At 35.9% G+C, this 72,089-nt stretch overlaps 2 protein-coding genes and 1 non-coding gene across 3 annotated transcripts; 2 read left to right on the top strand and 1 right to left on the bottom strand.

Annotated features, from left to right (window-relative positions):
* Positions 1-49,276: 49,276 nt before the first annotated feature.
* On the top strand, positions 49,277-49,383 carry LOC127099218 (small nucleolar RNA R71). Its single transcript, XR_007793748.1, has one exon. It is a non-coding gene; the product is annotated as a small nucleolar RNA R71 (small nucleolar RNA).
* A 3,914-nt stretch (positions 49,384-53,297) lies between these two features.
* Positions 53,298-56,226, top strand: LOC127091304 (putative leucine-rich repeat receptor-like serine/threonine-protein kinase At2g14440). The gene is made up of 8 exons (XM_051029915.1): positions 53,298-54,192; positions 54,450-54,901; positions 54,992-55,127; positions 55,218-55,289; positions 55,374-55,442; positions 55,540-55,611; positions 55,698-55,769; positions 55,854-56,226. Exons 1-8 carry the CDS (start codon positions 53,567-53,569, stop codon positions 55,891-55,893), a joined length of 1,539 nt encoding a protein of 512 aa, XP_050885872.1. The 5' UTR covers positions 53,298-53,566; the 3' UTR covers positions 55,894-56,226.
* Positions 56,227-56,268: 42 nt separating this feature from the next.
* Positions 56,269-57,901, bottom strand: LOC127091305 (uncharacterized). Its single transcript, XM_051029916.1, has 2 exons — positions 57,035-57,901; positions 56,269-56,706 (listed from the first exon to the last, which is right to left on the bottom strand). Exons 1-2 carry the CDS (start codon positions 57,793-57,795, stop codon positions 56,679-56,681), a joined length of 789 nt encoding a protein of 262 aa, XP_050885873.1. The 5' UTR covers positions 57,796-57,901; the 3' UTR covers positions 56,269-56,678.
* Positions 57,902-72,089: the final 14,188 nt, after the last annotated feature.

Below are 72,089 nucleotides of genomic sequence, written 5' to 3'. Positions count from 1 at the left end.
TGCAATACAATTCTCATATGTTCCACACATAGCCTCATACTACCATTTTTTTTTCAATAACCCCACGGTGAAACACTCAGGCGAACAAACTTCTTCTCAAGCAGATCTTCTAGTTGCTTCTTCAATTCACCCAACTCCGAAGCAGACATTCTATAAGGAGCCATCGACACTGAACTAGTACCAGGTACTAAGTCTATAGAAAAACCTACTTCACACTCTAGCGGCAAATCACTGATATCTTCAAGAAACATTTTCGAAAATTGACGCACTACACAAAGATCATAAACTACTCCCTTGCCTATGGCTTCCAACAAAACTAATATCACGAACACTTGCGCATCTATCCTTCATGGACTTTCTCACTTACTTGGATGATAGAAACGCCAACTCTTCACCCTCACTGAACTCAGATTCACACTCTGGAGGCAAGTCGCAGATATCTTCAGGAAAACATCTGTAATCATACACCATTGGCACGACACTAGCCGTCACATTGCTCTCTACTCTTTGAGAAGCAAACATCAACAATACATGTTTTTTTTCCTAAAGACATCCCAACTTGACTAACAAACATGAATCTTGAATCCACATCATCTTTAGTGTAAAGAACAACTTAGCTCGACATCGCCTGAGCTCTTGCAATTGGCGGCATACTGCACCAACTTATCAAGACAATTGGTAACCACTTGGTTTAACTCCAACAAATTCATTCCAAGAATAATGTTAACTTGTTCTAACAAAATACAAATCACACACATCCTTAGGGAACACGTCAGGATACTTAACACATCACTGGCTCATCTCTAGCCAAAATATCTCCTTCCCCCCTCATAAGGAAGCGAACAACAAGAACACATGACCATATTCCTTCAAGGATCACACCATTTTCTAACCGACACCATCATCGAATCTGACCTCTCCTCGGGTTTAAGAAAAGCACAACATTCTCAAAATAGTTGAACTAACCAACCCTACACTCTCGTATGAAGCAACATGATGTCCAGACCTTCTACAATTGGAATATCCAAGAGAAGTAGACACTTCTAAACAACATGATGTCCCCCAATTGTTTCATTACCAACCTATAAATGGAAAATAAAATAAGAATTAACAATGTTTTCACACACATGTCGAGTACTAGGGAACAACATAATTAAATAACCTGGCCGGACAGGCTGACAAACTCTGATACCACTTTGTAACACCCTACTTCCCGATTAATATAAATAAATATAATATAAATAATTAAATCAAGTAGGATGTCACTGTAAGACCCCAATTTTGACCATAAGATCCCTCATGCTATCTTATCATATGCATTGGCATTGGGATCACCCATTGGCATTATCCTTACCCATCATTCATTAGGTTTGCATTGGGAGAGATCACCAAGCACTTTTGATTGTCTCATACTTTGTTTTTCATTATTTACTAACCAAAATACCAAAAATATGTCATTGTATAGTTTAACTCTTTTGTAGGTAGTGCACATGCTCACCTATGCTCTATTAAGCTCACATATGGGATTTAAAACCCTTATTGCAAAGATCTCAATCAAGAAGTGGTTTACTATGGCTCTAAGTGTCATGTATGAATTCCCATGATATTCACATGTTATTCTGATCAAGAAATCATCAAGATTTTGGAGTTTGTTTGCCTTGGAAACCCTAATTCATCTAGGTATCTTGTGTGACTTCTTCAACAATTTTCTTCAACAATTGATCAAAAATTTCAAGGGAGACTTCACATTTCATAATCTTATGCATATATGATCCTCCATGAGTCCCAAAACTCAAGAGAATGTCAAGCTAGCAAGTTGGTTCATGGTGGTTGACCAGAGGAATTCAACTGGTCAAAACTGAGGTTCCCTAGACCCTATCTCCTACAATTTTTGTCATATCAAAATGATTCAAATATCAAAGTTACTTTAAATGACATTACAAACAACTTTCATGTTGAGGTCTAGATATAGGTTTGCTTGTAATGTCAATTTTTATGGTGAAAGATTATAGGTCATTTTGTCTAAACCCTAATTTGGAGGTCAACTTCCCAAGACCATAACTTTCTCAATTTTTATGAGATGAAAGCTATTCAAGTTGCATGATCAAATTCAAGATGTCTACTTCAACTTGTATGTTTGTAGGAAGTGCAAATTCAACTTTTAAATGCATGTGATATGAGGAAACATTATAAGTTATTTAAGGCCAATATCATTGAACAAGTGATTTTGCTCAACTTCTAAAATGCATAACTCCTTCATGATATATCTAAATGAGGTCAAACTTGTGACTAATTTTAATTACTTTGAGAGAGTTACAACTTTTATGAAGGAATGTTTCTCAATTGAAGTCCATATAAAAAGTTACTCAAGGTGGAAGAAGTGAACATATGGCTTGATACTTAGAATTTTTTTTGATATGTTTAATTTTCCAAACTTCCACCTCAAACTTAATTATGATCCAAGCTTCAAATGAAAAAGTGTTCAACATGAAAGTTGTTCCCCTTGATCTAACCTTTCCAAAAAGTCCAAATTAATCCCATTTTGACAAAGAATGAATGACTTACACATGGCTTAAAGTTGAAGGACCATTTGGAAGATTTGAAGTTCCACTTTCCATACACGAATGCATGGCCTTTCCACATGACTTCAGCATTGCTTACACTCATTTTTGGACATGAATGCATCATTACATGGGCCTATAACATGCCCATGTATCCATGCAAAGGAAATTGCTATTTTTGGAGTTTTGGAAGAAGTGTGCAATAATCAATGACCTTGGCTATAAATAAAAGCCCACTCACTCAGAATTAAGGACCCTTGCGCGCCAGCTTTTAATCAGCAACCCTAAATCTCCACATTCAAAGGATAAGCTTGGTGATTTTAATTAAAAATCGAGTTTGGAATCTCCCACTATTTTTAGATTCAAACTCAAAGAGTCCTCTTTCTTCCTTGATACATTTCCACTTCATCAAGCATCATAAGCAAGGTCAAGCACAATTAAGAGCAAGATTGTGTCCATCTGAATCTGCAGTGAAGGTGAATTTCTGATTTTTTCATCTCTTCGATTCTCACTCAATTCTCCTTCTATTTTGTTTTAATCTTGAGGGTCCAAATTGATTACCACGCGTGTGGAACATTGAATAAGGCTCACCATGGATAGCGCGTTCTGATCCACTTGATATGCCACCTAAATTAATAAGGGAGATCAAGTGATCCAAGTTTTTTAGCATTTTCCAGATTTTCATTTTAATTGACTTATTTTCATTAATTCATATTAATTTTAATATTGATCCAAAAAATAGGGGACTTTCACCAAAAAAAATCAATTTTTTTCTCTTTCATTTTCAGAATTAAAATTATTTTTGGATCAATATTAATATTTTTCATGATTTAATTATTTTTGTGCATATTTTTAATTGTTTAAAAATACTTTTAAGTTTCAAAAAATAATGAAAATTTTTCTCCAAGGTTCTTTGACCTTGTTTGACCGATGATAAATCTCTTGGCCATTCATTTGGTTTTTTGAAGAGGTTTTAGGATTTTGACCAACCATAATTTAATTTAATGTATTTTTTAATTGATTTTTAATTGTGTAATTATAAATAAATTGTGTTGAGCCATTTGTGTTGACTTGTTGAGTTTGACTATGTTATTTGGGCCTTGGTCAAGGTTGATTTGACTTTGTTGGATTAAAATCATTGGATTTAGGGGATTGATGAAATATACATTTCATCTCCCAAAATGAAAGAATGATTTTAATATGATAAAAGTCCTCCCATGACTAATTTATGTTTGTCTCATTTCCCCTTCCCATTCATATTCAATCCCATTCTATCTCATCCATTTCATTGACCTATGATATCTCTATATCCTAATGCTAGTTGATTGTAAAATCAAACATAAATATGGATGGGATTAGGTCAATCCTTTTTCCATTTTCTTTTAAGTATGGTATGTTTTAGGAGTATGGTATACCATATCTCTAACATGCATTAACACTAAATTTCTATTGCCCGACCTCAAATAGTTGTGACTTCTACATAAGTCCAATTACGATTGCTTAACATAGCGCTAAATTTTGACCCAAAAAGCATAACATTCTAGTAAGTGAGATTGTAAGTCTCTCCCCTTTCATGGTATTGTATGTAAACTTGGCCTTTTTTCCTTCCTTTGGAAGATGTCTTGGTTCAAGGATCCATGTTTGTGAATAGAGGGTTCAGTGTTCTCCAAAGGATGACTTAAACAATAAAAAATCAAAAGCAATACTAACTTATAATCAACTAAAATTTGACTAACTTTTAATTTCAAGTCATTTACTTTTTACACTTTAAATTCAAGTCTTTATCATTTGCCATTATTCATACCATTTAACTTGTTTACTTTAATGCCATTTTCACTTTGCTCACTTGAGCCATATTGTCATACGGTGAACTGGACTTTTTTGTGGTTTTAATCGCAATGTCGCGGTTAGCAAGAGTCGCCACCGACTTTTCTTTTATCCAATAAGGAAAGGTGGAAAAGAACAGGAAAAACCTTAATTTAGATTTTGGGTTCGGGAGGTACATTATACAAAGGGAAGGTGTTAGCACCCTTTGTATCCATGGTTATCCATGGGCTCTTAATTGCTCGATCACTTATATTATTTTTGTCTAAAAAAAAGTGTTTGTGAATTGTTTAGAAAAATTGTTTTGAAAAGAGAATTTAACTTTGTAATGATTCTTGTATGAATGTATACAAAGTGATTATCTCGTTTAGTTTTGAAAATTGTTTAGAAAAATATAACTCGGTAATGATTCTAGTATGAATGTATACCAAGTGGTGATTTTCTGAAGGTATTTTGAAAGGTGTGAGGTGTGAAAAAATGTTTTAGGTTGTGAGCCAGCAATTAAGAGTTATACCGACCCAAGGTCTTTATGAGTATTTCCTATCCTTATGAGGGTAAAACTGTCCTTATTATTGAGAAATAAGTAGTTTTATCCTTTGGATGTAAAAGGGTCATCGTAGGGTCATCGATTGGTCATTGAAGGCAACAGTTACGAGGATACCTTAGCATTCGAAGGGACTATCATCTTTTAACCGTAGGCAACATCGGAGGGTCATCGAGGGACAAAGTTGTATATTCGAAGGCAACATCCGAGGGACTATAATTTATTTTATGATGATTTAACTGAAGGGTCTTTGCTAAGGGTATCCCCACGTTCGCGGGACATGACCGTAATATCGTAATCGTAAGGCAACAAAGAGAGGTCCAAGATCACTTATTCAAAGGCAAAGTTTTACAATTAATTATATAATTAGGATGAAACTCCACATTAAAATTATTAAAAATAATATATTAAAAAAAATTAATACATTAGAAATTAATACATTAAAAATTAATTTAGGGTGAAACTCCACAAGGGTATCCCACAACTAAAGTGGAATACCTAGCCAATAACCTTTTCCTGGGATATGTGAACCTTTACGAAACTCAAAAAAAAGAAACATGTCAGAACACCAAATCAGGGTGCAATCGAAGATTACACCGGAGAAATATCACAACAATAAATAGGATAGGATAAATAATGCATGGCTATGATAAAAACATAAAAAAACAGACTAGAAGAATCAGGTACTGTCTCGTTCGCCTCTGCCTCGCCTAGCGAAGGCCACGGATTTTGAATTTGAAAACAGCCCCATGTTGGGAACTTTGAATTTTATGGCATTTTATCACAGGAATAACATGGTCAAACATTCAGGGTATTCAGGCATATTTAAATTCCCATACGAAAGCAAATTATATATCAACATTTAATCATGATGCATTATATATGTAGATATGGCCAATTGAAAGTATAAACAATAGAGATACGCAAAACCTGCTTGCCAATTCAAGGTTGAAGGGATTGACCACTTGTAGTATCGGAATAAGTTAGGCAGCGGGAATTGGACGGCGATGGCTTCGGTGCAGATGGGCTGCCTTCAGGGTTTCTTTACTCTGAATTCTCCGGGTAGGCAGGGTTCCTATGCCAAAGTTTCTATCCGTCCTTCTCTGTTCTCTCTCTTTCTTTTTCCTCAAGGTTTTGTTCCAAGGAAACCTCAGAGTGTTTTGCTTCTCTTCCTTCTTTCTCCAGTGAATCTCCCAGTGTAAATCCCAGTCTAACTCCAAGTGTAACTCCCCTACTGAAACTTCAGTATTTATAGACTAATTTCGTGGGTAATGGGCTTGGAATGAGGGAGACCCAAGTCCAAAATAATTTGTTATATTTTATTTATTTATTTATTTTAATTATTTAATTAATTAATTAATTAATTAATTAATTTTTTTTTTTTTTTTTTTTTTTTTTTTTTTTTTTTTAGGAAAAATGATGGGTAATTTTTGGGGTATGACAGCTGCCCCTGTTCAATATTCTTGAACCGAGAGAGTTAGGATGGCGTGTATGCCATTCGTGGTCTGGAGGTGGAAGATTATTGAACACTAGAATGCCCCAAAAATTTGCACTTGAGTATCGACAGTTGGTCTTGATGGAGATGGGCTTAAAGATGCCATCCGGGAGGTTTGATGACGAAAGCTTCAGATCGCGCCGTATATTAGGCCAATTTGAAGACATGGGTGCCACACTGGGTCGTATGTTAGACCGTATAATGAGTCATCCATTAGGCTGCCGACTTCGCTGGGGAGTCGGAGTGTGTCATATGCTGTTGGGGATAAAGGATCAGAATGGACCATACGCTAGATCGTATCTGAGTTGCAGAATGAGCCGTACGTTAGGCTGAATCTGACGACGAAAGGGGTAGTCGTACGTTAGACTACACTTCAGAAATGTACCGTATGTTAGGTAGGATCTGATGATGAAAGGGGTAGTCGTACGTTAGACTACACTTCAAAAATGTACCGTATGTTAGGTAGCATCTGAGGGGATGGACATCCGAACGGGTCGTACGTTAGACCGTCGCAGAATGAGTCGTCTGTTAGGCCGCATCTGATGATGAAAGCGGTAGTCGTACGCCAGACTACACTTCAGAAATGTACCGTACGTTAGGTAGCATCTGAGGGTTGTAAGATCCAAACGGGTCGTACGTTAGACCGCGTTGGAGTTGCTGGAGTTCAGAATGGATCGTACGCTAGATCGTATCCGAGTTGCAGAATGAGCCGTACGTTAGGCTGTATCCGAAGAAGAAAGTAGTCGTACGCTAGACTACACCCCTGAACGTACCGTACGCTAGGCAGTATCCGAGGATTTGAAGGTCCAAATGGGTCGTACGTTAGACCGCATTGGAGTTGCTGAAGAAGTCATATGTTGGGCTGAATCAGAATGAACCGTACGTTAGGCTGTATCTGATAACCTGTATATGTTGTACTTGCAATAAATGTCTGGGATGGGCTTAAAGATGCCATCATTAGGAGGATATCGAAGTGTTGTCAGAATGAATGTTCCCATGAACTGTATTTGAAATATGTATCTGAATCTTGAATGTGATTGATAAAGGTGTCTGTCTGAATGAACCTTCTACTTTGACTATATCAGGAGGATAATTAACCTGCAAAGAAAAAGTTAGCTTCATGATATGTCATGATGCATGAGATGTTTCGTGTTATGCTAAAATAAATGTGAATGATGTATGCATGCGTATGCTGTGAAAGGATGTAATGAATGAGTTATGCGTATGAGAAGTTCTGCTTGGGGACTCTACTGGGGAAAATAAATCCCCATCTACTGATTTGAGACATTTGTGTCGATGACCCTTTCTCGGCTGGGGATGCTTGATTTCTGTCTGATGGTGGAAATATTCAGCAGAGTCGGGCTGGAGATGGATGAGATGATCAGCCTGTCTGGCGATGCCGACCTCTGTTGGGGAATAGCTGGCTGTGCCGGGGAATACTGCCAATTTCTTCTGGGAAAAATAGGCTTGCTGGGGAAGAGAATTGGTAGCGGATTCATTGGAAGCATGGTTAGACCTTATCCTCGATCCTGAAGTCTTTTAGTAATTGCTATTGCTATTCTATGCATGTATTTTGGTAAACATTGGTCATATTCAAATGCATATATTAATTCAAATTAAATCAATGGACGTTTACGCAAACAAAACAGAAAAAGAAAAAACAAAAGCATCTTTTGAAAGAAGGTTGTATTGATTTTGAAAGAAGGCCTATAAACAGGCAATTTGTGTACAAGGAGACAGAAATCCTAGTAAGAGGAAATTGTCGAAAACAAAGAGAAAGCTATGTGGAAGAAGTCCTATTGATTTTAAGTCTACTACTGTCATTATGTCTTCACGCATCTCATCCCTGCTGTCGGATGGAAGTGATTGGCTTGTTCAGTCCCTTGAACTTGGATGAAGTTGACTAAGAACGGGACATAGTCATACGCTTTAATCCCTAATTTTTGCCTGGACCGCCTTTTCAGGTTTTCAGTCCACCAGGATACCCTTTTTTGCCCAAGCCGCCTTTTCAGGTTTTCGACTTGCCGGGTGTACATTTTTTTTTATATATCCCTAATTTTTGCCCGAACCCTTTTGGTTCGCCGGGATGCCCTTACTTTTGCCTAGATACGTCGATCTAGCGGGTCTCTTTTATGCGTAGTATTTTTTAACTATGTCCGCGTTCACGGGATGTGGGAAGTCTTCACCATCCATTGTGGCGAGTATCATGGCTCCACCTGAGAATACCTTCTTAACTACAAATGGCCCTTCGTATGTGGGAGTCCATTTGCCTCTGGGGTCAGCTTGTGGTAGAATGATACGCTTGATCACCAAGTAGCCAAGTTGGTACACCTGTCTCTTAACTCTTTTGTTAAATGCCTGGGTCATGCATTTCTGATATATCTGCCCATGACAAACAGCCGCAAGTCTCTTCTCATCAATCAGATTTATCTGATCGAGTCGAGTCTGAATCCATTCATCTTCATCTAAGCCCGCCTCTTTCATGATTCTTAGAGAGGGAATCTGAACTTCCACTAGTAAGATGGCTTCCATTCCATAGACTAAAGAGAACGGAGTTGCCCCTGTCGTAGTGCGCACTGAAGTGCGATAACCGTAAAGAGTAAAGGGTAACATCTCATGCCAGTCTTTGTATGTTACTGTCATTTCTTGCATGACCTTCTTGATATTGTTAGCAGTCCCCACGGCGCCGTTCATCTTTGGCCGGTACGGAGAAGAGTTATGGTGTTTTATTTTGAACTGCGTGCAGAGTTCAGTAATCATCTTGTTGTTCAAATTAGTACCATTGTCAGTGATAACTCTTTCAGGAGACAGCAGGTTTCTCAAATAGGTATTTGATAGAATCCATCTTAGAAGTCAATAAGGTGGTATGATTCAACATATACTGTCTTAGTCGGCGAGCAGCCCAGGCCAAAGCACAGCAAGCTTTCTCGGGCTGTGAGTATCTTGTTTCACAGTCGGTACCTTTTGCTAAGGCAGTATATGGCATGCTCTTTTCGACCAGACTCGTCATGTTGCCCCAACACACCTCATTGAATTTTCTAACACGGTCAAATACGTAATTAAAGGTCTTCCTTCAACTGGTGGCATCGGAACTGGAGGTTCTTGGCGATATTTCTTGATTTTGTCATAAGCTTCTTGGCATTCATCATTCCATACCATCTCTTGATTTTGTCTCAGTAATTTGAAGATGGGTTTGCAGGTAGCAGTCAAGTGTGGAATGAATCGGGCAATGTAATTCGAGTGCCCCAAGAAACCTCTGACTTCTTTCTTGTTTATTTAAGTACCCAGATTTACAATTTCAATTGATTCCTCATGCGGCTGTATAGTCTTTTCTTCTTGCAGTAGTCGGGCAAGTTCTCCAGGGACTTCACAATCTTCCTCGCTTCCATCCTCGGCTTGGTAGATCGGATTTTCAAAGTCATAATGAACAGTAGCAGAGTCATTACCAACAGGATCCAGAGTGGATATGGATCGGCAAATTGTTACGTGAGTGTGTGCAAGAAACATAGCTTGTTTGAAAAATGACAGGAAAGATAAAGAGCGCAATATTTGAATGCAAAAAGTCCATTGATCTATTGAATATGAATATGCTTATGAAAATGACAAACCCCTAACAAATTAGCCATTGTGCCTCGGGCATAGACACAATGCTTTAAGAAGTTTGATTGTAAAAGAAAGTTAAAATTTGCAATTCTAGAATAAACAATAACAATTACTCCTGACTAAAGGAAATCGGGATAATGTCTTCAGTCTTCCAATTGTTGAGTCCGTCACCAATTGTCGGGAAAATCCAGCTATCCAAGTCGCAATCACTATCAGCATCTTCCATAGCATTAATCTGATTTTTGACTATCTTTCCAGAGTTAAACCCCAGGCCAGCTTTATCAGACTTGTACGGTACATTGATCAGTTGACCCCAACCAGCACGATCACCATTTTCAATCGCGGCTTGAGCATCTTTCAGAGAGATCATGACAGGGGGAGCACGAACAACCTTGGGCACAAAGGGGAGTTGGCTTAAGGACAGGACTGGGTGGAGGAACCACTTCAAATGACTGAGAAGGAGTCTCAAAGAATTCACCATCCATCTCGACGTATTTGAAGGCTTGCACACTACTGACAATATACTCTTCTTCTCCACATACAGTGACAACCATGCCTGCTATTGGATACTTCAGCTTTTGATGAAGCGACGAAGCTACCGCACCTGCCCCATGGATCCAAGGGCGCCCCAACAAGCAGGAGTAGGCGGGACGAATGTCCATCACGTGAAAGGTAGTGTTGAAGACTTGAGGTCCTATCTTGATAGGGAGAACCACTTCACCATAGACAACACTCTTCGCACCATCGTAAGCACGCACCACAACATCACTAGGTTTCAGTTCAATGCCTTTGTAGTCAAATTTATCGAGTACAGCTTTCGGGAGCACATTCAAGGAAGAGCCGTTGTCGATCAACACGTGAGCCAGGGTGATCCCCTCACACTCGATGGAGATATGCAGAGCTTTATTGTGATTCTTTCCTGCTGGCGTCAGGTCAGCATCGGAAAAGCCTAGGCCATTGTCAACAGTCAAATTAGCAACATAATGTTCGAATTGATCGACGGATGTTTCTTGAGGCACATGAGCGGTCTTCAAGAATTTCATCAATGCATTGGCATGGGATTCAGAGGATAATAACAAGGACAACATTGAGATTTTAGACGGAGTATGCCCCAATTGTTCCACTACATCAAAATCGCTCTTACGGATGATTTTCAGCATCTCTTCCATTTCCTGTTTGGCAACATCTTCAGAAGTAACTTCGACCGATGTCTCTGACTGAGGAGGATTGACTGGTCTTTTTCCTCGAATTTCGGGAGCGGGAGGTGAGATTTCTGGGGAGTAGATCCTTCCACTTCGAGTAACTTTACTAGTCCCCACAATATCATTAGGATTAGCAGAACTACCAACCTGCTTTATGCCATGGATGTAAACGTCGCCTCCATAGTTCCACGGAATAGCTTTGCTGGAGGAATATGGCACGGGGCCAGGTGCGGTAATAATCAGGGGAGCCACTTTGGGCTCAGCGGTAATCTTCACAGGCACTCTAGTAGCGGTAATCTTCACCGGAGCTTTGGACCTAGCAATCACAGATACCTCTTCAATAGAGTTGTCCACCTTAGGAACCCTTTCAAATAGAATTGTACGATCATCCATCAGCCGTTGAATGCCGTTCTTCAACTTCAAACAATCATTGGGTCGGAGTACACAGAGATCGCAATCTTCAGCACAACCTGGAAATAAACCAGCTTGCAATAAATTCTTCTTAACGATCAGGAGAGGAGATGCTAAATCAGCAACGTCAGTAACGTGAGAATTGTCGTCCACAACATTAACATTCTGGTCATGATTAGGCATAGGTGCTGTGATGACATTGGGGGTCGCCGGAGGATCAAATTCAATTTCTCCAGCGTCGATCATATCCTGAATCTTGTTCTTCAACAACCAGCAATCATTCGTATCATGCCCGGGGCTATCAGAGTGATAGGCACACCTGGCGTTGGGATTATAACGAGGAGAAGTAGTGTTGGGATTTGCAGGAGGGCCTCTGAGGGTAATCAAATTGGCCTTTAACATACTCTGCAGTGCTTGGGTTAAAGTCATATTGATCTTGGTAAACTGTCTTCTCGACCTGTCTTGTCTGTGTTGGAAGTTCTGAGATGGCGGTGCGGCAATTGTAACTGCCCCAATAGTATGGTCACGATTCTTCTTGTTATGCTTCCTCTCACTGTACACAGCATTTGATTCATTCTTTCCCTGATAGGACTTTTTGGTGCTTGCAGAAGTAGCTGCCTGTATCTTTCCACTTCGAATGCCGCTTTCAACCCGTTCACCTGTCAAGATAAGTTCAGTGAAACCTGACGAGGAACTTCCCAGTAGATGGCTGTAGAATGGGCCAGTCAGTGTACCCATGAACATGTCCACTAACTCTCGATCAGTCATAGGGGGTTTGACTCTGCCAGCCAAATCTCTCCACTTTTGAGCATATTCTTTGAAACTTTCTTTAGAGCCCATAGTCATATTTTGTAGCTGTAGCCGAGTAGGCGCTAACTCAGAATTATACTGGTAGTGCTTGTAGAAAGCTGTTGCTAAATCAGTCCATGTGCGGATGTTAGAGCTCTCAAGCTGATAATACCACTCTAACTGTGTGCCAGACAGACTCTCTTGGAAGAAATGGATCCACAGTTTCTTATCAGTAGTGTGCGGCTGAATCTTTCTCACATAAGCCCTTAGATGCATAAGAGGCACCATCATACTTAGTGAAAATGGGAACCTTGAATTTTCGGGGAATGACCACATCAGAGACCAGACCCAAGTTTTCGAAATCCAGACCGGGCACTTTCTGCCCCTCCATAGCTAGCATACGTTCTTCCAGCAACTTGTACTTATCATCCTTCGGAGAGTATTGTTCATGTTCATAATCTTCATCGTCGTCCTCAGAATTGACGAGATTAGGATTCTCATCTTCCGAATCATTCTCGGTCTCTTCTTCTGAATCCTTCGGAATTCTAATCTTGACTCCTGTAACCTGTCCCTTAAGCCTTCTCCCCGGGTTGATGTAACCCACAGGTTTCTGGTCCTTCTTCTTCTCCATCAAAAGAGCTTTCAGTTCTTCCTGCCCCTTAGATAAGCTCAGCATCATTTCCTGGAATTGAGCATTCTGGGCCTGGAGATCTTTGACAGTTTGTTCGAGAGCCATTGTTCAATCTGTTTGAATCTGCTGGAATCTGTTTGATAGGAAAATCGTGAGAACACTGATCCTTTAGAATACCTGTTATGCGATGCAATGCAATGTATGAAATGTTTTCAAGGACTTTCGGGATTTAACTTTGCATAAACTAACAAAAAGAGCTTTTTTTTTCTTTTCTCTTTTGTTTTTGCTTTTGTTTTTTTTGTTTTTTTTTCTTAGCAGAGTTAAATCCCTAAATCCTTGAAATGGTTAGTACAATGCCATGATGTTATGATGTTATGTTGTTATGATGTCATGTTGTTAGATAAATAACAAGCACAAGCAAGTCACACAACAATCATTCCTAGGTTTTAAGGCTTGCGTGAGTTCCATAGGTAAATACCCTCCCCACTGAAGTTTGGTTGGTTCAACCTGTCTTAGAATAGTAACCGGGTTCTAGAAGGATCTCAAATCATTGACCTTTCCTTAAGTCCACTTCAGTGCAACACCAAGTGGTTGACCGAAGCTTCCCTAAAGTCCAATCTCAAAGAGTGTAGTATCGAGTCTCAACCAACTCCAGTCGGAACCGAAGCCAGTTATCTCACTACTTTCTAATGGCCAGGATGAGTCAATTAGGGTTCTAAAGGTCTGGTTAATGCTTTTATGACACCACGCGAATGCCAAATATTTCCTCAACTAACATGAGGAACATCAGGACATCCAAAGTGCCACATTAACCGTAGCCATCATTTTGACCATTCCAGTATACGCCGGACAGTCGCGATGATCTCTTGCTACTTACCTAAGGTACACTAGATCCGGGTGTAGGATCTTTCACTCAAGCATAACATACCCAAGCAATCCCTTAAAAATAAATCAGACAAATTGAATAAGTGATCTTGTTTTTAAGGTAACCTCTCTTTTTAAATATTTAGGCTCCCCAGCAGAGTCGCCAGTTCTGTCATACGGTGAACTGGACTTTTTTGTGGTTTTAATCGCAATGTCGCGGTTAGCAAGAGTCGCCACCGACTTTTCTTTTATCCAATAAGGAAAGGTGGAAAAGAACAGGAAAAACCTTAATTTAGATTTTGGGTTCGGGAGGTACATTATACAAAGGGAAGGTGTTAGCACCCTTTGTATCCATGGTTATCCATGGGCTCTTAATTGCTCGATCACTTATATTATTTTTGTCTAAAAAAAAGTGTTTGTGAATTGTTTAGAAAAATTGTTTTGAAAAGAGAATTTAACTTTGTAATGATTCTTGTATGAATGTATACAAAGTGATTATCTCGTTTAGTTTTGAAAATTGTTTAGAAAAATATAACTCGGTAATGATTCTAGTATGAATGTATACCAAGTGGTGATTTTCTGAAGGTATTTTGAAAGGTGTGAGGTGTGAAAAAATGTTTTAGGTTGTGAGCCAGCAATTAAGAGTTATACCGACCCAAGGTCTTTATGAGTATTTCCTATCCTTATGAGGGTAAAACTGTCCTTATTATTGAGAAATAAGTAGTTTTATCCTTTGGATGTAAAAGGGTCATCGTAGGGTCATCGATTGGTCATTGAAGGCAACAGTTACGAGGATACCTTAGCATTCGAAGGGACTATCATCTTTTAACCGTAGGCAACATCGGAGGGTCATCGAGGGACAAAGTTGTATATTCGAAGGCAACATCCGAGGGACTATAATTTATTTTATGATGATTTAACCGAAGGGTCTTTGCTAAGGGTATCCCCACGTTCGCGGGACATGACCGTAATATCGTAATCGTAAGGCAACAAAGAGAGGTCCAAGATCACTTATTCAAAGACAAAGTTTTACAATTAATTATATAATTAGGATGAAACTCCACATTAAAATTATTAAAAATAATATATTAAAAAAAATTAATACATTAGAAATTAATACATTAAAAATTAATTTAGGGTGAAACTCCACAAGGGTATCCCACAACTAAAGTGGAATACCTAGCCAATAACCTTTTCCTGGGATATGTGAACCTTTACGAAACTCAAAAAAAAGAAACATGTCAGAACACCAAATCAGGGTGCAATCGAAGATTACACCGGAGAAATATCACAATAATAAATAGGATAGGATAAATAATGCATGGCTATGATAAAAACATAAAAAAAACAGACTAGAAGAATCAGGTACTGTCTCGTTCGCCTCTGCCTCGCCTAGCGAAGGCCACGGATTTTGAATTTGAAAACAGCCCCATGTTGGGAACTTTGAATTTTATGGCATTTTATCACAGGAATAACATGGTCAAACATTCAGGGTATTCAGGCATATTTAAATTCCCATACGAAAGCAAATTATATATCAACATTTAATCATGATGCATTATATATGTAGATATGGCCAATTGAAAGTATAAACAATAGAGATACGCAAAACCTGTTTGCCAATTCAAGGTTGAAGGGATTGACCACTTGTAGTATCGGAATAAGTTAGGCAGCGGGAATTGGACGGCGATGGCTTCGGTGCAGATGGGCTGCCTTCAGGGTTTCTTTACTCTGAATTCTCCGGGTAGGCAGGGTTCCTATGCCAAAGTTTCTATCCGTCCTTCTCTGTTCTCTCTCTTTCTTTTTCCTCAAGGTTTTGTTCCAAGGAAACCTCAGAGTGTTTTGCTTCTCTTCCTTCTTTCTCCAGTGAATCTCCCAGTGTAAATCCCAGTCTAACTCCAAGTGTAACTCCCCTACTGAAACTTCAGTATTTATAGACTAATTTCGTGGGTAATGGGCTTGGAATGAGGGAGACCCAAGTCCAAAATAATTTGTTATATTTTATTTATTTATTTATTTTAATTATTTAATTAATTAATTAATTAATTAATTAAAATTTTTTTTTTTTTTTTTTTTTCGTTTTTTTTTTTCGTTTTTTTTTTTGTTTTTTTTTTTTTTTTTTTTTTTTTTTTTTTTTTTTTAGGAAAAATGATGGGTAATTTTTGGGGTATGACACATATCTTGTGATTGTATATGCTTGTTTGTGTATTTTGTTTGTGTTTGTGGTCTTTTTGACCTTAATGTACATAATAACAACAAAAAACCTAAAAAAAGATTTGTGTGGAATGTTGGATTTGATCTGAGACATTGGATTCAGAATTAGGCAACATTCCCCATGCAAAAGGACTTGGCAAATGCCAACTATTCTGAAGCCAGTCATTGGGAATTGAACTTTCATCTGATGCAAGTATTGAGATCCCTCTTGAGTTCATCTGCTACATGGTCTTGATGCAAATGTTACTTTGAACTTGTGTCCATTGCCTTATTCTGATCCATTCAAGGAGTATGCCATCTGATACATGGGGAAGCTTATGAAGAGGATCATGGAGTTGCTAAGCTTGGATGTGGCTATATTTATTTGATGCCTTTCTCCTCACCTTGCTATTGTGTGTATTGATATTGCTTGATTCTAAAGTCCTAGGGAAAATTGGGTTTCTATATGGCATTCTTGTCTATTGGATTGCATTCCATTGGTTAGATCTTTTTAACTCTTAACTTTTAATTTTTGCTTAGGATTAGTCTTTTCATCTCCTCCCACTTCTTAAATTTCAAATCTCTCCCCCTTTTCAAAATCTTCTTTGCTTGTGATTTCTAAACTATGACTTGTTTGCAAATTAGAAACTTTTGCCTTATGTCATTGCACTTTCAAACTCTTTTTCTTAATCAAACTTGTAAATGAACTTAACCATACTTGACTTAAAATTTCAAAAGACAAAAAGAAGTAACACTCATCTAAACTCTTTTAGGCCCTTTGTGCCGCTTTCAAACTTAAACTTTTGTTAAAAGCAACTCACTCACTTTGAAATTGTTACCACGAACTACAAGGTTTTGATCCCTCATTTTTATGTTAGTACGTAGGTACAAGTCCGAAGGTCTTGTCAAACACGAAAATATAATTAATGAATTCTTTTCTCATCCCCACACTCTATTTATTACAAACATATTTTATACCAAACACACATACACACATAAAAAAGGGCTCCCTAGGAGTACCTAGGACACTTTGGGTGCTAACACCTTCCCTCTGTGTAACCAACCCCCTTACCTGTAATCTCTGACATTTTATTAGTTTTGATTTGAAAACTTCTTATCTTTGGGTTTTGTTCGTACTTTTCCCTTTTCCCTTGGAAATAATAAAAGCGCGGTGGCGACTCTGGTTTTATTGATGTTAAGTTTATCCATAGCTTAATGGTCATGAATTTACCGCTACAGAAATTAAGTGGCGACCTTGTTGATGAGTAGTCTCTAGTGGGTTTAGCCTAATTTTTTATGTGAATATAATTGTATATTTGATGTTTGTATATTTGTTTGTGTGATATAATCTGCTTGTTATGCTTGATGATCTCTGAGTGGTGAGATAAGTTCTAACCCGAACTTGAGTGCAATTAAGATAAAGAGGGTGGTATAGTCATGTTCGACTTGTGTGAAGTAATCCTTAACAAGTTGGCTTGAGACTCATTGTTGAAAAGTATATTTCCGGCAAATATTTTTATATCGTATCCACAGAGATTGGTTGATATTACCACCGTTCTATAATTCCAATTGTTATAAGTTTGAAATGTAACCAAGTTGTTTTGATTGAATAGTTATCTCTTGAGTAAAATGACATTAAGACAACGAAATTAGTTTAAAAATAAAATATAAAAGGCTTGGCAAGATTGGAGTTCACTATCCAAATTTCTTATATTCCCTTAATGACAACTATATGGACTCAAAATTATTGATTATATTCAAGTATCCTTTCAATAACATTTCTTTCTAAATGAGATTGTGATAATCACTATATTAATCGTTAGACAAATTCTCCACCTAACTATTAATATACCAATCTTTAATATTTGATACAAAAGAAGAGTAGTGTATAAATCTATTTCTACAACTTATTTACTACTTGAAAGCATATTTTAAATCAAGATTTGAATAATCTTTCTCAACAATAACTCAAATCTGAATATTCAAAATAGGGCAAAAATATCAATCATTACAACAATAATCTTTTGTCACATACAAGAGTCAATAGGAATACATAAACAATAAGGAATAACTACTACCTTCAATCTTGACAAAGTGGGGTTTAGCTCCTCATCATCATATTTGACAGCAAAATGAAATACAAAAATAACCTCTGTTTTTCTTCTCCAACTTGTGAATGATAATCTTTCCTTTTCTCCCATTGTATGTTTAAAGAGTTCATCCTTTCCTAAAATGTCTCATTTTGGTCTAAAATAGAAAAGTACTCTAAAAATGATCTAAAACTATCACACTTAAGTTGGGTTCAAAACATACAAAGTGGCCCAAACCAAATAACAAGCTTGCTGTCTTCGCAAGGTTCACAGCGCCAACAAGGGTCACAGCGCGAACTGAAGGAAATTCAGCTTTCTTGCCTTGCAAGCTTCCTTTAAACAATTTCTTCCAAGCTTTGTTCTTTAAATGCTTCCAAAATGCCATTCAAACTCCTTCCAAATTATGCTCATGCAATCCAATGCTCTCTTGTTCATAATTTCTACAAAACTAACAAATACGTGAAATATCTACTCAAAACATAATCAAATTAAACTTAATTGCATATTTACTAAATTGTGAGAATAAAAGTGTGTAATTCAATAAGAAAATGGTAAAAGGGACCAATAAAAATATATGAAAAGTAGTGATAATTGGTCCCTAACACCTACCAATATAGGCAAGAAGATTGAGTTGCTTTGAGGTCAAATCGAAGCAACTCAGATCATGTACCTCAAATTTCAACTCCATGTATCTCTCAATATACTTGGAGTTAGGATGAATTGAGGTCAGATTTGTGATCGATGCCATTTTTATTTTGAAATCATGTCCTTCTTTTTTATTTTTGTGATGGTGATGAGTGAACCAGTCCGGCCAGGGTCACCTGAGAAGATGGTCGACGTTTTGCTCCGGTGATGATCTGGAGTGGTTCAGAGCCACATGATCACTTTATTTTGTTTTAATCACGAGCGTTGGTTTTGAATACCGTTGGGGTGGCGCGCTGACTCAAGTGAATAGTGAAACGCGTGTTTGGATCGACTTAATTTGCCCCCTCAATTAATGAGGGAGATCAAGTGGTCCACTTTTTTTTCTTCTAATTATTTGAATTTCATTTTAATTGTGCTATTTTCATTCATTCATATTAATTTTAATATTGATCCAAAAAATATGAGAGTTTCACCAAAAAAATTTAAATAAAATCCTCTTTTATTTTCTGAATTAAAATTATTTTTTGGATCATTATTAATATTTTTCATGATTTAATTGTTTTTGTGCATATTTTTTTAATTGTTTAAAAATACTTTCAAGTTTCCAAAAATTATGAAATTTTTTCTCCAAGGTCCTTTGACCTTGTTTGACCTATGATAAATCTCATGGCCATTTCTTTGGTGTTTTGATGAGGTTTTAGAAAATTGATCAACCATAATTTAATTTAATGCATATTTTTATTATTTTTAATTATTTAAATGCCAAATTAATTGTGTAGAGCCATTTTAATTGACTTGGTGAGTTTGACTTATGTTGTTGGGCCTTGGTCAAGGTCGATTTCACTTTGTTAGGTTAAGATCATTGGATTTAGGGGATTGGTGGAATGTACATTCCATCTCCCAAAATAAATGAATGATCTTAATTTGGTAAAAGTCCTCCTTTGACCAATTTGTGTTGAATCCATTCCCCCTCCCTCTTCATCTTATTCCCCTTCTTCATTCATTCATGTCATGGACCTATGACATCTCTATATCCTAAGGCTAGTTGATTGCAAAATCAACATGAGTATGGATGAGATTAGATCCCCCATTTTGCATATTCTTTTTGTGTGTGGTATGTTTCATGAGCATAGTTCATTATACTATGCCTCTAACATGCATTAACACCAAAATTCTATTGCCCGATCTCAAATAGTTGTGACTTCTACATAAGTCCAATTACGATTACTTAACATAGCGCTAAATTTGTGACACAAAGGGCATAGCATTCTAGTTAGTGAGATTGTAAGTCTCCCCTCTTTCATGGTATTGTGTGGAAACTTGGTCTTTTTTCCTTCCTTTGGAAGATGTCTTGGTTCAAGGATCCATGCTTGTGATAAGTGGGTTGAGTGTTCTCCAAAGAATGACTTAAACAAAATAAAGCAAAAGCAATACTAACTTCTAATCAACTAACAACTAACATTTAATTTCAAGTCATTTGCTTTTATGCACTTTAATTTTTAAGCTTTTAATTCATTTGCCATTATTCATACCATTCAATTTGTTTACTTTAATGTTATTTTCACTTTACCCACTTAGGCCATATTTTGTGATACATTGTGTTTGTATATACTTGTTTGTTTGTTTGGTCTTTTGACCTTAATGTACATAATAAGAACAAAAACCCTAAAAAAAACATCTTGTGTGGACTGTTGGTTTGATCTGAGATTATTGGACTTAGAATTTAGGCAACATTCCCTATGCAAAGGACTTGAGCAATGCCAACTTTCATGAAACCAAGTGCATGTGAAGTGAACATTCATCTGATACAATATTGAAGATCCATTTGAGTTTATCTGCAACAGGATCATTGTGAAGTTGTTATTTTGAACTTGTGTCTCATGCCATCTTTGAAGTCATCTGATACATGGGAAATTTTGAAGAAGATCATGGAGTTGCTAAGCTTGGATGTGGCTATCTTTATTTAATGCTTTGCTCTTCATCTTGCTATTTGTGTATTGATTTTGCTTGATTCTAAAGTCCAAGGAAAATTTGGATTTCTATATGACATTCTTGTCTATTGGATTGCAGCCCATTGGTCAGATCTTTTCAACTCTCAACTTTTGAATTTGTGCTTAGGATTAGTCTCTTCATCTCCTCCCCATTTCTATAATTTCAAATATCTCCTTCCTTTTAAAATCTTCTTTACTTGTGTTTGTTTTCTAAACTTAGACCATTTTGCAAATTAGAAATTTTGGCCTTATGCCATAGCATTTTTAAACTTTTTTCTTAATCAAACTAGTAAATGAACTTAACTATACTTGACTTAAAATTTCAAAAGCCAAAAAGAACTAAAACTCATTCAAACCATTTTTTAGGCCTTTTGTGCCTTTGTCAAACCTAAATTTTTGTTAAAAGCGATGCACTCACTTTGAAATTGATACCACGAACTACGAGGTTTTGATCCCTCATTTTTATGTTGGTACGTAGGCACAAGTCCGAAGGTCTTGTCAAACACAAAAAAGTATAATTAATAAATTCTTTTCTCATCCCACCATTCTATTTATTGCAAACATCATTTATACAAAAACACATATGCACACAAGAAAAGGCTCCCTAGGAGTACCTAGGACACCTTGGGTGCTCACACCTTCCCTTTATGTAACCAATCCCCTTACCTGTAATCTCTGGCATTTTATTAGTTTTCATTTGAAAACTTCTTATCTTTTGGGTTTTGTTCGTACTTTTCCCTTTTCCCTTGGAAACAATAAAAGCACGGTGGTGAGTCTGGTTTTATTGACGTCTAGCTTATCCATAGCTTGATGGTCATGAATTTACAGCTACAGAAATTAAGTGGTGACTCTGCTGGGGAGTAGTCTCTAGTGGGTTTAACCTACCTTTTTGTGTGTATATAACTGTATATTTGATATTTGTATATTTTTTTGTATGATATAATCTGCTTGTTGTGCTTGGTGATCTCTGAGTGGTGAGATACGTTCTAACCCAAACTTAAATGCAATTAAGATAGGAGGATGGTATAGTCATGTTCGACTTGTGTGGAGTAGTCCTTAACAAGTTGGCTTGAGACCCATATACTCAGTGGAGACCCTTTTGGAGTTAGAAATGTCACACAAGTTATTTGTGGTTAAGCATTACTATATCTGATTTGGGGTCCGAGAAGTTGAGAACTGTAGAACATTTAACCCCTCTTGGCCTATTTAGGACGTAGTGCAGAGACTGTTCAGGTGTAGACTTGATAATAGTTGTTACGTGATACTACACTTAGACGAGTTTCTCTTGAGAATCTTATAGGTTGATGAGTCAGTCATCCTAACCTATAATATCCGACAGATAGAATTAAGACTCTGGGAACTTTTTAGAACATGATATACAGGTTTTTATCCTTAGTTCACTCCTTTGGGATGATTCTTACCCAGACTCCATGCTCGTGACTCACAACAAACCCTTGATTCTTGGTTGATCCAATTAAGTCTTGTCAATATCAATGGAACTTGGGTGTTGATAAGGTGTAAACCATAATCCACCAAAATGGATGATTGTTCTTGACAATGACTTGATTCATCCCTTGACCTTTGTTTGATTGCCTTGTATGTGATCCCTTATTTGTGATTGTTGCGTTCATGCATTCATGCGCATCATAACATTCATCACGCGAAAATAATTTCAAGTAACTGAGGTCTTATTTGCGAATATTTTCAGACCATGGATTGTGGACGAAGGAACACTAAGAAGTATTGTTTCAGATGTCAGGACTTGAAAGAGTTAAGGAAGCTATCATCTTTTTTATTAGATCCCTTGGACTTCAAACAACGTCATGGGAAGCTTTTATCTATGTTATGTACTGATGTGGTTGAAGGAATCTTGAGTGTGTTAGTTCAAATCTATGACCCTCTCTACCGTTGCTTCACTTTCCCTGATTATCAGTTTGTGCCTATGTTGGAGGAGTATGTCCATCTCTTGGGAATACATGTTTCTAACAAAGTTCCCTTTAGTGGATTGGAAGAGATTCCCAGATCTCATCTTATTGCTGAAGCTCTTCATCTGAAGAAGTCTGAGATTGAAGCTCATTGGGTGAAGAAAGGAGGAATGTTTGGGTTGACTTCTGAGTTCCTCATCAAGGAAGCTACTACCTTTGCTCAAACCGGTACTATGGATGCTTTTGAAGCCATCTTGGTGTTGCTCATCTATGTTTGGATTTGTTCCCTAACATTGACGGTTTTGTTGATGTTAACGCCATTAGAATTTTCTTGATTGGGAACCCTGTGCCTACTTTGTTAGGAGATATGTACTTTTCTTTGCATCTAAGGAATTCTAAGGGTGGTGGAACGATTGTATGTTGTGTTCCTCTTCTGTACAAGTGGTTTATTTCGCACTTGCCTCTAACGCCTACTTTTATGGAGAACAAACAATGTCTAAGATGGTCTTAAAGACTTATGTCTCTCAGTAATGATGATATAGTTTGGTATGATTCTTCATTGAGTAGCATGAAGATTATTGATTGTTGTGATAAATTCTCCAATGTGCCTCTCATTGGTACACAAGGAGGAATTAACTACAACCATGCTTTGGCTCTTCATCAACTTGGGTTCCCATTGAGAGACAAATCTAATAACACTTTGTTAGAAGGTCTTTTCTATCAAGAGGATAAAGATCCCCAACATTTTAAGCAGAATATTATGCATGCTTGGCATAATGTGCATAGGAAAGGAACATTCGAGCTTGGACCGTACAATTGTGTAGCTTTGGAAGCTTACACTTTTTGGGTGAAGAAGAGTGCTTTGGAGTTGAAGATGCCTTATGCGTGTGAAAGACATATGTCTTTGGTTGTGGTTGAGCCATTAACTCTCCCTAACCAAGATGTAGAGGATTTGGAAGACGCGCTCACCAAGATGAAGCAAGAGAAAGATATGTGGGAAGAGCGTTTCCATGCTTTGAGCAGAAAGCGTGAGGAGTTGCAGCTTGAGTCCAAGGACAAAGATGCACTTATTGAGCTACTTGAAGATCGAGTGACGAAGAGGCAGAGAAAACCTGAGGTTTCATCTTCCTCTAGTATGCCTCAACCTTCCGTTGCTTGGAAGAAGATTATTGATCAGCTTGTCCTCGAGAAGACTCAGATGAAGGCTTCTTTTGAGACCGAGATCCGACACATTCGAAGGAAGTACGCACCTGCAGCTAAATCTTCTGACATTTTGGTTAGGGATCTTTAGGATGACTAGTCTCCTTTTCTCTTGTATTTTCATTTGGTTTCTGAAATTGTACTCAATGTAATCCTTCCAATTATATAAATAAAAGAAACTTTTTATGGTCAATCAGATTGTTACAATTGTTATTATATATATTTGCAAATAATATATTAAGATCCTTGAAAATAAAAACAATCAAGCATTGCATTTCATGCATCATTTGCATAACAGGTTTCTCTTTCTCTAGATGTCTTATTGGTATTTCTTCTGTGCATCAGCCAAGCTAACTCATCGATACAATACCCGCGCCAATCAATCAAAGGTTATAGAACATCTAGAGAAAGAGAACAAAGACTTGAAGGACGAGATTGCCCGTCTGACTGCCATGATGGAGTCAGTGCTAACTGTAACACCTCAAAATTTACCCTCCTCTTCTTGGGACTAGCTTAGCATATTGCATTTCATGTTTTAGGACATTAGGCATTTGCATATTGCATATCATGTTAACATAAGAGGATCATCCTCCAAAGTCTTTTCCAGAAGATAGAGAGGTTAAGAGATTCAAGCCTGAGGGTTTCTTTAAATTGATCATCGACCTTCTGAGGGTTTGTGCTTGAATTAGGGTTTTCTTGGTTCTTCAATGGTCTTGAGAGTTATCTTATTGGAAAGGATATGTCACCATCATCATGGTTATGTCATCCTCAAGGGCTTCATTGTTCATGCTCAGTTCCTTTGGATTAGGGTTTTGACCTCTGGTCAACCCTAATCAATGTTATTCTTTCAACCAGGGTTTATTCAGGAAATGAGGTATTTGTTGATGATGAAGATCACATGGTTATGTGGAGAAGCTTATATGAGCTAGGGTTTCATTTCTGAGCCAATTCCCCAAGTGGTTGAGGCTCAAGCTGATCAGGGCATGTCAAGGTCATCTGAGGACCTATACAATCAATTGTGCAAGAGCTGAGGGCCATAAGGTGGGGAAATGAGTTTCAACACTTCAATCATGTTCAAAAGAAGTTCATTTGTCATTACAAACATCTATCTTGAAGATTTTGAAGTCAGGGCAAAAGTTTCCAAAAATGGAAAGTGACCTGTAATTGAAAGTTTCCAAAAATGGCAAGTTTTTGGTCCACATTCAACTTGACTTTTCAACATCAAAGAAGCTTCAAATGGATTTTTGGTGAACATGAAAGTTGAAGATCTTTCTCTCCTCTTTTCAAAAAGTCCAAGATCATGATCATCTGATGAATGGTTGAGAAGTTATGCTCAAATGATCATAAAGCATGCATGGAAGTTCAACATGGCATAACTTTTGCTCCAAAGCTCCAAATTGGTCCACTCTTTTTTGCATTATGCTTATCATGACCAATATTTTCCAAATCAAACATTGCATTGCATGAAATTAACTCACATGATCATTTGTCCATGCATGTATATTTTGGAGGGAAAATGGATAATTCAAATTCTATTGATCATACATGAAAAATACCAATGCCATTGTGATTTTTGGATGATTTTAAGTGACTTTGAACCATGCATGTGCACTGTTCACGTGTAAAATCTCCATGCACCACACACTTTCCAAATTGGTCATTCACCTTATTTCTTTTTAATCTCAATTAACCAAGCTTAAGTGGGATTAGTAAAGTGATTAGTACATGGTATAAATAGATAATCATAACAGAATTTGGCATAATCACAATTCTAGATCTAGAATCTCATTTCCCTCCAAATTTTTCTCTCATTTGAAACTTCAAATTTTTCCACATAACTCATTGATTTTACTGCATAGTCGTGTTGATTGAGTATGATTGAGTAGGAATCGAGCATTGGATTGAAGAATTTGGCCAAGATTCGTGCACATCAAGATTATGAAGATGAACATGGAAGCTTCAATTTGAGCTAGATCCAGGCCGTGTCAAGTGTTAATTGGTGCATAGAGCTTCATATCAAGGTTGAGCAAGGAGATCTGGAAGATTTGAGCACTTGAATCCACTGTTTCATCTCACTGTTCTTCAAGAAGGTTGGATTTCGACTCTCTCTTTTCTTCTCTTTATTGCCATGATCTTGTAGAACTTTTGATGCTGAGAATTCTGATATAAATATCTTTGAATTTGGTTGGATATTGAATGAGATATGTGAACTTGAACTTTTGATGTGCAATTTGTTTTCCTTCGATTCGCTTTACTCAGTATGAATTAGGCTTGATGAATGTTAGATCCGTGTTCTACGTGTCGAGACGGTTTCAATGATGTATAATATGCTTGATTCTGGAAAAAAATTCACTGTTGCGCCGCCAGTTTCATTGAGGAAGACAGTGGAAACCACCGTCAACCACCGACCATGAATAGTGCTAGGGTCTCTGGTTCGAACGCTAGGGTTTTGGACTGTCGCGCCTGCAACCTCTTTATCCTCTGTTCGATTCCTTGTGCTTGCTATTTCATTTTTCACTTTTGATTTTCCACTTTGCCAAACGATGCGTTTTGGACTAGCGCGCTTGTGACCTTGTGTTCACGAGTTCGATTCCAGCGCTTGCAATTCCTCTGATTTTCAATTGTTTTGTTGAGCGCGCGTGTGACCTAACATACCATGGTTCGATTCCTGCTGGTGTCATTTTAGATTATTTCATTTGTTTTGTGAAGCGCTCTTGTGACTGTAGTGACCAGGGTTCGAACCTTGCCTTTTCCATTTTATTTCCAGCGTTTTTTTTTTACCTACATGACTTGTGTTCAATCCTTGGCAATGCTGTTTCCAGTTTTTAATTCATATTTCATTGTTTTACATGTTTTTTTTATTATTTCATTTTGTTCTTCAACTTGCAAAAATCACTAAAAATGTTAGATTAATCCAATTTGATCCAGATTTTTTTTCACTTGATTGTATTGATGTCTATTATTTTTAGATGTCATTTGTGTGAATTGATTGATTCTGGTTTTTTAATTGAGATTGTGTGTTTGAACATGTATGCAAAATTACCATGCTTCATTCAATTGATTGTGAAGTGCTCATAATTTGTCCAATTGGCTTGAAATTTGACATGTTTGTTCCTAACATATGACTGGATTTTTGAGAATTGGTTTGGCATTTTTGTCATGTTTTACCACTATTTTGGATACATGGACATTTGGTGTGGCAATTTGTGTCACAATTTGTATGGTGCATTTGTACATTTTCATTCACATGCCATTTGATCTATTATGGAGTTTAATTTTTGTATGATGTTCATTCTTGACATGTTGATCTCACATAAAAAATTTCATGATCATTGGATTCATTTTTGTTTTAATGTGGTTTTTCTCATTTGAATGTCCAATTGTGACCACCTTGCTTGCCTTTGCCTTATCTTGTTCATATGATGGCTTTGTCCTTTGATTTGGCTTTGATCCTTTTTGGGACATGTCCTTACTTGATTAAATGTGCTTCATGTGAAATATGGACTGTTGTTTTGGTTGTTTGACTTGCCTTTGACCCTAGTCTTTGTACTAGTGGTTTGTACTCACCAATCGTGTTTGATGTTTCAGGTGTTTAGCAATAATGATTGGTTTGGCCTCATTACTTGAGATGCCAATTGCTTTGACCACTAACCCTTGCTGTTTTGTAGGTTATTTGATATGATGAAACAAATTGAGTGCTTGCACTTATGCTTTGCTTGGTGTAACACTGTTGATTGGTTTTGTCTGTTTCTGATTGTTTTGTCTGAGTTACTAATTGACTAGCCTTTTGCACAGGTACTTTAGTCGCTTTTAGCTCTTGCTTGAGCTTTTCTTTGGTTTGTGGTCGGTTTACCACTTAGGTAACCTCTCTAACTCCATGTAGTCTGGAAGCCCTGTCGTTTTCTTTTGGCAGGCATTTGGCTGAAGTCCTCCTTAAGAGGCAATGTTTGTGATTGTTTATATTTGTGCTAAAGACCTCCTTGTTAGGGCATGGTTATATGTTAAGACCTCCTAAGTGAAGAGGCAATTGGCAGATAGAAGAGATTTGCAATCAATCCCCTGCTATTCAATTGAGTCTTTCATTATGCTCGCACTACGTGCTGATGCTCTTGAATAAACACCCAAAATCTTGTATAGAGTCAGTCAGATGGAATAGGGTCCCTCATTCTGGACCCCCACGCTTTCAATGATTTGAGCTCACCCTGGCCAGGGTTAAGAGCCTGAGGTCTCATCCTCAGTACCATTTCAATCTGCTCACCCTGACGTTCAATGTCAGTGGTTAAGAGCTCCTGTTTACCTTTGCATTCTGGCTTGTTTGTCGAGGTTGATATGACCCCTTGACTAAAGCCCACCTTTTTTTGTCTGAGCCTCTTGTTTGCATATAGAGTGTGATGATTGCTTTTGATGTTTATCTGCTTTCCAATTCTTATCTCCTGTTCTGTAGGAGTCGTATGATCAACTTTCGAGGAAGTTGAATGTATGTAGAGATAGACTGGAGTTGACTCACTTCCTGTGTGAGTCAAACTCTTGTTAGAGACCTCAACCTAGGGTTATAATTTGCATGACGACTATTAGGCTCGAGTCAGTCTCCCTTTTAGTTCGTTATTCCCTTGGTCTCTGGTTAGGAGAGTTTCTCCCCTGTTAAGGGGAACTACGTCACCATGATCCTCATACCAAATGAGGTACATAGGCAGGAGATCGTGCGAGATCTCTCCGGGCAACCTTTTTCTTTTTTGCGTGTGTTGTGTTTGACAACTATTAGGTCCGAGTTCCCGACTCCCTTTCAGTCTGTGTGTTCAACCTCTTTGTTTCTTTTGACGTCTCAGCGTCTTCTTGGTGTTTGCTTGACAACTACTAGGCTCGAGTTCCAGACTCCCTTTTAGTTTGTCAGTTGGAGAACCTTTGGTGTTTGCTGGTTAGCGATTGTTTATTTGTTTGGAGTCAGATGTAAGCCTATTTATTGGCATTCAGTTTCCTTGTGCTGTTTGGTTTGGAGTCGGATGTAAGCCCATTTATTGGCATTCCGTTTCCTTGTTTGCCTTTGTTCGGAGTCGGATATAAGTCCAGCTATTGGCATTCCGTTTCCTTGTTGAGTTTTTCTTTTGACGTCTCAGCGTCTTTGTGTTGTGTTTTGTTTCGGCGTGCGTTAGCCGAACTACGACAGCTCTGATTCTCATTCCAGATGAGATACGTAGGCATAGGATGCGATATACTAGCGAGCCCGTTCCCCATTTCCCCGAACTACGTCGACTCTGATGTTTGTTTCTGACAAACTTCGTAGGCTCAGGATGCGACATCCTGCCGAGTCCGCTTCCTCCGTCTTCGTTCACCTGTTTATTCCAGTATGTGCATTCTTTGAGCAGTTTGTCAGCAACCTTTTCCTATTCTCTTGAGCGTGGATCCCGTCGAGTACGACGGACGTGAGGGGTGCTAATACCTTCCCCTTGCGTAACCGACTCCCGTACCTTGCAGTCTCTGGTCGTAAGACCATTCCTTTCCCTTTTTCAGGTTTACTTCGAGCATTTCCTTTCCCTCCTTTGGGATAAATAACGCACGGAGGCGGCTCTGTGTTTTTTTTCCGCCGGTTGTTTTTCGCGTTGCGACACTAGCCGCTCAGAGTCAGTCTTCTCTAACGCCTGCAACTCTTCCTCTTCAGAGAACTGTCATTTCCGAGGTTGCTACCTCTACCATTCCTGCAACTGCTGCTCACTGTGCGCCTAACATGCCTACCGGATTCCCGTGGGGAATGCCACTCAATTTTGTGCCTGAGGGTTTTGCACCTACTTTTGCTTCCATATGCATGCCGGTATCTAGCCTGGTCATGTCTGTGCCACCACCTGTTGTGCATTCTCTACCCCGTGTAGAAGGCATCATCTTTCATTCTGAGCCGTCTGAGGGTTCAGATGTTTATGAGAAGATGGACGAAATGAAGGATCAATTCCTTGAGTTGCGTAAGGAGTTGAAGACTCTGAGGGGTAAAGATATGTTTGGTAAGAGTGTTGCGGAACTTTGTTTAGTTCCAAATGTTAAATATTCGGTGAAGTTCAAAGTGCCTGACTTTGAAAAGTACAAGGGGAAGAAGGTCTCTTTTGACCCTATTCCTATGACATACGCAGAATTGTACCCATCGTTGGTTCTCAAGAACCTGTTAAAACCAAGAAACCCACCTCAAATCCCTGAACCACTTCCATGGTGGTATAAACTGGAACTCCGCTGTGCTTTTCACCAAGGAGCTCCCACTCATGATATCGAGAACTGCTACCCTCTAAAGTATGAAGTCCAAAAGCTGGTTAAAAGTGGAATGGTGTCCTTTGAGGATCGTGCGCCGAATGTCAAAGCTAATCCACTACCTGCCCATGGGAATTCATCTATTAATATGGTGGACGGCTGTCTTGAGGAGTTCAAGGTATTTAGGGTACGCTTTATTAGAAGGTCCTTGGTGACGATACACAAGGATATTTGTTCAGTAAGCGATTGTGAACATGACCATGATGGTTGTGCTATTTGAAGTGTCAATCCCAGAGGTTGTATGGTCGTGAAGAGAGACATCCAGAGGTTGATGGATGAAGGTTTGATTCAGATTTTCCAGTCCCATCATGTAGATGACGATGTGAATGTTATAGTCCCAATATTCAAGACTCCTAAGAGAGTAGTAATCCAGTATGACAGCAGCAACAGTAACATCGTCAACAATAGATCGGTATCACCGTTGGTTATACAGTTAGTAGGCCCCGTCCCATATGCATCTGATAAGGCTGTCCCATATCAGTACAATGCTATCATGATAGAGAATGGTCAAAAGGTTCCTTTGCCTACGACCAGTTCTGTTGTTAGCATTGTTGATGTTATTAAGGTGACCCGCAGTGGTCGAGTCTTTGGGCCACTGTTTCCGAAGAATGTGGAAGGTATATCTGTTAGCAAGAAGGTTGATGCGCCTGTGGTAGATTCTGCTAGTGTTTCAAAGTGTTAGTCTGGTGAATCCAGCGGTTTGAAGCCTAGCAATGATGATGAGGTGTTTCGTTTGATTAAAAAAAGTGAGTTCAATATGGTGGAGCAGCTGCTCCAAACCCCCTTCAAGATTTCAGTGTTGTCTCTGCTAATGAACTCAAAAGCGCACAGAGAAGCACTACAAAAAGTTCTAGAGCAAGCTTATATGGAACATGATGTTACGGTGGATCAGTTTGATCATATTGTAGCTAACATCACTTCCTGCAACAATCTCAGTTTCTGTGATGAAGAACTCCCTGAGGAGGGTAGAAATCATAACTTGGCTCTACACATTTCAATGAATTATAAAGATGACGCTCTGTCGAATATGCTGGTAGACACCGGGTCTTCATTGAATGTGCTTCCGAAGTCAACTCTGTTGAGGTTGTCATACCAAGGAGCTCCTATGAGATATAGTGGCGTGATCGTCAACGCTTTTGATGGTTCTTGCAAGAATGTGATCGACGAAGTGGACCTTCCAGTGAAGATAGGTCTGAGTGACTTCCGAATTACTTTCCAAGTAATAGATATCCGCCCGGCCTATAGCTGCTTATTGGGAAGATCGTGGATTCACGAGGCAGGAGCCATTACTTCAACATTGTATCAGAAATTAAAATTTGTTAAGATTGGGAAGCTAGTTATTGTTGGTGGGAAAAAGGCGTTGCTGGTCATCCACCTGTCATATTTCTCTTATGTAGAAGTTGAGGATGAGGTTGGAACTCCGTTCCAAGCCTTATCTATTGCTGAAGAAAAGAGAGTTAGGGCACCTATGTCCTCAATCATTGACGCTTAGAAGATTGTTGAAGATGGTCAGTCTGATCAGTGGGGACAGATGGTAGAGGTCTCCGATAACAAGAGCATAGCCGATTTGGGTTTCCAACAAGGTTCTTCAATGGTTAGAACTGAAGATGCGCCACCCATTTTTTATAGCGAAGGGTTTATTCATGTTAATGAGCAACACTTAGTTGCAGTGATCGAGAGTGATGAAGATGAAGACTGCACCAATTTTGTGACGCATGGAAAAGCTTGCAACAATTGGACTGCTATTGATATTCCTGTTATTATGCATCGATCTAAGTAATTGCTTTTATTTATTTTTGAAAATCCTTCTCCTATGCCTAAGGGAGAAGTGAACACTGTTAGGCATTTCAAATTTGATCATCAATAAAATATAATTCTATTCATCCGCATCTATGATGTTTTATTTTTACTTTTTGCTTTATTCTGAAAATGGTAATCACAAAAAACATAAATAAATAAATAAAATGTCCATCTGCATAATATTTGGTCACAATTCAATTCTCTAAAATCAAAATATCAAATCATTATGCAGGTTGATTCCTAACCCCATTGAATACAATGATCCTTCTTCTTATCCAAATTTTGAATTCCCTGTGTTTGAAGTTGAGGAGGAAAGTGATGAAGAAGTAAGTGATGAATTGTCTCGTCTTCTTGAGCATGAAGGAAAAGCCACTCAGCCATTTGAAAAGCAAATTGAGTTAGTCAACTTGGGTTCCGAGGATGATGTGAAGGAAGTCAAGATTGGGTCTCGACTATGTCCAGAGGTTAAGAAGGGGTTGATTGATCTTCTCTGAGAGTATTCAGATGTGTTTGCTTGGTCCTATTAAGACATGCCTGGTTTGGATTCTGAGGTTGTGGAGCATAGATTGTCGTTAAAGCCAGAATGCCCACCAGTCAAACAGAAGTTGATGAGGACTCATCCTGATATGGCAGTGAAGATCAAAGAAGAAGTGCAGAAATAGATTGATGCTGGTTTCCTTGTGACTGTTGAATATCTGCAATGGGTGGTCAATATTGTGCCTGTTCCAAAGAAGGATGGAAAAGTCCGTATGTGTGTTGATTATAGAGATTTGAATAAAGCCAGTCCGAAAGATGATTTCCCTCTACCACACATTGATGTGTTGGTAGACAATATAACTAAATTCAAAGTCTTTTCATTTATGGACGGATTTTCCGGATATAATCAGATTAAGATGGCACCCGAAGATATGGAGAAGACCACATTCATTACACCTTGGGGAACATTATGTTATAGAGCAATGACTACTCTTTTTCATGATATGATGCATAAAGAAATCCAAGTCTATGTCGATGACATGATTGTTAAATCTATTGATAAAGAGGAACATGTTGAGCATTTGTTGAAACTATTCCAGCGGTTGAGGAAGTATATACTTCGCTTGAATCCCAATAAGTGTACATTTAGTGTTTGTTCTGGTAAGTTGTTGGGCTTTATTGTCAGTGAGAAAGATATTGAGGTTGATCCTGCCAAGGTCAAAGCAATACATGAGATGCCTGCGCCCAAAACTGAGAAGCAAGTCAGAGGTTTTCTCGGTCGCTTGAATTATATCTCAAGATTCATTTCACACATGACTACCACATGTACGCTTATATTCAAGCTTCTTTGGAAAGATCAATCTTGTGATTGGACCGAAAATTGCCAAAAAGCTTTTGACAGTATCAAAGAATATCTGCTTGAACCTCCGATTTTGTCTCCGCCTGTTGAAGGAAGACCGTTGATCATGTATTTGAATGTGCTTGACGAGAATATGGGTTTTGTTCTAGGTCAGCAAGATGAGACTGGAAAGAAAGAATATGATATCTACTACCTTAGTAAGAAATTCACCAACTGTGAGACTCGGTATTCTATGCTTGAGAAGACTTATTGCGCATTGGCTTGGGCTGCTAAGCTTCTGCGTCAATACATGTTGAATCATACCATTTGGTTGATATTCAAAATGGACCCAATCAAGTATATATATTTGAGAAACCTGCTTTAACTGGGAGGATTGCATGTTGGCAGATGTTGTTATCAGAGTATGATATTGAATACCGATCTCAGAAAGCAATTAAAGGTAGTGTCGTGGTATTTGATGGATCTGTTAATCAGTACGTTAATGGCATTGGGGCAGTAATCATTACTCCTCAAGGCACTCATTTTCCATTTACACCTAGATTGACTTTCAAGTATAAAAATAATATGGAAGAATATGAAGCTTGCATTATGGGGCTTGAAGAGGCCATTGACCTCATAATCAAATATTTGGACATCTATGGAGATTCGACTTTGGTTATGAATCAAATCAAAGGTGAATGGGAGACGAATCAACCCGGTTTGATACCATACAGAGACTATGCGAGGAGGATTTCAACTTTCTTTACAAAGGTTGAGTTTCATCATATCCCTCGAGATGAAAACTGAATGGCAGATGCTCTTGCAACATTGGCTTCAATGATCGTAGTGAAATATTGGAATGAAGTTCTCAATTTGACGGTGATACGTCTTGATAGGCCAGCTCATGTGTTTGCTGTTGAAGAAGTCAAAGACGAAAAGCCGTGGTATTACGACATCAAGTGTTTCCTCCAAAGTCATATTTACCCGTCTGAGGCATCTTTGAAAGATAAGAAGACTTTGAGAAGATTAGCTGGCAACTTCTACCTGAATGGTGATGTATTGTACAAGAGAAACTTTAATATGGTTCTGCTCAGATGCGTGGATAGACACAAAGCAGACCTATTGATGACTAAAGTCCATGAAGGTTCCTTTAGTACTCATTTCAATGGACATGCTATGACGAAGAAGATGTTGAGAGCAGGTTACTATTGGATGACAATGGAATCTAATTGTTGCAAGTTTGTGAAGAAATGCCACAAGTTTCAAATTTATGCAGATAAGATTCATGTTCCTCCAACATTGTTGAATGTCATTTCCTCCCCGTGGCCCTTCTCCATGCGGGGAATTGATACAATTGGCATGATTGAGCCCAAAGCTTCGAACGGACATCATTTCATTTGGGTGGCTATTGACTACTTCACGAAATGGGATGAAGCGACATCGTATGCGAATGTAACCAAGCAAGTCATTGTGAGGTTTATCAAGAATCAGATCATATGCCATTACGGTGGGCCAAGTAAGATCATTACTGATAATGGATCGAACTTGAATAACAATATGGTGGAAGCTCTTTGCAAAGACTTCAAGATTGCACACCATAGTTCTTCTCCCTACATACCTAAGATGAATGAGGTTGTTGAAGCTGCAAAAAGGAACATCAAGAAGATTATTCAGAAGATGGTTGTAACATATAAGGATTTTCATGAGATGCTCCCATTTGCTTTGCACGGGTATCGTACATCCATCCGTACTTCAACATGGGAAACCCCTTTCTTTCGTGTATATGGTATGGGATTTATGCTCCCCGTAGAGGTTGAGATCCCATCATTGCGTGTCTTAATGGAAGCTAAGTTGACTGAGGCTGAATGGTGTCAGACCAGATATGATCAGCTGAATTTGATTGAAGAGAAGAGGTTAACTGCCATGTGTCATGGTCAGTTATACCAGCAGAGAATGAAGAAAGCTTTTGATAAGAAGGTCAGACCTCATGTGTTTAGATAAGGTGACCTTGTGCTCAAGAAGATCCTATCTTTCAAACCAAATTCTAGGGGAAAGTGGACTCCTAATTATGAAGGCCCATATGTTGTTAAGAGAGCTTTTTCAGGTGGTGCTTTGATTCTTGCAACTATGGATGGTGAAGATTTCACTCGTCCCGTGAACGTAGATGCAATTAAGAAATACTTCACCTAAAAAAGAAAAGAACAATTTGCTAAGTTGAAAACCCGAAAGGGCGGCTTAGGCATAAATGAGCGTCTCGGTGGATTGAAAACCCGAAAGGGCGATCCAGGAAAAATTTAGAGATATAAAACAGAAAGAATTATCCTGATAAATTGAGTACCCTACCTTTGGGAAATTTATGCAAAAATGATGGATTATGGCAAGTAACTGCATCCTGCTAAACTTCAATTTTGAAGACTTTCTTGAGCACATCATCGAATTCTGATCCCCGGTAGCGGCCAAGAGCACAGTGGATCTCAAGAGTTGGTAGAAGGATTAATGATCATTGTATTAAATGTAGCTGTAGCGGGGTATTCGTTACCTTTAGATTTATTGTAAATCAAAAGTAAATCATACAATTCGAGTCGCCACCGCACTTCTATTTATCCAAAGGAAAGGTTAGAAAGCGAACAAAAACCGAGAAGTTTTATCAAATAAAAAACTAATAAAAATGTCAGAGATCGGGGTAAGGGGGTTGGTTATGCAATGGGAAGGTTTTAAGCACCCAAAACATCCTAGGTACTCCTAGGGAGCCCTTTTCACAATTTGTTGTAAGGTAGGTTGGTATTTGTGAAAATTTGTTTGTGCAAACATGATTGGGGAGATGAGAGAAGAATGTACAAATTATTTACAATTTTGTGTTTGAATGGATAAACCCATTGCCTACGTACCATCTTGAAAAAGATTAGGATCAAAACCTCATAGTTCGGGGTAAAAATCTTAAAAAGAAGTTGGTGAATGTATTGGTCCAAAAGCCTTAAGGTCTTTTGTTATCCAAGGGAGAAAACTCAACCTAAACCCACAAATCCATCATGTGAGGATAGCTTCAACATGCTAGTGAGGGGTTAACCCTATAATAAGCATGGAATACTCATTGTCCATCACTAAGGATATAGGTGAGCATTATATCAACCTCAAGGATAACTCAAACCTAATAGCTAAGGGTTATAAAAACTTTGGCAAGAAGTGGCCATTGAAACCACAAAAACAATTGAGTGAGTTATATTTACCAATGAAAAGCATTTACAAAGTATGGTCAAAATTGACTTAAGAATTCAATTAAAAATAAGTGTTAAGAAAAGAAAGTTTGAAAATCAAAAGCATAATGCTTAGGTTTATAATTCTGAAAACAAATATTAATGTTTGCACAAAAGTTTTGGCTTGGGTTAGAGTGGAGGGAAGAAGAAGAATGGCTAAGGTCCTAAACATACAAAGATGAAGGAGGAGAAATAAAACCAACAATGGAGTTCCCTTCTTGATATCATAGTGATGATCCAATTATCTCCCATCCTTTGGAATAAGCAAGCAAATAAGCAAGTACTCAAGCAATCACGCACACAATCATACAAGCTCCTAGGAATCTTCCAATGGCTTTTGTATCTCTCACTTTAGAAGCTCATGACAATGGTTCTTCCATTAGGCTCAAGTTGGGAATCCCTAGCACAAGAACACACACATCAAAAAATGTTGGTGTAAGCCCTAGAGGCCAATACTTTTTGGTACTTGTATCGAATTATTTATTAATAATAAAAGGCATTTTCTTTATTATGGTTGATTAATAAAGTCCCTGGAATAGGTAGTCCGTTTAATGTATTAAGTGTGACTTAATCATGAGAACACATTAAACATAAGGACACTATTCTTAAAGTATCCATAGTCGAGCTTTAGTGTGAAGTGGGATAACATTAAAGCATTAAGACTATTATGTTTGTAGACTGATGATCACATCTCATGGATCATGGATAAAGAGTTATCAAGTCTTAAACATATGTATGAATATTAGGAGTAATATTTATACCGGATTGACCCGCTATGAGAATACTATATAGAAAGTTATGCAAAGTGTCATAAGTTATTCTCATGGTGATAATGGTGTATACCACTCTTCGACCTGAAACCACTATGGACCCTAGATGTGGAGTCGAGTGCTTTATTGCTGAGCCAACGTTGTCCGTAACTGGATAACCATAAAGACAGTTGATGGGTACTCCACGAAGCATGCTGAGGGACATGAGTGACCTAGATGGAATTTGCCCATCCTGCATAACAGGATAAATGTCTATGGGCCCAATATTGAACTGGACAAGGATGACACGGTCTATGCCTTGTGTTCAATATAGACATAAGGGCAAAAGGGTAATTATACACATAAGTATTATCAAAGAAGGTTTTGTCAGATCACATGACATTTTCGTGTCTTGGGTAGCAGTGATGTGTTGCTAGATACCGCTCACTGTTTATTATGTTAAATGCGTGATTTAATATAATTTCCAACGTCATGAAAACCTACAGGGTCACACACAAAGGACGAATTGATGAGAGATAGAGTAACTAAGGAATACCGTAAGGTACGGTGCCCTTAAGTGAATTATAGAACATCGTAAGGTACGGCGTACTCGAGTAGAATACGAAATATGGTAAGGTACCATGGGCTTAAGTGATTTTGGGTATATTATAAGATATGGGCCAAAATACACTTAAGTGGGCTTTTAGCTTGAAGCCCACACAAGTGGTTTTATAAATAGAACCCTTGTGCAGAAGCATTCATAGCGGTTGCATTATTTTCGTTTTCTCTCACTCTCTCTCTCTCACTCAAAGCCTTCATTCGTACCAGCTAGCACTGAGATTGAAGGAACCCGTTCGTGTGGACTGAGTAGAGACGTTATCATCGTTCAACGTTCGTGATCGCTTCGTGGATATGCATCAAAGGTTTTGATCGTCACAAGAGATCTGCACCAAAGGTTTCGATCGTCACAAGAGGTAAAATTCTATCACTGATCATGACCATTCGTAAGGATCTCAAAAGGAGAAAATTTTAATTTCCGCTGCGTTTTGGACCGCAATTCTCCTTCAAAAAGTTCTATAAGGCAAACAAGGAATGGACAAGATTGAGTTTAGAGATTAGGTCCTTTCAAAGTCTTCAACATTAAGCATTCTAAAGGCATGAGGCCTAGTTGCTCTTTGACATTTATAGCACTCTAAAGGCATGAAGCCTAGTTGCTCTTTGACTTTATTTTTTGCATAGGGAATGTCCTAAAGTCTAAGTCCTTTTGCCCATTTGCATTTGGTTCATAACAATCAAAACAAAACACAAGCATAATAATATATACACAATTATGTGCTCAAGTGAGCAAAAGGCAAATTGCATTAACATAAACATGTGCTCAAGTGAGCAAAGGGCAAAAGCAAATGAATAATATGTACAAGAATATTAAATTGCATTAATGTAAAGTGCAAGAATTAAAAGTTAATGGTCAATAGTTAGAGTTAGTGTGCCATAAGGCAATTTAGCGTTATGTTAAGCAATCGTAAGTGGACTAATGTAGTAGTCACACCTATCTGAGGCCGGTCAATAAAATATAGGCAACCAACATAAGTTAGAGATCTTGATTAGTAAATCAAGCTCCTACAACTTGCCATGCCAAAAGAAGATGAGATATGACCTTGTATTGATTTAGGTTTTTTGCTTGATTAAGAAGCAACCTATCCTTAATGCAAAGCCATTCACTTGATCTTTGGATCAAGATGAATTAGATTTGAATCAAGGAAGATTAAACCTCCTATACATCAAGGCTAACCACCAATCTTTAACTCATTGATCAAAAAGAAAAAAGATGAAGAAGAAGATGGATAAGAATGTACATCAATGGAAATTAAAATGAAGTAATCAACATACATTGACCAAAGATAAATGGAATTAAGGTCAAACAAATAGTAAACAGAAGCAAATTGAAACTTAGAAGTCAAGGAACAAATAAAATATTTTTGGTATTTTTCAAAATTAAAATAATACTTGAATTAAAATAAACAATTAAATGTCAAACTTTAAAATCCATCTCAAATCAACTTTGAAAAGTCCAAATGGATCATCCTAAGTTCAACAAGGTCAAACAAAGTTTGACAAAAAATTTCAGCATTTTTAGAAACCAGAAACTATTTTTAATCAATTAAAATGCATAAAAAATAACCTAATTGAATTGAAATCTCAAATAAATCTCAAATCAATTAATAAATTGATGAGAATATTTTTCATAGATCCATCATCATTCAAAGAGGTTAAGAAAATATTTTTGTATTTTTTGAATATTGAAAACTATTTAAAATGAACTAAAAATAACCAGAAAAGAGAAAATTCATAAAAAATATCAAATGACAAAATAAAAAATATTAAAAATCATTTTTAGAAACTAGAAATTAAAAGAGAAATAATGCAATTGGTCCCATATTTTTTGGAATTAAAATGAGAGAGATATGATTTTTTGAAATAAAATGAAATAAAAAGAAATAAAAGAAATGAAAATCAGAAAAAGAAAAATGAGAAAATACGTGGTGCGTTGGATCCAGGCTCATTAATGGAGCTGGCACATCCAAAGGCTGTGACATGCGCGCGCATCAAACACCTTGGTCAATGAGAAACACAAGGCCATTAAAAAAAGTCATAACAATGAAGAGTGGAGATTAGATCTGGAGAATACATCGCACGGCTCAGATTTGATCTGGCAAACAGACGGTGGTGTACACCACCGTCTTCTCCGGCGAGCTCATCAGTGCCGGTGAGAGTTGCAGACATGGCAATCTCAACCAAATGGAGCGATCTATACATCAATGGAAAGCTGGGGTGATGTACATCACCCCTGTGCCATTTATTTTCATTCTAGATCTCCATGGGAAGAGAAATCAGAGGTGGAAAATGATGGTGTTCAACTTGAACTCAATGGATTTTCAAATTTTAAAGCACAATACAATTGCCTCTGATGAGAGGACTTCAGCCAAACCAATAAATACAAGAAACAAGCTACAATCAGTGTGTTTCGAAGAAGAAAAGTTTGAACATCAACCTTGGAAATATGGATCTGTTGAGCACAATTCTTCACAGCTATTGATTGCAATGTGATATAGAGATAAAGATGAAGCAAGGCCAAGGAATTTTGAGTCTGATAATCAACCAATGTAGTTGAAAATCATGTCTAAAATTTTGAATTGAAAGAGTGAATTCCTTTAGGTATGGTTAGGGAGTGATTCTTGCAGCATAACAGGCGCCTTCAGGTTGTCTAATTATGAAGCCTAGCACTCTTATTTATAGCAGTTGGCAAAGGTAAGCACGAGCATTGTGTGTGCATGAATGAAGAGGGCCTCCATGCATGGGCCTGTACAGGTGCATGGATGGCCCAAATCTTATTGCAAATGAATGCTGATATCACCCTAAGTTGAAATGGACGTGCAAAATTGATGCAATTGGCTTGTGCACACATATTTGACATGGTTTCTAAAAATACACCAAAACTTTCTCCTCTTCGAAAATACCCTTTCCAAAAATAAAACATGGCTTTGTGGGTAATGGTTGGAAAGGTATTGACATGAGGATCAATTGTTATGTTGAACAAAACTTCATTTGGAATTGGGAAATTAGTGAAAATTGGTCATAAAGGTCAAGGTGCAAAACATGTGCATGTGAAAATTTCCAAAAATGACCAACTTTAAGCCCTTCTGTTTCAATGATGAAAGCTTCCAATGGAAAAATCTTCAACATCAAAGTTGTAGATATTTTCAAGGCAATCAATTTGGAATCAAATTTTTCACCATTTGGAATTTTTAGAAGAAAGTTATGGGCACTTGAAGTTGGACTTTTTCACATTTCAATGCCTTTGGTCTAAAGTGACCTATAATGTTTTGCATTATCACATGTATTTATTTTAGGATTATGAAAATTTGTTCAACATAACAAATGAATTAGACATTTTAAAATTTCCAATGAATTTGATCCCACCTCAAAATCATAAAAAATGAGTGAGTTATGTCCTTGGGAAGTTGACATAAAATTAGGGTTTCAGTCAAAATGACCTATAATGTTTTGAAATGGATGATAATCTTACAAGATTCAAATCAATTTTTAATGAACATGAAATTTGTTCATATGGTTCTTAATAACATTTATTCTCTTGGTGTCATCTCCATTTGACAAACACATTAAAAGTTAGGTCTCAGTGTATTTCAAAATAGTCAGATGAATTGACAGATCAACTTCTCAAGTCCATACCTCAAATATTGATGAATTGATGATTGAGGATACTCAGATAAGCTCAAATATGCATGAAATTATGAGTGAAAGAAATTACCTTGATTTTATTTGACCATGGGTTGAGGTTGCTTCATGAGCAAGGCATAGTTGATGCACAAATGAATTAGGGTTTCCTTGGGAAACAAATCTCAAGCCCTTTGGTTTGCTTTGATCAAAATGACAAATTGAGATACTTGGGACGCATATATGATGATTGAGAGCTTTGTGAACCATTTTCATGCTTGCTTTCACCTTCACTTGGCCATATCAATGAGCATAGGGTCTCATAGGAGCCTCAGATCTTATGTTTGCTCAAGCTACAAAACAAAAGATGTTAGTGACATATTTTTGTGCTTTTGGTTAGTAAACAAAATAAGAAAAGCCATAATATACAATTCAAGCGTGCTTGGTGGTCTCAAACCAACTCACAAAAGTCCCACCCTAGGGTTAAGGAGCCAAGATGCTATGATCCTTGAGGCAAATGCAATGTGCAATGTTATGATGCCATGAGGGATCTTAGGGTCAAAATTAGGGTCTTACAGTAGCCCTTTTCCATGTAAATTACTATTTTCAACTTTTGTAAAAAATCTATGGAGTCTTGTCATTTACAGACTACTATTCTATTAAATAAAGTTGAGCTTTTATCTAATTGTTTATACTCTTATTTAATTCAGCCAAATAGTTTTAAATTTTATTATGATCATTCTTGAAATTAAAACTTTAATTAAAAGAATATTTTCTTAAACATATAAAAGCATTAATTTTAAGCAATCAATTTCATTAAAAGGAATTTCAATAGTGGTTTGAAAGCAATAAGCCCTAAGTGTGGAGCATTATTGGTTCTCCCCAAGCAGTAGGTGCGATTCCTCTTTCATCCCCGGAAGCATGATTAGCACCCGGTGTTTGTTGATTTCCCCAGCTGTTAATTCACCGTTCTCCCCAGCTGAGTTTGTGTTGGTTCTCCAACTGAATGTAGACGTCCCGTTACAGCAGTTTGCATTGATGTCAGCAGAACTTTGATTCCCCATAAATCTCCATCAGATTCGCTCCCAGTCAGAGTTTCCTCCTGGTTTATGAGCAACTATTTGTGTTTGCTCCCCTGTAGGGTTGTCTCCCATTTGATATGGTATTGACCTAAAATTCCCCACAGAATTGGTAGTAGTTACCTCGGAAGACCTCCTCTCTTCTTCCTCAGCTAGGGTTGAGCCTTTGAGATGATGATCTTTTCTCCAGCAGTCGTTTCCCTCTTTTGTGGATTGGCTAGGATTTGTATCGATGATTCAGATCAGAGACATTTTATATCCTTTGTGATTGTTTTGTCAGCATAATCCTTATATATATATATATATATATATATATATATATATATATATATATATATATATACACACACACACACACACACATATACATATACACATACACTCATGTAACTTCATTATTGCATCATTACACCTGGTGATTCATTCTTGTGATTTGATCCTCTGTCATGGTGGTACTTTATCCCCATACAGATTTGGTGTGTCTGTCCTCCTTCAATTGTAGAGCGTCAGCCCCCTAAGCAAAAAGACTTTAACCTTTCTCCTTTCTTCACTGAGTTATTTCCTCGTGGATAATTATCATTTCAGCTTCCTCCCAAATTGTTTATCTGGATGGAACCATTCCCCTTGAGTTATGTCCTCATTAGGTTGAGTCTTGATTGACCGTTTCTTTCTAGATCTTACCTAGATAGACATTTCTAGTCCCCTAAGAGTTTATTACCCAGTAACTGGTAATATTCTTCTTGGTTTGCAGTTTGTTACTTCTTGCCCAATACCCGGCAAAAGTAACCCCCTTTTCCCCCCAGCGGATTTGTTTTCACGTCTCCCTAGGAAGTATATCCTTGATATGTTCATCCTAACCGGTGACATATATTTTCTTCCCTTGCTTTAAGTTTATCCTTTATATGTTCATCTTAATCGGTGACAAATATTTTCTTTTTCGTATTCTACCCAGTAAAAAGGTAGTTGCAATCCCTATTTACTTTCCAGAGAGTTAATACTTGATATGTTCATCCTAACCGATGACGAGTTTCCTTCTCTTTGCGGTCTTCTATCCAGTAGCCAGTAGTTATAAATCTTGATTTTGCTCCCCTTGTAGAGTTTATCCTTGATATGTTCACTTTAACCGGTGACGAATATTCTCTTTGCGGTTTTCTATCCAGTAACTGATAGATGTAATCCCTAGTCTTCCCCTTGGAGTTTATCCTTGATATGTGCACCCTAACTGGTAACGGATATACTCCATGTGAGATTTTATTATCTCCGTACCCAGTAACTGGTAGTGGATAATATATTTTTGCTCCTCCTGTGTTGAAGATTGATTGCGTATTTCCTTATTGAAATCGCTGGTCCTGCTTGGTTCGAGTATTTCAGTTTTATTCTGATTTATCTGTTTCCCCTGTAGATGTTCCTTTTCTCCCCGGTTGAGTCTTTCCATTTTCATGGAATTCCTCGTGTCCCCCGGCAATTTTTAAGTCGTAGCCTGGCCTACACACAACCCTTTATCCCATAGAGTCTCTGTCTCATCAGTGAGTTTTCCTTACGTAATGCATTACGCTCCTGCAGACTTTCAGTCTCTCTGAATTCTTTTCCTTTGTGGCAATATTCCCCCACAGAGAGTTTATTTTTAGCATTCGTATCATATGCATCATGAGGTCTCTTAGGGACCAAAATTTGTTTCTATATGTTGTTATTTAAGCCCATTCTACTGAGTCGATACGAAGATTTTAACCTTCACCTCCTCAGTAAGAATGTCCTTAAATAGGGGCAGTTGTAAGACCCCAATTTTGACCCTAAGATCCCTTATGCTATCTCATCATATGCATTGGCATTGTGATCATACCTTGGCATCCTCCTTACCCCTCACCCATTGGGTTTGTTTTGGGAGAGATCATCAAACATTATGTGATTATATCATACTTGTTATTTTACTAACTAAAATACCAAAAATATGTCTTTGCATTTGTCTAACTCTTTTGTAGGTAGGGCACATGGTCACCTTTGATTTATCAAGTTCACATCTAAGGTTTAAGACCCTCATTGCTAAGAGCTCAACTATTAAATGATCCACAATGTCTCTAGGCATAATATATGAGTCTCTATGATCTTTACATGGTATTATGATCAAGAATCCTTCAAGAGTTTGGAATTGGTTTGCCTTGGAAACCCTAGTGCATCTGGGTATCTTGTGTAACTTCTTTACCAAGCTTCTTCAACAATTGATCAAATATTTCAAGGGATATTTACAATATTATCACCTTATGCATATATGATCTCCCATGAGTCCCAAAAGTTAATAGAATTGTAAGTTAGCAAGTTGGTTGATGGTGGTTGACCAAAGGAATTCATCTGATCAAAATTGGGGTCCCCTAGACCCTATCTCCTACAATATTTATCATATGAAAATGATTCTAAGAAAAAAGTTACTCTAAATTACATTACAAACAACTTTAATGTTGAGGTCTAGAGCTATTTTTGCTTGGAAAGTCATTTTTTATGGTGAAAGATTATAGGTCATTTTGTCTAAACCCTAATTTGGAGGTCAATTTCCCAAGGCCATAACTTGCTCAATTTTTATGAGATGAAAGATTTATAAGTGGAACAATCAAATTCAATGTGTCTACTTCAACTTTTATGTTTAGAGTAAGATCTAATTCAACTTTTAAGAGCATGTGATATGAGGATACATTATAGGTCATTTTGGACCAATGCCATTGAATAAGTGATTTCCCTCAAGTTCAAAAATGCATAACTCATTCATCTTAAATCCAAATAAGGTCAAATTGGTAACCATTTTGAATTATTTTGAAAGAGATACAACTTTGATGAAGACACGTTTCTCATTTGAAGCTCACATAAAAAGTTAGCCAAGGTGGATAAGTGAACATATGGTTTGAAACTTTGAAATTTTTTTGATATGTTAAAATTTCCAAACTTCCACTTCAAAATTCATCATGATACAAGATTCAAATAGAAAAGTGTTCAAAATAAGAGTTGTTCCTCTTGATCTAACCTTTCCAAAGAGTCCAATTTCATCCATTTTGGAGAAGGTTCGAGTGGTCTGCGCATGGCTTGAACAGGACATCATCATTTGGCAAAGATCAAACTTCCAACAGCTGTACACATTTGCCTTGCATTCTAATTCACTTTCAGATTCATTCACACTTGATTATGGACCTAATTGAGTGACTTCATGGGCATGTACACGCCCATGCAAGCATGCATCATCCATTGCCAAATTTGGAAGTTGAATTTGAAGGTGCAAATATCACAAGCTGCAGCTATAAATAGAGACCTCTAGCATCATAATTAAGGACCCTTGCGTGCCAGCTTTGCTCCAATGCCCCAAACCCTCACATTTGAAAGGAGAAACCTGAGAATTTTCTTTGAAAATTGAGTTTGAATCTCACTGTTTGGAGATTCAAAACTCCAGGGATCCAAAGCCTTTGTTCCATTCTAATCTACTTCTGCAAGCGTCCTGAGTGAGATCAAGCAAGAATCAAAGCAAAAGTAATCGAATTCTGCACATCATTGAAGGTATTTTCCATATTTTTTCTTCTCTTCGATTCTCTCTTAATTTTCATCAATTCTCTTGAATCCTTGGTTGTCTGAAGTCCTACCAATGTAGGCAAGAAGATTGAGTTGCTCTGAGGTCAAATCGAAGCAACTCAGATCATGTATCTCAAATTTCAACTCCATGTATCTCTTAATATACTTGGAGTTAGGATGAATTGAGGTCAGATTCGTGATCAATGCCATTTTTACTTTGAAATCATGTCCTTCTTTTTTATTTTTGTGATGGTGATGAGTGAACTAGTCCGACCAGGGTCGCCTGAGAAGATGACCGGCGTTTTGCTCCGGTGATGAGCTGGAATGGTTTAGAGCCACATGATTACTTTATTTTGTTTTAATCACGAGCGTTGGTTTTGAATACCGTTGGTGTGGCGCGCTGACTCAAGTGCATAGTGGAACGCGCGTTTGGATCCACTTGATATGCCACCTCAATTAATGAGAGAGATCAAGTGGTCCACGTTTTTTTTCTGATTATTTGAATTTCATTTTAATTGTGTTATTTTCCTTAATTCATATTAATTTTAATATTGATCCAAAAAATATGAGTTTCACAAAAAAATAAATATATAAAATCCTCTTTCATTTTCTGAATTAAAATTATTTTTTGGATCATTATTAATATTTTTCATGATTTAATTGTTTTTGTGCATATTTTTTTAATTGTTTAAAATACTTTTAAGTTTCCAAAAATTATGAAATTTTTTCTCCAACGTCCTTTGACCTTCTTTGACCTATGATAAATCTCATGGTCATTTCTTTGGTGTTTTGATGAGGTTTTAGGAAATTGGTCAACCATAATTTAATTTAATGCATATTTTTATTATTTTTAATTATTTAAATGCCAAATTAATTGTGTAGAGCCATTTTAATTGACTTGGTGAGTTTGGCGTATGTTGTTGGGCCTTGGTCAAGGTTGATTTGACTTTGTTAGGTTAAGAACATTGGATTTAGGGGATTGATGTAATGTACATTCCATCTCCCAAAATGAATGAATGATCTTAATTTGATAAAAGTCCTCCTTTGACCAATTTGTGTTGAATCCATTCCCCCCTCTTCATCTCATTCCCCTTCTTCATTCATTCATGTCATGGACCTATGACATCTCTATATCCTAAGGCTAGTTGATTGCAAAATCAGCATGAGTATGGATGAGATTAGATCCCCCATTTTGCATATTTTTGTGTGTGTGGTATGTTTCATGAGCATAGTTCATTATACTATGTCTCTAACATGCATTAACACCAAAAATCTATTGCCCGACCTCAAATAGTTGTGACTTCTATATAAGTCCAATTACGATTGCTTAACATAGCGCTAAATTTTTGACACAAAAGGTATAACATTCTAGTTAGTGAGATTGTAAGTCTCCACTCTTTCATGGTATTGTGTGGAAACTTGGTCTTTTTTCCTTCCTTTGGAAGATGTCTTGGTTCAAGAATCCATGCTTGTGATAAGTGGGTTGAGTGTTCTCCAAAGAATGACTTAAACAAAACAAAGCAAAAGCAATACTAACTTCTAATCAACTAACAACTAACATTTAATTTCAAGTCATTTACTTTTATGCACTTTAATTTTTAAGCTTTTAATTCATTTGTCATTATTCATACCATTCAATTTGTTTACTTTAATGCTATTTTCACTTTGCCCACTTGGGCCATATTTTGTGATACATTGTGTTTGTATATACTTGTTTGTTTGTTTGGTCTTTTGACCTTAATGTACATAATAAGAACAAAAACCCTAAAAAAACATCTTGTGTGGACTGTTGGTTTGATATGAGACTATTGGACTTAGAATTTAGGCAACATTCCCTATGCAAAGGACTTGGGCAATGCCAACTTTCATGAAACCAAGTGCTTGCAAAATGAACATTCATCTGATACAATATTGAAGATCCATTTGAGTTCATCTACAACATGATCATTGTGAAACTGTTATTTTGAACATGTGTCTCATGCCATCTCTGAAGTCATCTGATACATGGGAAATTTTGAAGAAGATCATGGAGTTGCTAAGCTTGGATGTGGCTATCTTTATTTGATGCCTTGCTCTTTATCTTGCTATTTGTGTACTGATTTTGCTTGATTCTAAAGTCCAAGGGAAATTTGGGTGTCTATATGACATTCTTGTCTATTGGATTGCAACCCATTGGTCAGATCTTTTCAACTCTCAACTTTTAAATTTGTGCTTAGGATTAGTCCCTTCATCTTCTCCTCATTTCTTTAATTTTAAATCTCTCCCTCCTTTTAAAATCTTCTTTGCTTGTGTTTGTTTTCTAAACTTAGACCATTTTGCAAATTAGAAACTTTGGCCTTATGCCATTGCATTTTTAAACTCTTTTCTTAATCAAACTTGTAAATGAACTTAACTATACTTGACTTAAAATTTCAAAATCCAAAAAGAACTAACACTCATTAAAACCTTTTTTTTAGGCCTTTTGTGCCTTTGTTAAACCTAAATTTTTGTTAAAAGCAATGCACTCACTTTGAAATTGATACCACAAACTATAAGGTTTTGATCCCTCATTTTTATGTTGGTACGTAAGCACAAGTCCAAAGGTCTTGTCAAACACAAAAAATATAATTAATTAATTCTTTTCTCATCCCCCCATTCTATTTATTACAAACATCATTTGTACAAAAACATATATGCACACAAGAAAATGCTCCCTAGGAGTACCTAGGACACTTTGGGTGTTAACACCTTCCCTCTGTGTAACCAACCCCCTTACTTGTAATCTCTGGCATTTTATTAGTTTTGATTTGAAAACTTCTTATCTTTTGGGTTTTGTTCGTACTTTTCCCTTTTCCCTTGGAAACAATAAAAGTGCGGTGGTGACTCTGGTTTTATTGACGTTTAGCTTATCCATAGCTTGATGGTCATAAATTTACCTCTACAACTTGTACTCATCTTCATATGGTTTAGACAAAAAAGCATCACCATTAGATACATCAAGCATTTTTCTTAATGAGGGGAACAATCCAATGTAGAATTTCTTTAATTCAATGCATATTGGTATCCCGTGGTGGAGACATTGTCTAAGCAACTCTTTAAATCCTTCATAAGCATCAAACAAAGATTCATCATCTCATTGTCTAAATGAAGTGATCTCGTTCCTCATTTTAGCATTCTTGATAGGAGGAAAATACTTAGCTAAATTGTTTCCAACTAAAGCATTCCATGTGGCTGTGGAATTTGGCTTTAGGGAGTTCATCCAACTCTTGGCTCTGTCCCTTAGACAGCATCAGAAAAGTCTCAACCTCAAGGCGTCATTTGTAATTCCAGGAATCTTGAAGTTACTTGTCGCTTTCATAAATTGTCTCAAATACGAGTGTGGATCTTCATTTGAAGTTCCTGAGTTTCGACCAATGGCTTGCAATATTTGAAACATCATTGGTTTAAAATTAAATTGGGCCATAGTGATATCTGGAAGAATAATACTTGTGTTCATGGCATTGGGATCAAATACTGCACAATCTCTAATGTTTCTTGCTCTATTATTGGCAATGCCAGTAATTCAGTGTCTGATGTGACTATAACTTCTTGATATGGCTCCTCTTCTACTTCAAAAAAATATGAAAATGAGGAGGGATTCCTGGTAAGTGTCCAAAAGCTTGAAATCTCCTAAGCAGTATGAATGTTCTTTCAAGTTCAGGAACTCCTATGTATATTAGATTTAACAACCAGCGTATGCAACATCTAAGCTCCTCCTGTGTCACCAGAGTACAAAAAATGTCAGAAGCTCAGATGCTCGTTTAACAAGAAATAATGTTTAATATAAAATCAAAATGTTAGTTTTGACACACTCTCCGACAGCGGCGCCAAAAACTTGTTGGTTGAAAACATGTGATGTCACATGCAAGTATACATGTATGCTTTAAGTGGCAAGTGATAAAATAGTAAGGATGTAGAACCCAAATGAGTGGAAAGTAACTTATAATCATTTTGTAAATAACAATCTTTTATAAATGAGCATGAGCAAGATAAAAATAGTTTATGGTTTCCATATGTTCAGTTTAGTCGCGACAATATCAAAAACAATGTTAAGAAAGTAAGTGAGTTCAATAATATGGAGCATGTTGGGAAATGATCCATTTATATAACTTGTCATTTATGTGGACATGATGTGTTATGTCGTGGCATGTGAGGTCATAAAGTGATTTAAAGGTGCATCGCTACAGCATCATAAGCATTTACATTAAAGCAACGAGATAAATCTCTAAGCCTCACTTGTAACCTTCATGCATGTCTGGATTTATTCTGAATTTCCTCTATGATTGTAGATATTTATCATTAAGCTAACTAATCTAGTGAATATCTCTATCATACTATTTTCAATTATTTTTATATGAAATCCACTTGTTACTGGATCTCTCACAACAACAAACTTATATCTTTTCCCAAATTGATCAGTCAAAGAAGCATATTTATAACATTTTAACACATGATGAAACAAAGAATTAACAACACATCATTTAAAGTGAAAGACTATATTATATTAACTTTCCATTGCTCAATATAAAAAGGTTTAACTCATATTGAGCGTAGTACATACAACAATACCGGTTCCTAAACTAATCATTTTTAAACACATGGTGAAAAAGAAATAAAAACCTAAGAGTAACTTCTTCGTCTTCTTCCAAGGATTACTCACTAAGAGACGACTTCTGTCATGTCAGGTACTAATAGCATACACTTGAAAGGATGAGAAGAAGAATCTCTACTCTATTAAGCTCACTTTACTCACTAGTTTTCTCTCTTAGTGTTTCTCTCTAAATACTGTTGAGCTCTTTTCATTTCTTCAAGAGCTCATTTTATAGTTACTTTAACTAGGGTTTTGTGCATTATCTTGGAGCACGAGCTTATGGATAACATGAAATCAATCCCAAAGAAAACAAAAACATTCCCTCAATTTCTTCCAATTCAAACACAAGCAAAATCAAGTGCATACATCAATGGGGGATAAGGTGTAATGTGGCAGGCTGACAGCGCATAAAATCAGGCAGCACTGTCCTTTGCAGCAGCGGGGCACTCTAGTGGATGTATTATGGTATAAAACTTTGTCTTTTAGCACCTCACTCTTATCCTTTTGCAAGATCAATTCAATTATTCTTCCATCTGGAGATTCCTGCCACGTGTGCCTTGAGAATGTGATTGATGGTTCTTTTTTTAGTCACAACTGCCTCCAATTTTCCACTTCCTTTGGGGGAAAAGCTGATGATCCAGATTCTCGTGCCAGGCGTTATCAGAAGTTAACTCTACACAAGAAACAAACACAATAAAACTAACCAAAAAGAGAGCATCTATTGTGCTCTTCATAAACTACTCTAACATAACAAAATGCAATTAATTAAACTATCGAATGATGAAAATAGAAAGATAAATTAAAGTATTAAGTGTTATAATATCTCACAAAATGTGAGTTATCAATGACCATAATTATGTAACATTCATAACTATCAAGGTCATGAAAGATGGATTAAAGAATGTAGCTATAAATATACAGAACATGACAAATAAAGATATCATTTATTAACTTATAAGTCATATTGATGTTTTGCTTGTCCACTACAAATACTGTCACATATATTGTACTTTTCGCAGACACACAAACACTTCGGAGATTAGGTCAATAACGAACGTAAGTGTGAGGTTCAAAGTTTAGAATTATGTATACTTTAGTATGAATTGTTCTTAGATTTTATTATATGTTAAGGTAGGAGTGTACATGGATTGGGTCAACCCATAAAACCCAGTTAAACTCATCTAAAAATTTAAAAAAGTGGGTTGGATCGGTTAATTTGATAGATATGAGTTTAAAATCTAAAAAACCCATTAAAAAATTGGGTTTCAGGTAAAACCATACCCAAACCCAAAACACCCACAAACCCACTAATCAAATATTTATTATTATAATTTTAATGATTTTGATGAATATTAACTTAGTTGATGCAATTTTAATCTCTTAACATTTACTGTTTTAGTGAACCATGACTTTAACTAATTTTAAATGTTTCACTCTTTAGTTATTTTGATGCTAATATAATTTTATGTGATGCAACTTTAATTTGTTGCTAGTATTTTATGATAACTTTTATTAGTTGATGATATGATTTATTATTATATGATGCTAAAAGATAATAAAATTGTTTATCTAACTATTTTTAAGAAGATAAAAATGTAGAGTAATTTTTATGAAAAAAATAAGATGACTCATCATTTAGTCATTTAATATTAATAAAACAAAAAAATTATTTGGAACCCCTACAATCCAACCTAACCTAACCCAAAAATGAGTGGATTTTTCCAAATCGGCCTATTGATGTAACAAATGATTATTTTATCTCACCCAAATTGAAGCGTCCTATATGATTTGGGAATTAGATTTGATTAAATCCAACCCAAACCAACTCACGTACACCCCTATGTGAAGGATCTATGATTCATCATTTTCCTAATTGAGAGGTCCTAAAATATTCTTTGAGGACAACTATCACAAAGGTAGGTGTTAGAAGATATTGTTGACTTTATTATGCGACGATCCTCATCAGTTAATCAACTCCTACCATGTCCTTTTAGAGGTGAAGATGAACATGTCCCAATTTGCTTTATCTCATGTGATTGAGTGATCCAATATCTAATAGTTTAAACCTCGACCAAGTTTGAAATAATATTTTTTCATCGTCTTTAGGTAATACTCAACTTTAATCTTATCTTTTAACTATGACCAATTGGAATCAATTGAAGTCTACATTCATCATATTCACAAATTAGCCATTAATTATTGGGAAATTAGCTATTATTAGAGTACTCAAATAATTTTTCTCTTTACTCTCTTAAAAAAAACATCTATAATATTTCTCTTTAGGCTCTTAATACACCCTCTTAAAAAAAACATAAAAAAAAACATCTATAATCACTAATGAGAATTAAAAATGAAAAAGAAAAAACATAGTAGCTGCCAACCAAATCAAACGAACAAAGTCAAAGTGAACGAGTCTTCGCCCGTCCCACTAAAATAAAATGCCGTCCACCACCCTTCAACCCAACCCAACGGTAACAAAACCAAACCAAAACTAAACAAAACATAACATAGTCAAACAAAACAAACAACCAAAAACAATTCCTACGTTGTTTCTGCTGTCCCATGAAACCGTCTTTGTTTCTTACCAGTTAACACACTTTCCCGCGTCACCATTATTCTTTTCTTTTCTTCCCTCCCACTCCTTCTCCAAACACCCCCTCAAACACAACACTTTTTCATAACAACCTCATTCTCCTCGTCCAATTCAATATTATTTCCAACCATGTCCTTCTTTTTCTTCCTCCTTCTCTTTCTCTTCTCCTCTTTTCTCACCCCCTCTCTTTCTCAACCACCTCCCCTCAAAGGCTTCCTCATCAACTGCGGTTCTCCGTCGAAAACCATCATCGATAGCCATTCATGGCTTCCCGATTCGAACTTCATCTCATCAGGCACACCGAGAAACATAACCTCCTCAGTTCTAATTCCAACTCTTAAAACCCTTCGTTCTTTCCCTCTACAGGTGAAAAAACACTGCTACAATATTCCTGTGTATCGCGGCGCAAAGTACTTGGTGCGGACTACTTTTTTCTACGGAGGAGTCAACGGTCCTGATCACCCTTCGCCGCCGGTGTTTGATCAGATCGTTGACGGGACTCTATGGACCGTGGTTAATACTACAGAAGATTATGCTATTGGAAATTCAACTTTTTATGAAGGGGTTTTCTTAGCTAAGGGCAAGTTTTTGAGCTTCTGTATTGGATCAAATAGTTATACGGATTCTGATCCGTTTGTATCTGCTTTGGAGTTTTTGATTCTTGGGGAATCACTCTATAATACTACTGATTTCAAGAACTTTGCTATTGGTTTGGTTGGTAGACACAGCTTTGGTTACTCCGGTGTACCTATTAGGTTGGTGATATCATAATCTTTTGGTTATAGCTGTAGTATTGCGACGCTGATTGCAGTTATCGCGTGAATTAACCTCACAATTTGTTCTTTTTCTAAGCTGTTCTCAACTTATTTTTATAAACTTAGATTGTTAAATATTGAAGTTGTATTGGATTGGATTTCCACAGCTTTGTTTTCTTTTATAACAAATTCATTTCATTCTTGTTCAAATTTTTTAGTCATCTTTAATTTCGGTTTTGTGATTTTTTTGTTATTAGATATCCTGATGATCAATTCGACCGTATTTGGGAGCCGTTTGGGCAAGGTAATTCGACCAAAGCAAACACTGACAATGTTTCTGTTTCTGGCTTTTGGAATCTTCCGCCTTCAAAGGTATTCGAAACACATCTAGGATCGGATCAGTTAGAATCCTTGGAACTGAGATGGCCTACAGCATCGCTTCCAAGCTCGAAATACTACATTGCTCTATACTTTGCTGACAACACTGGTGGATCAAGAATTTTTAACATAAGTGTAAATGGTGTACATTATTACCGCGATTTGAATGCGATCCCATCCGGTGTTGTTGTCTTTGCCAACCAATGGCCTCTTTCTGGTCCTACAACAATAACTTTAACTCCTTCAGCTAGTTCATCTTTGGGGCCCCTAATTAATGCGGGCGAAATTTTTAATGTCTTGTCTCTTGGAGGAAGAACTTCTACTCGCGATGGTATAGCTTCTGATTTCATTTTTCTTTGCTTAATTTTTAGCATGCTTGTATGTTAATCATGAACATAAAATGTGTACTTTCTATCGACAGTTATTGCTCTGGAAAGGGTTAAAAAGAGTCTTCGAAATCCTCCACTTGATTGGAGTGGTGATCCTTGTATGCCTCGACAGTACTCATGGACCGGTGTCACATGCTCAGAAGGATCGAATATCCGTGTAGTGACTTTGTAAGCTCTGATTCGAGTCGTTATTAATTACAGCATAATACTAATACCATGTAAATGAAAGGCTTACTCTTGGTTTCTTGTTATTTTCAGAAATTTGACGAGTATGGATCTTTCAGGATCTTTATCGCCTTTTGTTGCCAATATGACAGCACTGACTAACATGTAGGTTCTCGGGTTTAAATGTATCGGTTAATGAAATGTAATATTTTATTTTATTTTGATGCGGAAACCATTTCCTTGTTGCAGCTGGCTCGGAAATAACAGTTTATCTGGACAGATCCCCAACCTCCGTTCGTTAACGATGTTGGAGACACTGTAAGTTTATCTTAGCATCATTCAAGTGTTTGAAATCTGAGATAACTTCAATATATTCATAGAGTTCGGCATTCGAATATTGTTATTGTGTTTTAAGGCACCTGGACGACAATCAATTCAGTGGAGAGATTCCCTCGTCCCTAGGGAACATCGGCGGCTTAAAAGAAGTGTAAGTTCTACTTCTACTCGTTATTACAACCAACTTGCGTTTCCCTTGCTAATAGTAATCGATTCGCTGTATTTTGCTGTAAGCAGATTTTTACAAAACAACAATTTAACCGGTCAAGTTCCAGCAAACCTCATTGGAAAACCGGGATTGATCGTCAGGTAAATAAGTAAACCTTTTCAATTGTTGCCATCACGAGTTCTACTATTGTTAGTTTTCTGATATCTGCATATATTTATCGACAGAACTTCTGGAAATAATTTCTTGTCACCTCCAGCACCTTGATATATAAAGACTTCCTCTCTGTCAAGATTCTTTCGCGCTTAGATTATTCCCAATTTGGTGAAAATTCTTCATTTTCAACTCTAAACAGAAGATCAAAGTTCAATACAACCTTCTCTTGTTGAAGAGCATACAGATTTATTGTTTTGGCTTGGAGTATACTTTCGTATCGGCGCAACAGATTCGTTCAATTTGGTTCTCAGTTCCTCGAAAATTGTAATGTTCTTCGAATTTGTATCTTTACATATCATTGTATAGTCATTATTTATTATTTTATAACAAAAATTTACACTGGTTTACAAACATAAACATGTCTATAGATAATCACTTTTCCTATTGTGATTCAAGATAAGTCATTTTAAGTGATAGACAAAAATATTCCTTCAAAAAAATATTCCTTACAAGTCACATCTCAATGATTAGAAGAATTTAAACTTAAGGCCATGCATCTGAACACACCTAGATTATATGCTGACCCATCTCTAAAACTAACCCTTTGTACCGTATAAAGGTAGGTTCTAATTTAGTCGGGACTAGGCGTGCGCCGAAATTGTACTATCAATGTTTTAAAAATCGAACCAACGAAATCTCCATATCATAGCTAGCTCAACAACTTACCGTGACAGAATCGCGCGATGGCCATTCAAATAACTGAAGTGTGAACGATATTTACGACCCGTTTTGTTCGGCTTTATAATAATATTAGTTTTTCCAAAAGATCTTACCACTTGTTGATAATTGATTTAGCATTCTCTGATGAAATGTTTGTGGCTGATAGATACCCATCCTCATGTGGGACTCACATGCTGAGAAACTCTGCATTCATCATGTGAAAATTTCTACTTATTGGAATCTAGTGATGCTAACCCCAAAGCAATGCATGCATAATCTCAATGATTATACAAGTCAAAAAATTTACATTCTAATAATTTCTCAGATCCATTCAAATTAACACCTATTCTCTTTTCTTTTCTTTTTTGTTACAAAAATTAACACCTATTCTACACCAAACCAACATTAACATAGTTTGTTGAAATAAAGTAAAAAAAAAAAACAAATAAACAAAATTAACAAACTTATTTCAAAACCCTGAGGATCAAACTTGAACTGCATAATTTTTGAACTTTGAAGTTGATTACATTACCTCTCTAATTTACCCTTCTTAAGTGGAAATAGTGGAGGCAAAGCACTGTTCTTCATTTGTGTACAAATTGGAACATTAATCATTGGTCTAATTCTAATAGTAGCTGATCTTGTTCTCTCCAACCCTTTCTTTATCCTCTTCACATGTTGATTCTCTTTGTTTCTCGAGCCTTCTTTAGCAGCCGCGTCGCCGAGCGAGCTAGCGTTAGAAGACGAAGACGATGAAGACGAGGAAGGCGATAAAGAAGAAGCTCTTTGTTTCTTCAACCTTAATAACTCTTTCCATAGAACAGTGCACTTTGGTGGCCTTGGTGATGGATCATCATCAACAAACCAATTTACTCTACTACTATCTTCTTTGTTGTTGACTACAACTTCAATCACTTCCTCTTCATGTTCATGTTCTCCTTCTTCTTCTTCTCCTTCTAATTCTACTTCAACGTCTTTTGCTTTCAGGTTGATCTTGTTGAGCTTCTCTAGATGTTGCATCTGCCAAAAAGGAAGGATTTTGCCTTCAAAGAAAAGTTCATCAGCTGATAAAACTGTGTTGTTGTTTGTCATGTTGTTGTTTGACAGAAACTCAAACTGATCTGTGTTCTTTGTTTTTTCATGTTGGTCTTTCTCTTGGTAAAGAGGATTTGGACTTATAGTGATGAAGTTGTTTTCATCTAGAAACTCTGCTGAGAAAGATATTCTAGGACTTGAAGGAGCATCACTAGATCTGAGGTTAACTTGAACAGGTTCAGATTCAAGAGAGACCATGTTAATGTTTTTGATGTTGAGAGTACTAAGAGATGAGATGAGAGGATATTGAGAGGTTCTATTATATGCATGAGAATTGTGATGATTTATAAAAGGTGAAAAGAGTTTTTTTTAAATGATGGTATATTTAATTATTGGTTTATTACTTTGTTTTTTAACTTTAAGAAGTTTGTGATTATAAAAATAAAATGGTCTGGTTAATTTGAAACAGGTGACTTATGGTTCTGTTTAGAATATAGGGACAGCACATGGGTGCCTTGGGAAGTAAAAGACAAAAGCTTTTCATTAGCCATTTTCTTTTTATGAAAGCTTAGACTCTAAAATACATGTGTATGTATGCTTACTATTATGCACTCTCACAAAAGTGTGATGCATCTTTTTAAATTGATGGCAACAGAAATTGATGATTTCTTAATGTATCTTTTATGTATCTTAGCCACCACGTAAAATTAAATTTAGTTCTTGGAGATATATCTTCGAACGTATCAAATTCTGAATGAACGTTAATATATTCTGAAAATGCATCTCCGTAACAATTTAAAATATAATATACATCACATTTAAAAGTTATTACACACGTGAATTAGATCGGAGATGCATCTTCGTGCATATTCTGAAGATACATCTCTGTAATATATCAGAACATAACTTTTTATGTTATGTTATGTTTCTGTGTATTTAGATGCTGATTTAAACTATATCATAAAATCGAAAATAAAAAATAGACGTACATAAATATAGATGGTCCAAAAATGATATATATATATATATATATATATATATATATATATATATATATATAAAAAAAGACCAATAAATGTCAAAAATGCCATACAATTAAGACCAATAAAATAGGATTATGTCAAAATGAAATCCAGATAAACATGGAGTGACATGAGGAGAAGCACAAACCCTAGAAGTAGATGGCTTTGCATGACCAGAGGGACCCGGAGCCTCCGGAACCTGCTGACTCTTCTCCCGCCACAATGATGCGTGTTAAACAACCCTCCGGTGCCTCAGTATATCATGTCTATCAGCCATTATGCATGCAAGTTAAAGTAGAGCAGACCATTAGTGCAGACACACACAAGCAAGAAAAAAAATAGTGCAAGAAATTTCGGAGATGCATCTCCGAAATCTGAAAAACTAAAACGCTGAAATATTTCGGAGATGCATCTCCGAAATTTTCCACAACTCATTACTTGTGTCTATGATGTCAATGTACCCCATGCAATCTTAAAAAAACTTGCTTTGATCACCATTTTCAGCCAACAAACATCTAATACATTATGCCTAAACTTCTTAAATGCTATTTCTACTCATTTCTAACTCTAATAATTGATTTCTACTCATTTACACAAACTCAAAAATTTATCGAAAATTCAAAAAACTTACAAGTTGATGTTTTAAATGTTGTTTCTGATGTTAGAGATTATGAATGAAGTTCCATTAAGCCTTGATGATTGAGTTTTGAGTTGGTGCAGAGAAAAATTTGAGAGTTTGAAGAATGATTTTGAGAAAAATGAGAAATGAGGAAGGAGAAGGGTCTGACGCGATTTAGCTTCCAAAATATTTCGGAGATGCATCTCCGAAATATTTTAACGTTAACTGACCTTTTGGTGCGTCCAAAGATGTTTCTCCAAAATCAGAGAGCATTTATGTATTTTTGCATAGTGCGTAAGAAGCATATGGGGTACACTAAGAAATGTTGAAGAAATTAATAACAATTATCAAAATTGTTCTGGGCCGGTAAAAAATCTAATAAAGAAAGGTCCGTTTAGTATTCTAAAGAAGACTCAATAACCGGATCAATCCAATAATAAATACTTCTACACATGCAATGCATAAGTAAATTCTTACTTTCCATACTTCAATATCCTCTTTTTGGATTCATTAACTGATTTGGTGTTAGAGAGATAATCTTACTGGTCCACTTTCCGTGATTCACCACATACGAGACTTGCAACACCACATCAGGAGTCCAACACTATAATTTAAACATAATTTTGGTTTCAATCTAGAACAAACATAAATTATCCTACAAGTAGTTGATGAATGCTATACTTGGATTGAGCATAACTCAAACTTATAAAATCGAATTGTAAGGTGATGATTACTCCTATTTATAAATATATTTTCTTGTCATATCTCATTTGACATGTGACTCTTTAATACACTCCCTTATGCAGAGCCGTCTCAAGTTTTTAGAAACTCTGTGCAAGTTAGACATAGTTTAACCATGTCAAAATAAATAGAGATTCTATTTAATCACAATTTAAATTTAACAGATATTTTATGAGGTCCTATTTAACTAAAATTTAACTATAACAAATTTGGAGCCTTGTGTAATAGTTCGTCTTGCACGTCCTCAAAGACGGCTCCACACTTATGCCAGCACGTGGATATAAATGATAGTGATCCGTAACGGAAACCTAATAACAAGTGACCAAACAAATCAATAGATTCGTATACCAAATTTGGATTGAATATAATTCAATCTTATAAAATCGATTTATTAGGTGGAGATTATGATAACTTAAAACATATTTAGAGACAATATCTTATCTGATTTGCTCCGAGAATCCCTCCTGACTTTAGTTCTTAGTCATAGAAAATAGTCAAGAGTAAAATATAAATTACTTGACTTTGTTTAAATGACTCCAACTATATCATATTTGGGTGTAAGGTTACTAAAATGGCCTTGCACCAGCTAAGTATTTATGTACTCACATGCTCTTAGATTTAGTATAGTACTATAGTCAATGTCACTTGAAAGTAAGAATAGTTAAATCAGTAAGAATAGAAAGACTTAAAGAAAGTTCTAAAACTTGAAAGATTGAAATATCTAAACAAATTTGTTTGGTTGAAAATATAACTATAAAAATTTAATTCTCTCAACTGCTAAAATATAGATAATAATAACTATCAGAAACTCGCTCCGATCCAAGATATTCAACCTAACAATATCAATATTTATCAATTGAGTTATATCTTAAAGATAACTTATTTATTAGTTTTTTCATATAGCTTAAAAAGTATACAATGGTTATGTGCATTAAAGAAGTGCACACATGACAAAAGATATGGAGATTACGTTATATTAAACCTTAATTAACAAATAAGCTTAAAGATTCTGTTTATATATTAAAACTAAACTTGCTTAGTCAAAGAAAGACATGAATAAGATTGTTAATTTGACCCCCCTCCCCTGCATGCAGGGATACAACATGGAGAAGTCCAAAGCATGTGGCCACATGACCATAATTTCTAACCATGTGACAACTGAGGTTAAAGATTGAACAAATATTCATGAAAATGACCAAAACAACCTCGAAACAAGTTGGTCACAGCTGGTTTATAATGTTATATTTTGTATTTATAGATGAGTAATTTGTCCTAAACAAAAAAAAACAAGTTGTGTGAATCATCTCATGTTGATGCTCTTGGAAAAGCTTTGATTAAGATTTGGTGAGGTTCTTAATTAATTTGTGACAGCTAATAAACATTGGAGTAAATCTTTCAATTATTACATATTGGCTACTTTTGTTCATAAGTACATTATCCTTGTGCCTTCAGTGGTCCTGCCTTAGACTATTATTGAAGTCGACAATAATGTTAAGTGACAGCAGTGTAAAAAAACAAGAAACTTAAACATGTGATTTCTCATTAATTTTTAGTACTATTTAGTCATTATGTAAATCTTTTGCATTGCAGATACTCCTGCCAAACTCAATAAATTTCAAGGAAGATTGCTTATGGGGTTAAAATAGTCCTAGTATGGTATAAGCAGTTGGCAAGACCCATAGGTCCAAGAGAAAATTAGTTGAATGATGTACATAACTGGTAGACCTTCACTATAATCATAAGTAGACAATTTTGTCCTTCAATATATCAATAATAGTTCGATTCAATCTGACGGTATTCCGCACAACACATTGCATCACCCGCGAACGGTTTCAACCGCTCTCGATATAAATAAGGGTAAAACACCGATTCAGGTATTCAAATCCACCATCACTCACACATTACTCCACATTTCTTTCACTGAATTGAGTGAGCATTGAATGAACGTTGAAGTGCTAATCTTGCATGTCTGCTTCGTGCTTTGCTCCATTACATTAAAAGTTTCGTTCCACCGCACTGAGACACAATTCCACCACCTTACCTGTCATTTCCAATTCCTAATTGAACTAGTCCAAAACTTGTTTATATATAGTAGAAAAAATGGTGGAAAATAGACTTAGATAGTTTGAAGATGTAGAGACAAAGCATATAAATTTAATGGTAAGAAGAGTAAACGAGATAGAAAAGAGTCAAACTGTCAAAGATAAAGGAAGATCTAGAAAAATTATTATAAAAGATCTCGCAACAACTAAGATATATACAGGATCTTAGATAAAATATTATGAAGGAAGTTGATCCATTGAGTTGACATAAATTGGATATATATATATATATATATATATATATATATATATATATATATATATATATATATATATATATATATATATATATATATATATATATATATATTAAAAATAGACACAAAGAGACCTTATTTTGACAAGTAACATCTTTTCTCTATTGTAATACTAGTGGTTGGGCTTTATTTGCTTTAAGATTCAATATTCATAGGATTTTATCCAACATGTTATATGAAAATGGCATGTCAAGGTTTTAACCTCCTCAAGCCATTATTGTCAACAACCGAACTGAACTACTCTCACTTCTTTACAGTTAATCTTTTTCACCTTGGCAGCAAATTCTTTATCTCATTATTCTTCTCACACCAAGAAGCAATAATAACAAATAAATAAAAACTGAGTGATAGATTTTGACATGTATCACTCAAGTATGGCCCACACATGTACTAGACAACTTAGTCTGTAACAGACAAGAGTAAAGAGTTATGCAACAATAACTTAAATAGTACCTTCCAATTCAGCTATTGGGATAGTGAAGCATGTGTTTGATTTAAGAGAAATAGGGACCACACTTTTGTTTTGTCTTTTTATTGCTTCGGAATTGAAACTAGTTGCACGTTTCAAGAGAAGAAAGAAAACCAATGTGGCTGAATTCTAGTACTAGGAACAAGGGACCATAAATGAATAAGGTAGTGGTAATAATTCTATTAAACAAAATATTTCATGTCAATCATAGCTGTTACTTGTAAATATAGAATGAGAAATGGGAAAAAAAATAATAGAGTAATGGTTTGATTTGACTAAGAGCCAAGTTAGTTTCATGAAGTGAATTGTGTTGGATATGTTGTCTAGGACTGATATTAGGTGAGTTTAATAATAATGTTTCTTTGCCAAAATTAAATGTCATTGAAACTTTTAGTTTTTTAGCCTCTAGTTTTATTTTGTTATTGTTATTTCTGTTAATAAGTTCAAAGTTTATGCATGCGTTTGATTCTTTGTTAGCTTATGATAGGTTACATTCACAATTTGAACTTACCAAACCAACACTTCAAATTTTATTTTGTTGCTTTTTAATAAGATTATTAATTAAAAATTCTTTGTTATCTATTTATGGATAGTTTGTTTTAGTTTTAAAAAAATGGATTTTTTCTTTATATTTTTGAAAATGAATTTTATAAAAATATTTTTCAAAATATTAAATATTTTTCTAAATTTATTTTTTATAAATTAAAAGATTTAATTGTTCATTGTATAAAATAAATATACATTATTAAAGATCAAAACATAGTCAAAATTACAATTTTTTACAAAAATTGTATTTCAAAAATGATTTTTAGAAAAAGCTATTTGAAATAGCTTCAAAATTAAGTGATTTTTTGAAAATTTTGATATCCAAAAAAAGTTTCGATAAAATGATGAAATATCAAAAGTAACTTTTTAAGAATAATTATTCAAACAAAATTTTCATTTAAAATTTTTATAAAATTTTTTTTTTAAAATTTTTTTTACACTAAAATATATAATACTATAAAAATTATTTAAAAAAAAATCAAAATAAACGGGCTAAATTAAAAATTCTATGCTTTTGATTCTTTGTCATCTATTTATATAAATTAAAAATTCTAATCTATCTATTTAATACTTACCAAATCAACAACTTGTTTATAATAGCTGATTAGCTCATTATGACAAATACAAATAAATGTTTTACCAAGAGTCCGCCCGCACCTATTTAGCATAACTAGTAGATATCAATCGAATTATCCTCACTCACCCTTCTAAAACAATTGTTCTATTTTCTAAAAATATAATAAAATAAATATTACATAAATGAAGTAAAAATACAAAGGAAAGTTAGATAAAACTAATCCATAAAAAAAACAAAAAATTAGCTCAAATCAAATTTATCCTTATAAAATCGTCTTTCATACTTAGAAAATAATCTTTATCAAACTTCATCTCAAATAAAAAACTTATATTTCTTATAGCTTATAGGTAAGATATCTTAAAACGGAACGAAGCCCGTTTGATTCAGATTTAAAAATAAAAATAAAAATTATAGTGTTATATATTTAAATTTAAAATATTTTATAAAAAATGGTCAAATAAAAAATTGGTATAAAATAACTTTTTTTTATAAAAAAAATATTTTTATAGTATTACATATTTATGTTTAAAAATATTTTACAATGAATTTTTTTATTAAAAAATGGTATAAAATAAATTTTATTTTAAAATTGTTATTTTAAATGTTTCATTATTTTACTATAACTTTTTTAATATCAAATTTAAAGAAAAACTTAAATTTAAATCTATTTTTATTTTTTTAAAATTACTTTTAAAAAAATTATATGATTTTGACGATGTTTCAATATTTGAAAATGTATGGTAAAACCTAATCTTTTAATTTATAAAAAATAAATTTAAAAAGACTTTTAGAATTTTGAAAATACAAAAAAAATTATATTTTAAAGATAAAACAATCAAGCTCATAATAGCATAAGTATAAAGACATTTTTCCGCTTGCATAAATACAAACTATAGATAATGATAATATTAGTGAAGGCTAGAATGACAAGAAAAGAATCACTTTCAAAATAAAATTGAGTTTATCCGCTCCTCGAAGCATGCTAGATAACTAGATTTGCTAAGAATGTCCGTAACTAGATGTCCACTGAGTAGCGATATTTGATGAGAATGCCCCTAAATAGATGTCTAATGAATCGCAAAAAACTTTTTCACAAATTACAAATTGAAGATACTCTTGTGACACGTCATCTGTGGTACATTTAATCCAGAAGGTGTGGACAATTCCAATTGATACATTTAACTCAATGATGGTATTCCAATTGATTTGCTTAATGCATAAATTAGGGGTTGACATTTGATATCAATTTTTTTCATCAGAGTTCAATTTGTTCGATCGATTAATCCGGTTCGAAGATTCTTTTTGATATCAAGTGATTTCAACCTTCTCTCAATTGCATTCATAAAAAATTAAAATATATTATCCTCTACAAAATCCAAAATCAATCACCATTAAAATAATTTATATTTAATAATATCAAAGTGCTTTAATATAGCAAATTCATACATAAATACATACGCCATTTGAGAGAGAAAGAGGACCTAAATCCATTTTTTAAATGTTTTTAAGCTGTCAAAGTTTAGTTAATTTCTTGTGCACGAAATTTTTACATAATTAAAAAAATAATTACAATATTAAGATTCTTGACTTTAACTTAAGCCTCGATTACATTTTTTTCAATTTGTAATATAACATTAAAATTACTCTAATTAATACTATTTATATCACTTTAAATTTAATATATTTGCCATTAAATATAAATATATTAGTATACGATGAGAATACTTTAATAAAAATATACATTCTGAGACAGAAGAAGATTTTATTTTACTATTTGATATGTTTTAACATAATCGATCATTATGAGTAAAACAAAGCCATAATCAATCATTATTGATTATCACTTTTAGTTCAAAATAGATGAAAACCATACTTTAAACACTTGAAGTCATCTATCAAGTTAGGCTTGTTAGGAGTGTGTCACATTAAAGTGTCTTCTCATGTTATAGATGAACGAAACCAACAAGAAACAAATTCCACCTACAACGGCAAGAGCCGTGAGAGGAATAAAATGAGAGAGATACTCTTTTCGTACTATGAGTATGTATCTGTTGACTCACTCATACCTTTCTAAAACTTTTATTATGGTTTGTGCTCTAGTTACAATATGATGTCAATAGGGCCAAAAATACCAAATGCACTCCAAGTATAAACAAATGCCTTTCACCAAAAGTATAATAATTATAATAATAAATGCTCACTCAATTAAATTGTAAAAATCGTTACTAAATTGCAGGACGGATAAAAAATATGGATGAAAATGTTTAGAAGGATCATTCTTTAAAGAAAATATTTTGAGAGACTAAAAATAAAATTTGAAATTAGGATGACAACAATATATTTAACTTTATAAAAAGTGATGGTTATAGAAAACACTATTTTACCCCCTTCTTGCATTGCTGTCATTTGTTTATTTTGGAGTTATTTGGTGTCTAATATTTGTTTTATCCAGCCAAATCTCTTTATCTAACTATGTTTATATTTTATTTACTTTGGTTTCTGCAACCTGGACTAAGTTGTTCAATTTGTCTCTTAATATTAACTTTTCCAACCAAATTAAATGAAAAATACAAATGACATTATATATCTATTATTTTGGTTTAATATTCTTTTTAGTCACGTATCTTAAATACTTACTTCATTTTGATCCCTTAACTTAAAAAAGATTCATATTGGTCCCTTAACTCTTCAAAACGTACCATGTTAATCCTTTTTGTTTAATTAGCGATGGAAAAACTCAAAAATTGGTTGCTTAATTTGTCGCTAATAAGACGAAAAGAATTAATATGGTTTATTTTGAAGAGTTAAGGGACCAATGTGGATCTTTTTTAAGCTAAGAGGACAAAATGAATCTCGATGTTAAGATCCAGGACTAAAAAGGGTATTCAACCTATTTTTTGTATTAACTTTTCTATACTCATATTAAATGATTGTACTATGCCCTATCAAATCAGACTCAAATCAAAAGATACATTTCCAGATTCTGCTTTATCCATCATACATTGGAAACCACAACATAACTATTTCTTCTTCCCCTTCTTTTATTATTTCATTACCATGTGCAATATTTCATTCCCTTGTGCGTGTTCCCATTTTTTCTCTTCGTTCCATTATTGTCGTGCTTATCAACACCCCATTTTCATATTTGAATCATTTATGCAAGTATTCTTCTTATTCATGTTTCTTTGACAACATTAGTGAAAAGTGTTATCTTGAAACATTTTCTAACTTAAAATTGAAATTATGTTCCTTAGGGGACATATGTTGGACACGGTGTTTGGGACAAGTTGTCCAACTTGTTAAATCAGTTTTAACACAATATGACAACAACAATGATTCAAAGTAAAACAGTAAATAACATAATAGATTTGGTAACTCGGTTCAGTGCAATATCACCTCCTTTTGTAGGGCATTCAACACAAGAAAGAAAATCCACTATTAGTAGTATTAGTACACTTAGTCTTACAAGAACACACCTTGTTCACAACCTCTTCCTAATACTACCAAATATCTTTCTATTTAGAACTCCCCATAAATATAAGAATCCATCTCACTTTCTTTCAATCACTAACCTACTGAACAACTTCAATAAACAGCGTAAAGAATGTTGAATTACAATTCAACCAAACAAACCAACAATATCCCTTATGATCTAAATGTGGGCACTAGCGCCAGGGTGGTGTACAAGCAACACAAACAAACGACTCAAATAAAACCCTAACACAAAGAATCTTCAATCAAACTCATGGTCTTCAATGTTAGAATGAGCCTCTTTAAATAGAAATTCATAGATGGTGTAGATGTTTTTTTGATTGGCTGCATTTTATGTTAAAACACTTACTGTACTAAGATGTCTTGACTGATGTCATGACATGCTTAAGTAGTATGCTGCAGGATTAGCTAATACATGATTTACTGGATGTCAAACTGAATGTTATGACATTCATTCCTGACAGCAGATGCTAAAGTATAGGCCAGTTAGTTTTTCTGTTATATTTCAGTATTGATCTCAGGCTGATTTTCAGGAAACTAACAGCTGTGCTAAAATTAAGAGACTTAGCATATAACTTATTTTCTGGATGTCAAACTGAATGTTATGACATTCATCCCTGACAGCAAATGCTAAAGTATAGGCTAATTAGTTTTTCTGTTATGTTTCAGCATTTATCTCAGGCTGTTTTTCAGGAATCTAACAGCTGTGCTAAAATCCAGGAAACTAACAGCTGTACTAAAATTAAGAGACCTAGCATATAGCCTATTTGTTAGCACCATAATGTGTGGAAATTAGGTTAACTTGCTTAACCTTAATTTTAGGGAATTCAAGTACAAGGCCCAAGTACTGCATTATAAAAGGATGACAATCCTACTTTTAGGAACCAAGGGATTGAACTCAGTGATTTGAAGCGTGAAGAATTTAATATATCATTATATATCACTGCTGTACTTTTATTTGTGTCTTGAATTAGTTTTTACTTGTGAGCCAAGCAATTATCACCTAGATGATTGCATTGGACTAGGGTGTTCATTGAGTTGTAATTGTTGTGTCACTCTAAGCTTTTAAGTGTGAGTGTTGTGTTTCTTGATTAAAGCTTTTAAGCACAATCAAGAGTTGTTTGAAGTATATCTTCACCACTGATTTTAAAATTATTAAAGGTTGTAATCACTGCTGTGATTGAGGGGGAGTGAGTAGAAACTCAGATCTTAGTTTAGATTGAAATTGCATTGGGTAGGTCTTAAGTGATAGGATTAAACAGTTGGTTTAAGTCCTGAATTAATACCTCTTATAGTGGATTTCCTCCCTGGCTTGGTAGCCCCCAGACGTAGGTGTGTTTGTCACCGAACTGGGTAAACAATTCTCTGTGTTATTTACTGCCTTTTACATTTACTTTCTGCATACATTACCTGTCTGCGCAGAATTGGATGTCATAACATCCAGTGTGACATCGATAGTCTGTTACTAGAATTTCAATTGGCATTAGAGCAGGCACCCTGCCTGTTAATTTCTGGGTGAGATCTAGGGACGTTACTTTCTAGTACCATGGACAAGGATGTAGGATTCTCAAATAGACCACCCATGCTGGATGGTTCTAACTATGATGACTAGAAACCTCGTATGATAGCCTTCTTGAGGTCTCTGGATAGCAAGGTCTGGAGAGTTGTCAACAAAGGATGGGAACATCCAACGAAGACAGGTAAAGATGGAATCATTATGCAAATTCCTGAAGAAGAGTGGGACAAAGAGCAAGAGGCATTAGCCCTTGGAAACTCTAAGGCTTTGAATGCATTGTTCAATGGGATAAATAAGAACATTTTCAAACTGGTGCATCACTGTGAGCTGGCTAAAGAAGTTTGGGATACTCTCAAAACAACTCATGAAGGTACCTCCAAGGTAAGGATGTCTAAACTCCAGATGCTGACTACTAAGTTTGAAAATCCGAGGATGAAAGAGGATGAGACTATTCATGACTTCCACATGAATATTCTTGAAATTGCCAACACTTCTGGAGGCTTAGGAGAGAAAATGTCTGAAGAAAAACTTGTAAGAAAGATTCTCAGATCATTGCCCAAGAGATTTGCCATGAAGGTTACTGCTATAGAAGAGGCTCAAGATATCTGCAATATGAAGGTTGATGAGCTTATCGGTTCTCTCCAAACTTTTGAAATGGGCTTGTGTGAGAATGTTGAAAAGAAAAACACAAGCATAGCTTTTGTATCAAATACTGAAGAGGATTCAGAAGAAGGAAATATTGGAGGTGATGAAAGCATATCAGAAGCTATAGCCATGCTTGGAAGACAGTTCAACAAGTTCATAAAGAAGATTGACCAAAAAGGTAGACCAAATGTCAAGAACATTTCGTCTAACATTAGTAGAAGATCAACATCTGAAGAAAAGTTCAACCAAGGCAAGGGAATCCAGTGTCATGGATGTGAAGGTTTTGGACACATTAGAGTTGAATGTCTTACCTTCCTCAAGATGCAAAAGAAGGGACTATCTGTCACCTGGTCTGAGGGAGACTCTGAGAGTGAATCTGAAGGAGAATCTGCTAAACATGTCACTGCACTAACTAGTGTCTGTGCCTCTGATGATGACTCAAGTGGAGATGAACTTACATTTGATGAACTTGTTGCTTCATATAAAGAGCTATGTGTCAAAAGTGCAGAAGTGTGTATACAAGGAGAAAAGCAGAAGAAACTCATCAAGGAGCTGGAAGCTGAGAAGAAGAAGCATCTGACAGTTATAAATGGTCTAAATGGTGAGATAACCTTGCTGACCTCTAAGCTAGATCAAATGACAAAATCCATCAGAATGCTGAATAAAGGAACTGACACTTTGGAAGAGATTCTAAAGGTGGGACAAAAATCAGGAACCATGTCTGGTTTAGGCTTTGGTAAGGAATCCTCAACTGAACTCAAACGTTCAAAGGCTGAAGTTCAGAAAATCAAGCAGAAGTCACAATCAATGTCACAACATCAGGGAAACAGGAGGATTAACCATCAAAAGAAGAAATTTCAAAGATGGAGATGTCACTACTGTGGTAGATTTGGTCACATAAAACCCTTCTGTTACAGGTTGCATGGTTATCCTAACCAGACCCCTCAAGTCAGACCTAAGAAGAAGGCATTTAAGCATAATGCCCCCATCAAGAAACAACAATGGGTTGCTAGATTAGCTCACACATCTCTAAGGGCATCTACCAGAGAAGACTGGTATTTTGATAGTGGCTGCTCAAGACATACGACTGGGATGAGTAACTTATTGGTAGATATACAACCTGTAGATGTTTAATTGGCTGCATTGTATGATAAAACACTAGCTGGATTCTAATGTCTTGACTGATGTCATGACATGCTGTGGAGATGTTTGTTTGACTGCATTGTGTGCTAGAATATCTAGCTGTACTCTGATGTTTTGAACGATGTCATGACATACTTGAGTAGTATGCTGCAGGTTTAGCTAATACAGGACTTACTGAATGTCAAACTAGATGTTATAACATTCATCCCTGACAGCAGATACTGAGGAATAGAACAATTGGTGTTCTGTTATAACTCAGTATTTATTTTCAGTCTGTTTATCAAGGAAATAACAGACCTGGCATAAGGCCTACTGTCTGAATGTCAAACTGGATGTTATGACATTCATCATTGACAGCATATACTGAACAATAGGCTGATTGGTTTTCTGCTACATTTCAGAATGTATCTCAGTCTGTTCTTCAGGAGAACAACAGACCATGGCATAAGGCTCTTTGTGTAAATGTCAAAATTGGATATTGTGACATTTATTAATGCAAGCTGATACTGAAGTATGGACTGAGTGGTCCTGTACAGTACAACACTTTGTATAGTCTGTTTTCAGGAAAAACAGACTTAGCATATGGTCTATGATGTGGACGTCAAACTGAATGTTGTGACATTCATTCCTGACAGCATATGCTAAATTGTAGGTTGGTTAGTTTTTCTGTTTCGACAGTTTTCTCAGGTTATTCTTCAGGAAGTCAACAGCCGAGCTAAAATCCAGGAAACTAACAACTAAGCTACAATTAATGAACCTAACAAATAGCCTATTTGTTAGCACCCTAATATGTGGAAATTAGGTTAACTTGTCTAACCTTAATTTCAGGAAATACAACTACAAGGCCCAAATCCAGTTGGGTGTTTAGGTTATAAATAGCAGATTGTAACCTAGGTTTTGTAAGCCTCAAAGAATGTAAAATTAGGGGTGTGTGTGCGGTAAACCTCCGAACCTGTGGGAAGGTTACCATGTGTTTCTCAGTGCTCGAAAGCATGAGATTATTTATAACTCAAAGCCTGTAGGTAAGAGTTTGTTATGGTCTTGAACGAAGCTGTGAAGCAAGTTCAAGTTGTTTAGCATTACATTGTAATTGTAGTGATAGGAATGGAAACTGGAGGTTTCTATCTAGGAGTTCCTAGGTATAGATTGCATTGGGTAGGGATTAAGTGATGAGTTGTAAACGGGGGAGTTTAACTCTGAATTAATACTGCTGATAGTGGATCTTCTTCCTGGCTTGGTATGCCCCTAGAGTAGGTGATGTTGCACCGAACTAGGTTAACAATTACTTGTGTTTTTACCTTCTGCATGTTATAATTCTGTCTGTTATAAAATAAGGTCAACCTGTAATGCTGTCACAGGTGATGTTCAAATCAATGTTGAGACATCATGCTGATAACTGTGCAGGCTCAACAGAAGTAAGGGT

Source organism: Lathyrus oleraceus, chromosome 6 (genome assembly GCF_024323335.1).
Source record: "Lathyrus oleraceus cultivar Zhongwan6 chromosome 6, CAAS_Psat_ZW6_1.0, whole genome shotgun sequence".
NCBI lineage: Eukaryota > Viridiplantae > Streptophyta > Magnoliopsida > Fabales > Fabaceae > Lathyrus > Lathyrus oleraceus.
Note: the sequence above shows the minus strand (reverse complement) of the source record. Positions and strands in the feature narration are given on the sequence as shown.

What these genes read in the sequence shown, in the direction of transcription:
- LOC127091304 (XM_051029915.1), top strand. Translation starts at nt 53,567, where the DNA reads ATGTCCTTCTTTTTCTTCCTCCTTCTCTTTCTCTTCTCCTCTTTTCTC. An exon ending in AAGAACTTCTACTCGCGATG is followed by an intron (nt 54,902 to 54,991) that starts GTATAGCTTCTG and finishes TTCTATCGACAG; the next exon opens with TTATTGCTCTGGAAAGGGTT. An exon ending in ATGACAGCACTGACTAACAT is followed by an intron (nt 55,290 to 55,373) that starts GTAGGTTCTCGG and finishes TCCTTGTTGCAG; the next exon opens with CTGGCTCGGAAATAACAGTT.
- LOC127091305 (XM_051029916.1), bottom strand. Translation starts at nt 57,795, where the DNA reads ATGGTCTCTCTTGAATCTGAACCTGTTCAAGTTAACCTCAGATCTAGT. An exon ending in AAGAAGGGTAAATTAGAGAG is followed by an intron (nt 56,707 to 57,034) that starts GTAATGTAATCA and finishes TGATGAATGCAG; the next exon opens with AGTTTCTCAGCATGTGAGTC.